Source organism: Crinia signifera, chromosome 4 (assembly GCF_055691185.1).
Source record: "Crinia signifera chromosome 4, ASM5569118v1, whole genome shotgun sequence".
Taxonomy (NCBI): domain Eukaryota; kingdom Metazoa; phylum Chordata; class Amphibia; order Anura; family Myobatrachidae; genus Crinia; species Crinia signifera.
Genome location: NC_139220.1, coordinates 126,428,137 through 126,500,225, shown reverse-complemented (window position 1 = coordinate 126,500,225; position 72,089 = coordinate 126,428,137). Strand labels below are relative to the sequence as shown.

The 72,089-nt window shown below is 42.8% G+C and overlaps 1 long non-coding RNA gene across 1 annotated transcript; it reads left to right on the top strand.

Moving 5' to 3' along the window:
- The first annotated feature begins 20,955 nt into the window (after nucleotides 1–20,955).
- Nucleotides 20,956–60,083, top strand: LOC146072420 (uncharacterized). The gene is made up of 3 exons (XR_014473116.1): nucleotides 20,956–21,046; nucleotides 40,339–40,442; nucleotides 59,671–60,083. It is a non-coding gene; the product is annotated as an uncharacterized LOC146072420 (long non-coding RNA).
- Nucleotides 60,084–72,089: the final 12,006 nt, after the last annotated feature.

Sequence of the window (72,089 nt, the reverse complement as noted above, 5' to 3'; positions counted from 1 at the left end):
GGCTTACAATATGAATAGCAAATTCTCAAATTTTCAAGAAAATTTCAAACACTGATTTTTTTAGGGACCAGTTCAGTTCTGATGTGACTTTGAGGGACTTGTATGTGAGACACCCCCATAAATGATGCCATTTCAAAAACTGCACCCCTCACAGTATTCAAAACAGCATTTTGGAAGTTTGTTAACCCTTTAGGTGTTTCACAGGAATTAAAAGAAAGTGTAGGTGAAATTTCAAAATTTCATTTTTTTTGCAGATTTGCTAATTTAATACATTTTTCTAAGGAACACAGTAGATTTTACTAGAGAAATGTGACTAAAAATTGATTCCCCCAATTCTTTGGTTTTCATAAATATCCTATATGTGGCCCTAGTGTGCACGGTGACCAAACCACAGGCTTCATAATAGAAGGAGCACCTACTTGATTTTGGAGCCTCCTTTTTATGAGATTATTTTTTAGGCACCATGTAGGTTTCTAGGCACCATAAGATGCTAAAAGTTAGGTACCCCCCCACAAGTGACCCCATTTTGCAAACTACACCCTTCAGGGAATTCATCTAGGGGTATAGTGTACATTTCAAACCCCCAGGGGTTTCACCAATTGTGGTACAACTGGGCAGTGAAAATGAAAAAAATTAATTTTTCATTTTCACAGCTCAGTTGTATCAAAATTGGTGAAACCCCGGGGGGTTTGAAATGTACACTATACCCCTTGATGAATTCCCTGAAGTGTGTAGTTTGCAAAATGGGGTCACTTGTGGGGGGGTTCCACTGTATGGGTGTTTCGGGGGTCATTCAACCAGAATCTGTGCTGCAAAATCCAAAAATCACTCCTTCCCTTCTGAGTCCTGCCATGCACCCAACTGGTATTTTTTGGTCACACATGAGGCATTGCCGTACTCGGGAGAAATTGGGGCACAGATTTTAGGGTGCTTTGTCTCCTTCATTCCTTGTGAAAATGAAAAATTTTGAGCCAGATCTGCATTTTTGTGTAAAAAAATGTAATTTTTTACACAAAAATGCAGTTCTGGCTCAAAATTATTTATTTTCACAAGGAATGAAGGAGACAAAGCACCCCAAAATCTGTGCCCCAATTTCTCCCGAGTACGGCAATGCCTCACGTGTGACCAAAAAATACCAGTTGGGTGCATGGCAGGACTCAGAAGGGAAGGAGTGATTTTTGGTGGTGGAATGAATGGTGGGTGCTATGTCGCATTAGCAAGACCCCCGAAGCACCAATACAGTGGAACCCCCCCACAAGTGACCCCATTTTAGTCACCAGCTTTGGGAGGGGGGCTGGCGCTGCGGCTGGCGGGGGGGTGGGAGGGGTGCTGGCGCTGCGGCAGCCGGGTGGGTGGGAGGGAGGGGGGCTGCCGGGTGGGAGGGGGGGGGGGGGCTGGCGATCGGTGGTAATCGGTGCGGTATATACACACACACACATATATATATATATATATATATGTGTGTGTATATATGTATATATATATATATTTATATATATACATTTATATATATACACACACATATATATATATATATATATATATATATATATATTTTTTTTTTTCAGTGCATATATTTAATTTTATAACTTTTTCTGCAGCTTGATGCTGCTGCTGCTGCTGCGGGGGGGAGGGGGGAGGAGGGCAGCGCTGCGTGCGCTCCAGACGCTCCGGGGGAGCCGGGGGAGCTGCTGCTGCTGCCGGGTGAGTGCCCGGCGGGTGCGAGGGGGGGGCTGCACATCGGTGGTGATCGGTGCTGTACCTGACAGCACCGATCACCACCGATCCCTGTGTTACCGAGCGGCTTAGCCGCCGGTAACACAGGAAACGCTGTGAATGGCTGTTCAGATTTGAACAGCCAATCACAGCGATCGCCGACCGGGGGGGGCACCCCTGCCCCCCCTGGGCGGCGAGGGGGGATGTCTGCTGTCAGGGACAGCAGACATCACCTAACTGTCACTGCGTCTCTAGACGCAGTGACAGTTAGAAGTCATGACGTACATGTACGTCAAATGTCGGGAAGTACTTCCCGACCATGACGTACATGTACGTCAAATGTCGTGAAGGGGTTAATATTTAACAGTACAGATGGCCTAGTAAAGGCTGTTTCAAACATTTAAATAAGTAAAGGGGTCAGGAAAAGGTTAAACATGCCCTAATAAAAAAAATGAATCGATAAATAAATACACAGATCTAATAGAACCAGTACTGCACTTTATAAGCTCGCATTCTCCCACCTCATGTTAAGGCTCCTGTCTCTTCCTCCTGGCAGCTCTCTACTCTCTGGTCTATTGCGATGTTTGAGGGCTCAGATCCACAAACATACAGCAAACTTAGTAGAAGAAACTGGTACACTGGGGATGTGCAGCAGCTCTGCTTTGTCCCTTACACTGATGTGATGGCAGCTCTATTAATCATATTATATACCAGCGCTATTGTCATAATTTAAGGCACTTGCCGAGAGGAGGGGGGTTTCTATGCAACCAGCACCCCCCCCCCGCCCCTGCGTTTGCCTATGCGTCCCATGGATCATCTTAAAGCTATTGATGCAGGCCAATCCACCAACACAGCTTACAGTTTATGGCTAAGGCCTTCATCTTTACCACTCTCAGGGTCCCCACATGCAACTCACAATCATGAGGCTGCCTGTATTGTACAAAGCACTCTAACAATGCTAGCATACAGTCAGTGGAGTAAATTTGTCTTAATTGCCAAAGGCAAAATAAATATTGGTGCCCCCCCCCCCCCCCCCAAATAATAATAATAATAAAAAATGATGTCAGGAGGAGGAGTCAGCCACAGATATGATATTAACGGCTTTCAATTATCTGATTCAAACCAGCAGGGGTGGAGAGGTGCCCCCTTGGGAGCAGGAACCAGACGGCAGATGACTCAATTGTCTCCCAGAGTTACGACTTTGCATACAGTGTAGTCAGGGGCTGAGAAGGGAGGGCCATGTGAAGTCTCCTTTCTGGACCCCTTCTCTCACTGGGTTTTCCCAATAGACTCCTGGCAAGGAGATGCAGTCAAAACACTGGTCTGTCGGGATCATGATGGCAGGAATCCTGACACTTTTCCAGAAGATAAGTACAGGGCTTGGCAGTAGGGTTAGGCACTAGGTTGAGGGTTATGTATTAGAAAAAATGCTTATTCAGATCCATCTGGATTCTAGCCGTCAGGATCCTGCTATCGAACTCTTAACTGTCCAGATCCTGACTGCTTAAATTTCATACCAAACCAATGGAAAGTGCTCGGAGTCTACTATGTATGTTATGGAGAATGGAGTAACAACAATAGTGCACAATTAAAACACTGTGCAGCTAAGTGTCTGTACACCAAGGGGTAAACATCCAGAAAAATACCCCAAAAGTACTAGAGAAACAAAAAGAAGGTGTCTCTCTACTATATATGTGATAATCTTTGTAAAAATGGTAAGTAGAAGGTAAATGCCAGCATACAACACAATACTCACCATACTGCACTATAACATTGCAAGCATAGAATAGTATAGAATATAGCCCAAACCTCAGTATATTGCACTGTAACAACACTAGCATACAGTATAGCCTCAATCACAATATACAGCACTGTAACAACACCAGCATACAGTATAGCCTCAATAACACTATAGAGCACTGTAACAACACCAGCATACAGTATAGCCTCAATCACACTATACAGCACTGTAACAACACCAGCATACAGTATAGCCTCAATCACACTATACAGCACTGTAGCAACACCAGCATACAGTATAGCCTCAATCACACTATACAGCACTGTAACAACACCAGCATACAGTATAGCCTCAATCACACTATACAGCACTGTAACAACACCAGCATACAGTATAGCCTCAATAACACTATAGAGCACTGTAACAACACCAGCATACAGTATAGCCTCAATCAACTATTCAGCACTGTAACAACACCAGCATACAGTATAGCCTCAATCATCACACTATACAGCACTGTAACAACACCAGCATACAGTATAGCCTCAATAACACTATACAGCACTGTAACAACACCAGCATACAGTATAGCCTCAATCACACTATACAGCACTGTAACAACACCAGCATACAGTATAGCCTCAATCACACTATACAGCACTGTAGCAACACCAGCATACAGTATAGCCTCAATCACACTATACAGCACTGTAACAACACCAGCGAACAGTATAGCCTCAATCACACTATACAGCACTGTAACAACACCAGCATACAGTATAGCCTCAATCACACTATACAGCACTGTAACAACACCAGCATACAGTATAGCCTCAATAACACTATACAGCACTGTAACAACACCAGCATACAGTATAGCCTCAATCACACTATACAGCACTGTAGCAACACCAGCATACAGTATAGCCTCAATCACACTATACAGCACTGTAACAACACCAGCATACAGTATAGCCTCAATCACACTATACAGCACTGTAACAACACCAGCATACAGTATAGCCTCAATAACACTATACAGCACTGTAACAACACCAGCATACAGTATAGCCTCAATAACACTATAGAGCACTGTAACAACACCAGCATACAGTATAGCCTCAATCAACTATTCAGCACTGTAACAACACCAGCATACAGTATAGCCTCAATCATCACACTATACAGCACTGTAACAACACCAGCATACAGTATAGCCTCAATAACACTATACAGCACTGTAACAACACCAGCATACAGTATAGCCTCAATAACAGTATACAGCACTGTAACAACACCAGCATACATTATAGCCTCAATAACACTATACAGCACTGTAACAACACCAGCATACAGTATAGCCTCAATAACACTATACAGCACTGTAACAACACCAGCATACAGTATAGCCTCAATAACACTATAGAGCACTGTAACAACACCAGCATACAGTATAGCCTCAATCAACTATTCAGCACTGTAACAACACCAGCATACAGTATAGCCTCAATCATCACACTATACAGCACTGTAACAACACCAGCATACAGTATAGCCTCAATAACACTATACAGCACTGTAACAACACCAGCATACAGTATAGCCTCAATAACAGTATACAGCACTGTAACAACACCAGCATACAGTATAGCCTCAATAACACTATACAGCACTGTAACAACACCAGCATACAGTATAGCCTCAATAACACTATACAGCACTGTAACAACACCAGCATACAGTATAGCCTCAATCACACTATACAGCACTGTAACAACACCAGCATACAGTATAGCCTCAATAAGCCCAGAGAGGGCACTCGCCAATCCTCAAGGCTTCAATAAAGTTTTAATACATCACCAATGACATCACCAGCTGCAGGGGCAAAACACGTGGTAAATCTGACAGTATTAGGGGGGATGCAGCTGCTGTGGGAAATGGAGGATCAGCAGCTGATATTAAAGGTATCTGCTGCAGTCCCACCTTCATATATTAGGATGATACTTTATATTTGCAGGTAGCCTCTGAAAACAGGTGAGAGTTATTGTTAAACATACATTTCATGAAAATGTATGTTTTTGAGTCTCTCATTACTAGCCCAATGATGTTTTAAATTATATACAGTATGTATTTAATGCACTCATTAGTAACACAAAAACTATAAGAAGCTTTAAAAGTTTCCACTGAAATCTTCTGTTTTTAAAGCCATTCATTGCATCCTGCTACAACTCTCACAGGCGCTGGCTGCTCTAGTGTGTGTACACAGAGCAGTTAAAAATAGACAGGGCAGCCTAACAACCGACCTCTGATTGGCTGGAAGCAAAGAGCCAGCTAGCCAATCCCATAAGCAGCAAGCAGAGCCAATGCACTCTGAAATTGTATCCTGCGTCAAAACAGCCCAAGGCTGTAAAATGATTCAAGCAGAGATTTAAGCTGAGCTGCAAAGCATTACAGATATTCATTACTTTAGACCAAAGAATAAAATATACTTGTAACATGAAGGAGCTATTCTGTGGGTGATAATTTGCACCAGAGCTGGGTAGAAGGAGATTTGTAATTAAGGGCTGGAACAGCTGCTTTTAATTCATAAGTTTAATAACGTGCCATTGTAAATCAGTTGCTTACAGTTACCCATTCCTTGTAACTTTAGAAGTCATATGTGATGTACTGATGCTTTGTTTAAGCAGCTCTCCACAGGAATGTGCTTGAAGTAGTAATTAAAGACGAGGCTGAGAGCAAAGGTTTCCACCACATCTCTTTTGTTCACAAAGAGATTTCTGAAAATGAATAATCTGCTGCACCCCGGCTTATCAGTGTCCTCGTGTCAGAGCCAGTTCCACAGAATAAGAGGTATATTTACTATAGGTTGCTTTCCTATAGGTTGCTTTCCATCGATTTTTATCCAACTAGCATATTCTTTTTTTGCAGTATTCATTTTTAAATGATAATGGGCGGGATTCTCCAATAACCCCCGCCGCACATCGCCGGCATTTCGCATTGTTAATCACATATGCAGTAACACATATGCGATTATTAACTCAAAGGCGATGGCTGGCGATGTGCAGCAGGTTCTCCCCTCCCTCCCTGCACCCTTACCTGGCTGTAAGAGCTCCGTTTCCTCCTCCCTACACTCGGAAGCTGTGCAGGGAGGAGTAGGTCACTGGTCCGGGCAGCACAGCAGGAGGCTGCCCGGACACAGGTGAGGGCAGTGCGGATCGAGGGGGGCGGCGGGGGACGCGAAGAGAAGCCCATAGGCTTCCATTGGGTTAAGCCATATAGAACTGGCGTAACCCCCCGCAGTGAAGCCCCGGCGGTGGGGCTTTGCTGCATATGAAAATGCGGTAAAAACCCCGAAAACAGGATTTTTACGGCATTTTTTGTTTGGTGAATCTTACCCACTAAATGTATTTTAGGCCTGGAAACACAACATTGGTTAAATCAATATCCAGCAATTTTGGAGTGTTAAGAATCAATAAAAATCACCTTTGGTAAATATCAGGGCCTGTGCGCAACCTCCTCCATATAGGCCCACTTATCTGTAGCCTGGCAACGCAATACAGTCTGAGCACTAGAGGGCATAATCTCCAAGAAAATGGGCACAGCACAATTTACCTGGAGATGCTGCCTCCAGCAGGGGACTTTAGAGAGTGTAGAGAGTGCAGGTGTGGGCCTCAGTAGACTCAGGGATTCATGTGAACTGCACACACTGCACACGGATTGGAATGGCTAAAGATCAAGGTCCCTAGTATAGCATATATTGTCATGTGTATTCAGGTGGTTTCTGAGACAGATACAATTATGACATCTATCAGTCATTAGAAAAGAAAGCAATCAAAAGGAACTTTAAAATAAAACTTATTTTATGGAAAGTACATTTCGGCCCAGGACAGGTGCAGGAACCAGTTCCTCTGATGAGGTCATATTTAATTAATGGTTCAGGAACGGAGTTCCTGCTGGTTCCTGCTAAAAAATGTTTATGAAGTAGTGATGGCCACTGCCATCACTACAGTGGCCATCCTCTCTATTTAAAAAGATCATTCCAGAGAGAAATCACAGGCTATGGGATTGCAGAGTGGCCTAATGTAAAAATAGACAAAAAGCAATGCTTTTCTTTGCTAAGTAATGCCATCTTAAAATGGCGTTTTCCTATACTTGTCAATAAGGGACATGCAATTGTAAAGCGCAACGGAATCTGCTGCGCTATATAAGAACCTGTAAATAAATAAAATAAATAATGCAATGCTGAAGAGACTTTGGAAGATATGTATCTTGCGCATGCACACTCTACTGCAGTAATGCCTCACCAGTAACAATAGAGAAGAAACCATCTGCATAGTAAGAAAGGCAGCCTGGAATGATAAATTGCAGATGTAATGCATTCAGCACAAGGTGCATTAATACAGAGTTACTAATGATAAATAGACACCAAAGGCCTACCAACAAAGAAACTGATACTTCCCAATCCACTACACAGTTACTCAGGACAGGAGCCCTTAATAAAGAAAAAGTGCAGTGAAGTACCAAGGGCTCTTTTTCTTTTAAGATTTGTGTCTCTATTCTGAGACTTCTGCAATGCAATCCATCATTTTTAATACCATCATTTTAAATCAAAATATCTATGAAAAACCTGCATCAGACTAACACAATGCAGTTTTGCTGTCAGAGTAGAAAGACATTTTCACTACTTGACCGGGGTAGGACACTTGTAAATTCACTAACATATAATTGTAGAATTGATATACACACTTAAGAGACTGATAGGGCACTATCCTATAAGCCAGGGCTGGGCAATTGTGGCCCTCCAGATGTTGAGGAACTACACATCCCAGCATGCCTTGCATCAGTTTCAGCATGGCCACATAGCAAAACGAATGCAAAGCATCCTGGGATGTGTAGTTCCTCAACATCTGGAGGGCCGCAATTGCCCAGCCCTGCTATAAGCTATCCTATTAGCCCCAATGCAGTTTGGGCCGATATAAAAATGTCCAGATGTTGCGGCCAATGACTGATGTTCATCATCACAGTATACAATTAGTATCTGCAATCAGGCAAAAACACACGGGGCTGGGGATAAGTTATGGGTGGATAGGTTGCTGGCAAACCCAAATTAGCACTGGCGGGGCCAAGGTGCAGGATCTAAAGAACCCCTTATTTCACCAAAAACAATCACAATGCAGGATGGTGATCATCTCCCACCTACCCCAGGAATGTTTCCCTCCTTCCCACCACTGTTGGCTTTAGCAGCATAGTAAGATAGTGCTGTGTGTCACATGAATGCAGGGAGATAGCAGAAATTTCACCTCCCTCCCTCTCTAGCCCAGTCATCTATTTCTCTCTATGGGAATAGAGGACACCAGGCAGCCATCAGAGCAGGAGAGTTGGCTTGCTAGAGACCCCACTGGACTCAGTGCTGTTTTGTGACAGATTGCTGTAAAAAAAAATAATGTTTCAATTATTGGATTGAGTTGTATTTTAAAATGTGCTCACTGTAGGGCTGGTGCCCCAATGTGTTGAGGAACACAAAAAACAGACCTCCTATCAAACAGGATATTTAGGGTGGGATTTACCAAGCCTTTGAAGTATATCTTGCCACTTACTACATCAATACTAATTGCATATGTACTAACTAATGTGACTAGTATTGCAGAGCTGACTTTTGCGATGACTGCACTTCCGGGTTTTACTTCGGGTGGCTGTGGGTGGTGCTGTAAGGGGTCCATTTGGATCCCTCTACAGTACAAGAGGTAAGAAGCCCGTAGGTTTCTATAGGGTGGCATTAACCCGTGCACTGAAGACATCATTTCCTGGGCTCCCGATGGAGCGGAGGTGACCGCGCTGATCCCCCCCTCTCCCCTCCCCTCCCTGCAATGCCCGGGCTGTACATGACCTCACCAGGCACCCTCCGTCCCCTCCCCCCACGCTTCAGGCTTGGTGGCTCGCTGTGCTTGCCACACTATTTAAAATCAACTCCATGCCGATGTGGATACTGGGGGTATGAAAAGGTTAGGGAGGATACATTCCACCGCCCCTCACAACGCTTCAGGGTGGCGTGGATAGTGGGGGTGTGCCTAAAACCTCATTGCATGTCATACAAGTGCTAATGTAATGGCATCGCACCCTATAAAATCGCATGCCATCGCATGCGATTTTGCTTGAGGTGTGATGCGATGCGATCCGCCGGGGCCAAGAGAGCAGTGAATAAATTACATAGGAAAATTGCATCGCACGGCACTAAAACAGCCTATGCGATGTGATTTCCCTACTCTAGCGTACAAATGCTAATTGGGTGCCCTGCTAATACACAAGTACCAAATATATTGTTTTACACCATCAAGCAAGTGTTGTAAAGTCTGCAGAAATGATACACTAACTCATATATAGTTGTCCTGAAAAATCCTGTTTCCCAACAGATTTGCATAAGCATACCTCCCAACTTTGATGGAGGAGCAGGCGGGACAATGCTTATGCGGGCCGAAGGCGCGCCAGAATTTTCGGGGGGGGGGGGTAATTTCGGGGGCGTGGCCTATACTCGCGGCTCTCCCCGCGAGGCCACGCCCCCATTTTGCCGCTATGGGGGCATGACCCAGAGGCTCTGTGAGCCTCTAGCCATGCCCCCTGCCCCCTGGCTGCGGGAATAGACGCTGTGCGCATGCGCACAGCGTTTATTCCCCGCTGCTTAGCAGCCGACAGGGGGGACTCCCAACAGCCCCCCCCTAACCGCGGGACACTGCTGGCCACGGGAGGGACAGCGGGACAGGCCCTGATAATCGGGACTGTCCCGCTGAAATCGGGACTGTTGGGAGGTATGCATAAGTATTTTGCAGAAGAAGTAAAAGGGCAGGCTGTGGCAATTCACAGCATCCATGGAAGGTTACAATACATTTGCAGGAAACAAGGGAGGAGTGCAATTGTTTATTTTATAAAACAATTCTTAGAATTTATGCTCATAGAATAGAATTGCAAAATAGATTTATTCTGGAGAAATGCCAGCTCTTTCCAGAAAGGAGTGTACAGGCTGTTATGAAATCCCTTCCTGCTGAACAGGAACACATGGCAAATGAAAATCAATCAGAAAAATGTGAAGATCTCAGAATTTTCTTTAGAGCAGTGTTTATTATACACTACTTCTAAACTTAACTTCAGAAAAAAGGAATCACAATACAAACAAACTGTCTGACTAGTGCTGCTTTCCCACTGCCAAGCCGTTTAAAGAACCAGTATTTTTAAACAGTATTTAAAACGGTATTAGCTTTCACATTGCAGTAGATTACCGTTTTAAATACCGTTTAAGTACCATTCACATCACAGTGAAACCATTTAATCCCCTCGTGTCCAATGTTCCCTCTAATTTTACGAAGGCTGTGTGCGGCAAAAGATTTTGGCTGTGCAACTTTGGAAAAAAACTAAAATTTTTGTGCGTCACTTATATATAACTGGAAAATGACGTTCAGCATTTGTGTTAACTTTACTTCAAAATTATATAAAAAATTTAAACATTCAAAACACAGCACACAATATAGTTAATGGGTGAAACACACAATAATTGAGTCCACAACTACAAAAAGGGACCACTGCTGCTTTGTGCGCTCTGTTGTAATGTCTGTGCGCACGCTCGTCGAGTTGTGTGCGCGCGCACGTGCGCACAGCTTAGAGGGAACACTGCTCGTGTCCCCTGGTACTTGTCCTGCCCCCCCCCCCGTACCTGCCAGCTGGTACCCTCGCTTCCCCCCCTGCCCTGGTACCCCCCTCCCCCCCTGCCCTGGTACCTTGCTCCCCCCCGCCTCCCCTGGTACCTGGCAGCAATCCATCCGGGCAGCGGGGCAGTGCAGTAGGCAGTGGCATGCTGGTGCACAGACAGCGGGGGCACTGGGGATCCGGGCAGGTCCGTGCTCAGGAGGAGGAAGCGGAGGAAGGTCCATTAGGAGATTATCCCCCGCTGATTTCATCGGCGGGGGTCCCTGCCGCGAATGGGAAATAGCGGGCCCGAAAATAACATATGCGCATATTTAATGAGCCGCTAATTAAATATGTGAATATTTAATGAACGGCTCTGCTATTTCCCATTCGCGGCAGGGACCCCCGCCGATGAAATGACAATCTCCTAGTGGACCTTCCTCCTCTTCCTCGTCCTGAGCACGGACCGCGCTGCCCGGATCCCCCGTGCCCCTGCTGTCTGTGCACCAGCTGCAGCCTCCTCCTGCATAATGCTTTCATGCAGCAGTCTGATACAGCTCCTGACTGAAACTCCACCAAACTGTTAATTGGGGTATGTGCAAAAAGAAATGGATATAAACCCTTCTACCAGCGCTAGGTGTGATAAGGGAGTGATTATACTTCCCTATGGTATGGGTCCACAGTAGCTTCTGATGGAGCAATGCCTCCTTGGATCCTTATATCATCACCAGGATGATTTCCATATGCAAAACAATTATATACAATATCATCGCATAAATTGTATTTTTAATGAGGATTGACAAGTAAAAACATCGAATATGAATAAAAACATCAAGGTATGTAAACAATGGCACACAAATATAAAGTGACTCTGTGCAGCAGCTATGAAAGGGGTAGTTACCAGATGTTATTGAACTGTGTTGCAAGTACAGTTCAAACAGGCATGGGTTAAACCAGTATGGGTCCCGGGTCTCATACAGTCTCCAGGCCTGCAGGTAGGTGCCTTCCACGGCCACACACAGTCGCTCTCACCGACGCATTTCGGATCCACCTGGATCCTTTTTCAAGGTGTGATTTGAGTGCCTGAGGGTGCCAGTATTTATACTAAAAAAGTCCCAATTAAGTCCATTCCGCCGCGGCTGTGCGCCGATTACCGGACTTACGGGTCCGCGAGTAGCCGCGACGTCACTTCCGGTGACGCGGATCGCGTCATTTCCTATGTAGACTGAGATCGTCATTCTGGGTGTACATGAGGCCACTTCCGGGTGTACTGCCCGCTCTCCCTGATTCCGGTATTTGCTTCCTGATGAGCACTGTTTAGGTTCATGTTGAAGTCCGATCACATGACTATATGAGAGCCATATAATGTGACATAAATGACAAATAATGTCCATTTCAAAGTCCATGATGTAGCATATATATAAAAGGAGAGAAGACAAATGTATGAGTGGCAATATGATGACAAATGTATAAATAGCAGATTAAAATGAAATAAAAGATAAAAATACATATTTATAAAAACCATTTTAATTCAAAATCCGCATTTATGCCATTGGGTTTCAAAGTGTTAAAATCATAAATCATTTGCATCTCTGCTTTTGCGAGCTGGGTGCTGAGATCACGCCTGCGGGAATTACCCTCAATGTATTTGATACCCATAAATAAGTTGATGTGATTGATGGAGCAGGCATGATAAGTTTTAAAGTGCTGAGACAGGGAGTGGGTTTCCACTCCTTTTTGGATGTTTCTAATGTGTTCACCCATACGCACTTTAAATGGACGTGATGTCCTACCTATATAATACAAATTGCATGTGCATCCAATGGCATAAACGATGTTTTTGACATTACAAGTAATAAATTCCTGGATTTTATGTTCCCTTCACGTTTATAGTGGGTGGGTGGCGTAGGGGTGCATTTAACATTCTAAGCACCCATTAGGGTGCTTATACAATGTTTAATCGCATTGCATTGTATGGCATTGTATGCCATATACAATGTCATACAATTTTAAAATTGTATGGCATTGTACAAAATCGCGCGATATCGCGTCACATCGCATAACATCGTATGCCTTATGGTATGCGATGCGATGGGCGCCGCCAAACTACACAAGTACCGATGACTTTTATAAGTAACATATTTATATGATATGCTGTGTGTGCAGGGCAGAAAAAAATTACATTTTAATTGGTTGCTTCATTTCAGTGATATATATGGCAAAATGTCTGCCTGCCATTTACAATGCATAACCATGGTGACAGTTGATGAACTCTCCCTGTGCACAAGCTGGCCGACCTGGAACATGTGACCTGCAGGCAGGTTTGTCTGGAAACTGTGACAGTAATTTGCAGCCACTCACTTAAGGAGTAAAAAGGGGTAAAATGTTCCACTCAGCAAACCTTTTACTGGCGGAAATTAGGCACATCAGCTAGTTTAACTTAAATACAAAGATGGGAGTTGCATGATTTCATTAGTATGCATGTGCCATTCTTGATTATCACTGCATGCATCTCTCTGCTTGCTTCCAAATAAATTTCAGCATTGGTGGCCAAACCGGTCCTCGAGATCTACTAACGGTCCACATTTTCCACATCACCTAGCTGCCGCACAGCTGCAGTCAATACTAACTGTCACATTTTCCACATCACCTAGCTGCTGCACAGCTGCAGTCAATACTGTCACATTTTCCACATCACCTAGCTGCTGCACAGCTGCAGTCAATACTGTCACATTTTCCACATCACCTAGCTGCTGCACAGCTGCAGTCAATACTACAGTAACTGTAACATTTAGAAACATGCTGCATTCATTCCTTCTATAGATCCACAGGTTGCCTGGAAAACATGCACCTTTGGTAGATCTTGAGGACAGGTTTGGCCCCCCCTGAACTACAGTATGCTTTCATTTGCAGGCCAGAGTGTCGTCATTTACAGTTCAAGATGATACGTCATGCTCTTGGGAGCTGAAAGCCAAAGACAATCAAACCTCTGCTTAGCGTTGTCTAGATTCAAAGTACGCACTCACACATTAATCTGAAGGAGCCCATACACGGTCCGTTGTGGACCGGCTCCGTTCTGTACTATGCGATGTGCGCTCCCGCGCATCACATAGTACGGTACAAAAAGTATGTGCTGCACATACTTTTTGTACTAGGTACACATTGTATCAGATCGCAGTGCATGCACACTGCATGCACTAGGGATGCGATCCGATCCGATGTGTGCTGTTTAAGTCCCAAACGGAACCGTTAAACGGACCGTGTATGGGCTGCTTTACTCTATAGTAATATTCAAACCAAGCAAATGACTATGCTGGAGATCAATCTCTTAAAAGCCAGCTCATCACATTACTGTACTGGTAAGAGACATTGTTTTGTAGATTCTGACCTTGAGTAAAATTAGCCTATGCGGCATTTTCAGTGCATTAATGCATATTCAATTCCTGGAATATTGATGCTTAATGATAATGCTAATATGCAGTAGTGCAATCTGTGACATCAGATGCAGTACCATTTACATCTACACGCATAGGTTGGATGACCTCCTGCAGTCAAATTAACACACTATGAAGTGTGTCTCAATAATATTCATAACAATGTAGCATTTGGTTTTGTAACATTTAAATTTGTATTGAACCCAATAGTGTTTATTTCTGTATATCAGCAACCTAAAATTAAGGAATTGTAAAACAGAATTGCTTCAAAAGAATCTTTTTTTTAAATGTCCTCCGCTACAGAAATTTGCCTATGTGGGAATTAAGGCGGTGTCTTGACCTACACAAGAGCAATCATTAACAGCAAAGCATCAATTTTTGGTTAAACAGGTTAATGGGTGGAGCCAGGGGCACTTCTAGTGGCTTGTGTCCTGCTGCAGATGTTCCTGAACTCTGCCATTATAATATAGATTTCTAGAAGTATATTCCTGATTTACCACAGGTGACTTACTTAGTTCCTCAGTCAATACTATTGAACCTTGACACAATCATGAAAATATGTAAAATCAGGAGTGTAACAGGGACGTGCAGTCAGGGGAGGCAGTGCCTCCCCTGTCATAATGATGAAAATAACAAAAAAAAGATATTTATATATATTCTTCTATTATTTTTATCATTTCTACCTCTCCCGCTGCCACCCACCCTCTTACACTGCTGCATGTGAGGGTGGGAGGCAATGGGAGAGGTGCCACCCACTGTTAACATTAAAACTCTGAGCAGCGGGGGGCAGGTAGGGGCAGGCGGGGGGCAGGGTGCAGCAATGGGCTGTAAAAGCCCATTGAAAATGAATGGGGAAGCACTTAAACTGGTGCCGCAATGACAGGGGCACCAGTATAAAAGCACGCCCCCAGATGTGATTGGGCCAGCAGATCCAGTGCTGGATCCACTGTCCAATCACACACTTGTAGGGCCCGCCTGGTGAAGATGCAGCAGCGCTGCCAGCGGGGAGTCCGGTGCCGCTGGGAGAAAGCTGCTGCCACCACCGAGGAGAGGACTGGCCGCTGCCACCGTGAGTCCGCCGGGGGGGGGGCTGTGTGTTTACTGGGGAGAGGGGCTGTGTATGAGAGTGCCGCATGTAGCCCCTGATGCCTGTGCACGGCCAAAGCATACCTGCTGTAGTTCAAAGCAGCAGCTTTGTGTCAGCATGGTGTCCGGGCCCAGCTGCGGGGGGGGGGGTGCAGTGCAGTGTGGGGTGGTCAGTGCCTCCCCAGGCAATGACCTCACCGCACGTCACTGGACTGTAATGGTGGAGCTTGGGAAACTGTGTTCCACTTCTAGATTCACTGCTATTCCAAAATAAAAAATATATATAAATATATATATATATATATATATATATTCAATTAAAACTGATTGCAAACATGGAATTGGAAAAGTTCCTGTGCATTTCGGCAAGCTTTGACAGAAAACTAAGTACTTGTTTTTCTTTTATGGGCCTCTAATTATTCATTATAATGGATATTACAGCCCAGTACACTCTAGACAACCCACGGCACCTCCGCTGTTGTTAAAGATATTGGCCGCAAGTAGATAGAGTGCGTACACACTAAAAGATATTTTTAACGTTATTGTTCAGTGAAGTCACTGAGACCCTGCTGAACATGCAGGTTGTTTCTGCATAGCAAAAATTTACTCCAAGAGAAATGCAAGTAATGCTTGCACCACTCTTGGCCTAAACTGTTCTGGAAAGGTAACTGCCCCTTGTCTGAGCCCCACCAGCACCAGCCAGGCTCTACATGTCCACTGGCTTCCTGGCTGCACATCTGTCATCTACTGCTACCAGTTTAAGTATAGTAGGAGGATTGTGTGGTACAAGTTAGATACTGTGATAAGATGGGGTTTCCTATAGGTCAAAAGATGGGAAAAATATAGAAGGTGGTTCACTTTCTGACATTGCAGTAAATGGAGAATACCGGATCAAATTGTGGGCAAAGCCATATAGATCTGGGCCCATATTTGCAAATATGATTGATTACATTTTATTATCACTTAACATGGACTCTAGTAATCATGAATTATTGCCATTTACTTATCCCAGGGGTGTCAAACTCAAATTCATCGGGGGCCGCATCAGCAGTTTGGTCACCCTCAAAGGGCCGGTTGTATCTGTAGGTCCCCCTGTATAATTATAATGCCATGACACCACAGGCTGCTCCACCTGTATAATATAAAATGAATGCCATGACACCACAGGCTGCTCCCCCTGTATAATAATAATGCCATGACACCACAGACTGCTCCCCCTGTATAATATAATAAAAGTAATGCCATGACACATAAATGATTATACAGGAGGAGCAGCCTGTGGTGTCATGGCATTATTATTATTATTATTATTATTATTATACACGGGGACACCTCAGGAAACAGCAGATATATATTTTTTTTATTGTGAGTGTGATCCTCATCCTCACTTACTGTTTCTCCGTCTGTCCTGCAGCTGCTGCGGCTTCCAGCTTTTCTTCACTGCTTGCTGCGGCCACACTGTCCCCGACTCCCGGTCCAGCATCCCTGCCTGCTCCTACTTCTCTACAGATGCATGGGTGGGCGGAGTCATCGTCATGACGTCCCCACCCAGTGTCTGTCACTGCCGGGCATCAGAGGGAACAGGCGGCCGGACCCTCCTCCAGGTAGCCGTGGAGGCCGGCGGCCATGTTTCTGTAGCCGCATACATATGTGCCTACAGGAACATGGCCGCCGAGAGTGGAGGAACAGGTAAGGCGGCCGCGGACGTGGACGCGGCCCGCAGCACTCCTGTTTTAGACACACTGCCCCTGCGTGCTATCTCCTCGCGCGGGCCACATGACGAGGTCTGGCGGGCCGGATTTGGCCTTGTGTTTGACATCCGTGACTTATCCTATTTAGATAGCTTTTACTAGGGATTGGACCTTTGTAGAGTTGCAGCAATAGTTAGTAAGGGTACGTTATTTAAAAGTGGCCTACTGGTATACCAAGTTTAGGTTTGGATCTTAGAAAACATCTTTTATCTAGAGGAGATAGATAAAATGTGTGATCACACTTTGCCTTCACTGCAAAGAAAGAAAATGAAACCATCAGCAAGTATAGGTTGGTATACTGTAGGTAGTAGATTTTGGCAAATGTTACATTCCATGTTTATTTTACTCTTTGGCAAACTATTCCCTTAATAGAGGAAGTCACTGAGAATTTTCTGTATATCTCATTTAAATCTGCTGAATACATAAATAGTATAAAGGTTTTGTGTTTCTTCTCCAATATATTTTTCCATGCATAGATTTAGTAGTTAACAGAATTCTGAACTCAAAGGAAAACACTAATTCTACTGACTAGGCCTCATGAAATTGCAATGACACTGGTTTCAGCACCACCTGCTCTCCATTGTCTGGTGTCCAGTACAGACAAAGGATGCTGTTTGCTAGTCTCATTTGTGCTTAGAGCAGGGCGATCAAGGAATCACATGCTCAGGCCTGGACTCCAGAGCATGAAAGCAATGCATTGCAGACAGGGTAAGCAGATGTACCACTGAACATAATACTGTTTACTGGGCAGTCTGAGAAAAAGAGGTCAGATATGGCTTACAACCCAGCTGTCATTCTTACGAAGCAGCATGGATGCTGGTAAACACAATACAGCCCCAAATGATTTGCTTGCTGTCATTTCTATTACAGAAGACCAAAATGGGCTCTTACTTGCTTTCTGTCAAGGTGATGTAACAACTTTAAGAAAGTACATGTACATGTACATGATATCGTATGTTAGCATTCTGAAATGATTTATGCAAATACCAGGTGGATAAGTGTAGAAAATATTACTTCTAATAATAAATGCACATTTACCCCAGGAATATTTGATACAGAAAATGTCCACTGTGCGGCACTAGGCTTGTTATTTATGTACATAAGCTCTGGTCATAACTATTTTCAGTACCAAAACACACGATAACAATGTCAATATGAGTAAATGCACTCAGTGGTGTAACTAGATATTTGTAGGCCCCATAGCAAAAGTTTGTAAGGGCACCTATATACCACCCGATGGTAAAACAATTAATATAGCACATATTACTTTTACAGGGAAGGTGGGCCCCTCTCAGCTCTGGGCCCCATAGCAGCTGTGCTCTCTGCACTTATACTACACTTGCATGCACTATATTCCTGGCTCCGTATTTACCCTGTAGCTAAAACTCTTCTACTACTGTATGTAGTACCTTACAAAAACACTTCTTAACATACTGGCATTGTATTTATCTGAGTTGCGGCATGGGGAACACTTTAGAACATTCTTGTCTGCCCTCTTGGAATGGCCAGGAGGCTCACGAATTTCGTGTCCCGCTCCCGGCCCTCTGAAAAGGTGGGCAAGTCTCTCGCTTTTGTGCATATCCTCTCACTTGCCAATCAAAGTCACGGCTCTTTTGGAAGAAGGTGGGGCTGAAATTATACATATTGCATCATATTAATCCCTGGGGGTTATATCTTGATGACATGAATATCGGTGCCACCCCCTCGAAGTACAGCTGACAGTCTACTCTCCTGGCTTCTCCCAGAGAGGTGACTGAAAAAGTAGACTTTAGTGTCGATTTTTGACTATCTCTTCAGATCATAACCTATTTGTTGATGATCATAAGGACAGAAAGTTACCAGACTTCCTGCCTGTAATAAGATTTAAAGAGACAAATAAGAAATAAGTGATTACAATCAGTGTAAACAGCAAACATAGCTACTTTCCATAACTTTACATAAGCTATTCTCTGTCATACAATGCTGCTTGTGTTCTTAGTTTATTTGTTCTTCAAGTCTATGTCTGTTTCTGTTGCAGATTACTAGAAGCTTTGTAGCTAAGATGTACTGTCTGAAATGCTGGGGGGAAACTAGAATCCTCTGTTGCAGAGTTATATAAGCTTTTTAGTGTAAACTGTGGAATGTATATATGTATACTACTAGGCATGTATCTTTGGTATTTATAGGTTTTTGTTTTTGTAAGTAAAGAATTTCTATTGACAAAATGAAAACATTTGTGACAAAATAATATCCTTGCCATGGCTACACATTGTTGTGGAAATCATTCTTTATTGATCCATTTTTAAAAGCATCAGCATTCCCTGTTGTATTTATTAACAAACAGATCAGTATTAAAAAATGGTTTCCACAATTGCATCCAAAAGGATGAGTAGAGCGGTTTGCGAAATGCTGGTTGGCAGTGCATTCTGGGACACGTAGCTGTACAATAGCTGAAGAGATAAAGGTTACTTATACTGTAACTTTACTAGATGAAACATACTCCCATAACAGTCCCAATTTCTGCAAGTCAATACTGGTTTTTTGAACACCAAACAACAGGGTGTTTCCCACCCTCGGTTCTCATGGCTCGATTCCAAGTTTTAGGGATAGCCATGTTTTCAGCTGTTTTGCTTTAACTGTCTGCTCAGTAAAACCTGTACTGTTAGGGGCCTTGGTGACCGAGGTTAAAAAATATGGTACTTATACAGTATGTTAGTTGGGCGCCCACTAAGCTATTTGCTTAGTTTTATGCGTCTCCTCGGGGGGATCGCTACACTTGCCACGCTTCGGGCTTGCCACACTATATAAAATCAACTCCATGCCGACATGGATAGTGGGGGTATGAGCGTACTTACTATAGTAGGCGCCGAACTAACATATAGTACCAGAAATACTTTCTTAGACAATTTCAAAATCAGAAATCAAAATATAGGCTTGGCTTTTGGTGCAGATTCCCAAGTGCCATGGCCCAGAGCATGCGCAGTACCAGCAGTGGTAATGTGCATGCACAAAATCCTGGCTTTTATGGGCTGTTTTGGCTGCAGCCCATAGAGGCCGGCTAGGGCTGCACGGCGAGGCAGAGAGCGACCTATAGGAAGCTAGCTCTCTGCCTCTTGCTGTCTGGACTGGCAGTCCTCCCACGCATGCTGGGACTTGGCGAACCACAAGTCCCAGCATGCGGGGCATTAATGGGCCCACTGAGACTTGTAGTCCACTTTTACAAAGAATGTTAAAATAAAACACACACACACAGAAAAGTACAACTTTATTACACCATACACACACACCTCACTTTTACACCAGCATAGTTACCGAACCAGGGTCCAGCGCTGCCTCCCTCCTCCAGAGCCAGCTCACCCTGCACTGACAGTGGGGTGAGCCAGCTTTCTGCGGCGCTGCTAACAGCTTCTATAGCACTGTCCCAGCGCTATAGAGGCTGCTAGCGTTGTTGGCTCTATGCGTCTCCATGGAGACGCATAGGTCAGCCCTGATTGGCTGAAAGCGTCTCCATGGAGGCATATCGAGCCAACAATGCTAGCAGCCTCTATAGTGCTGGGACAGTGCTATAGAAGCTGTTAGCAGCACCGCAGGAAGCCGGCTCACCCCACTGTCAGTGCGGGGTGAGCTGGCTCTGGAGAAGGGAGGCAGCACTGGACCCTGGTTCGGTCAGTATGTTGGTCTAAAAGTGAGGTGTGTGTGTATGGTGTAATAAAGTTAAGCCCATCTGCCCAAGACAAATTGTGGAGGTAGAAGGGTGTCAAACATTCTTTTGCTCTTTTTTTATATAAAAAAAATTAAATCTCACTTGCTCTGCCTAGGGAGACATACTTACCCAGGCAAGACCTTGCATGTTGTATGTTTTGTTTGTGAAATTGTTTGTGTGTTAATAGTTGGCTTAAATATTTTAACCGAAAATAAAAAAAGTGAATTTTTAAACAAAAAATCATATCATAGACAAAAGGTGCCCCAAAAAAAGAGAGAGTCCTTCTCTGTTCTTTCTATGCTACAAGCTACAATACTTTACTCTCTAGGGAGCACCTCCACATCTAAGATTAATCGGTACGATTGTACCCACTATACTCTTTTTCATTGTCGAATGCTACATTAATCCTTCATTTTTCTTTGAGTAATTACAGTGAATACCTGTGCGTGGACAAAAAAAAACCCTTCCCCTTTCCCCATACTAATTTTGCCCAAGGTGTCATCTTCACAATCTACAGAATTGTAACAAAGTCACACAAGATAATCAGAACAAGGTATCACAATGTATACCTCTAAGTATTAATATGCAGCACAGTCATTAACGATCGGGCACTGCTGCAGCCCCTAATTAGAGGATGTGTGCCTCTGGGAGACAAATTGGAGGATTTTGTAGTTTATATGGCTGATAGCAGCCATATAGACTACAAAATCCTCCAATCTTCACAATCTCCCTGACACGATTTTTGAAAACTAGGCAAGTTTGCCTAACAGTACAAATAGGATTTTTTTTAAATGATATACTTATAAACAGAAAAAACATAGCATTGAAGTCCAGTACAGAAGCATGCAGTCATACACATACAATTACTGTGGTATGTAAAATAACTGCAAAACCAGTGTAAAAGGACTGATGTTACTAAACAAAAAACACAAAGATGCAGTTATTGAAGCGACCACTAGAGGTCTTCTCACCACTCATAAGGTGATTAATACAGTGTGACATGTAAAATGTCAACAAACATGAATAAAATAGGAGATATGCAGTCAATGCAAACCCAGAAATCTGTATCAATGAACACATAGAAACAAATATTTACATATGTGTAAAGCAGTAATAACAAGAACTGTATGTAAATATGTATCAGTGAGTAAGGATGCTGTAAAATAACAAAGACTAGTGTACTGTAATATAAATACTGAATTGAGTATTGTACTGATTTGGAGTGGATAGAGATAAATGTATGCATCATGATTATGCACGTCATGTAAATCCTGTCACCTCTGCATAAGCCGTAGCAGTATCTTCAGCTGCATGTACCGCGTGTCAAACGCTGCGAGATCAGGGGAGTGACACACAGCAAGTGTTTGGAGATATACTTTAGGTGCAGTGATATTTGGTTATTATCTTTAGAAACATTCTGAAGTATAAATTATGAACAATATGTGCACTTTGATACTTCCATTTTGCCACCCCTAGCTGACACCCAGAAAATGGCCGAGATGTGTCTGACTGAGAATTGTCCAGTGATATGCGACTTTGCATACTTTGGGGCTGAATTGGGCCCCACTCAGCCCTGGATCTCATAGCAGCTGCACTCCCTGCACATATAGTAGTTAAGCCCTTGGCTAAAGACACTTGAGAGTACAGCTTTTCTGTGCAGGGCAAATACTGTCTGCTTTATTTTTACACTGCAACATAGATATCAGTTTGAAGTACAAACCCCACCCAAATCTAACTCTCTCTGCACAAGTTACATCAACCCCACCTGCAATGCACATGGTTTTGTCCATTAGAGAGTGTATTTGCCTTTGCGAGTGAACCAGAATAAACCCCTTATGGCCATGAATGATCTGCTATACACAATTTGTACCCGCAAAAGGGAAAAAATAGAGCAGCTATTGATATACAACAAGGACATGTTCCAGTGGTGCAAAAAATGCCACATTCCCATTTGACTATCATGGGTATTTCATTAGTACTTCTGCGACTTCAGTAGGAGGTAAATATAACCATCCAAATTATGTAGATTGGTTTATCTGAAGCAGCTGAAAGTATGTGATCTTTGATCCACCTTCTGCTTGTCTCTAATGCTACCAGCCCCAGACTTTAGCCGAAAGATTTTATTTTCACCCTTTGAGGGCCAAGTGAATTTGTCAAAGTAGGTCATAGTTGCCTACCCTCCTGCATTCTGCAGGAGACTCCCTGACATAGCAGCAATCTCCCTCTCTCCCTGATTAGTCTACCAATCTCTCTCATTTCACCTAGCCCACATTATACTGTTACATTTTTTAAAGAAAAAAAAAAGGAATGAGAGACAGATCCAATTACATTGAATCATCTGCACCATTTCCCAGGACTTTAGCAAGTACAGTAGCTCTTACTAACTGCTTTGGGGCTCATCTACATTTGGATATAAGTCATTTTAAAAGATTCCTCTCCCATGATTCTAGGCGCAACATGCACAATCTCTCCATATATGGAACTAGACACGCCCCTTGGGTGGAGCATGAGACGCCCCCTCCATGGGGCGCTGTGCAAAATTCTACTACCAACTATAATCTCCCTGAAACTAGTTTTCAAATGTAGGCAAGTATGAAGTAGATGGTGAAAATTGCCAAATAAACATTTTTATTCTTCATTATGGCCTGCAATGTTTACCTTATATAGGAAATATAATCTATATTACACCATTTTTTATTTGAATTTATATAACAAATGTGAGGGAAGCTGGCATTTTTAGCGGATATTTTGCACAACGCTCACAGGGATGTTGGCACTGAAAGGGTTTAAGAGATGACACTTTTGTGTTGTTGCAGAGGCTGTCAAAAATGGGGCACAAAGCCCAGTTAAAGCAGAAATTAAATTGGGCTACAGAAGGTATTAGTAACAATAGCTGTTGGGTAGGGAGCACACTGGTTACTGACCTTCCACCACAGTATATTGCATACAAATCAGTTGCAAGGTTTACAGTATGAGACATTTAATATGCCAGGACTTTTTCCTTTAAATGTAAAAACAACAACATTCCATAATGTTGAGCAATGTATTGTGTAATAATGACAAGTAATGGCAGGGTTCTGACTTTGTTTTGGAGGGTAGTTGGCTAAAATAAAAATAAAAAATTTACAAAATAACTATGACATTTTGAAGTGTTGATTATATCTCGTTTCCACAAACCTTTGTGTTGCCCATGGCCCCTGTGGAATCTCCTGAATATCCTAGCAGTCACACATGCTCTACTGTGAATTAAGGTTGTTAAGCTCCCAAACAGTCTGCATTTGCATTACAAATATAATCCTTTTATTTTGTTACAGTATACTTTTAATGCTTTTAGCGTTTTTATTTTTTTTCTTTAATTTCTATTCACAGTGAGTTAAGAACATAAGTCAGTCAGGACAAAAACGGATTTGTGAATTATTTAAATTACTTTAGCAAACGTGAGTCTGGTGCATACCTGATAAGAGAATAAATGTAATCTATTCTTGGTTTTTCATAAAGTATGACAGGAAATGCCAACCTGTCTAGAGCGCTAAGAGATCATCCAAAATATGTGAAAACCGAGACTCAAAATTCTCAATATTTATTATAGCAAAACATCCCACCCAGTTACACGAATCATTTATTTTCTTATATTTTCCAGCTTCAAGAAAAATCCCCTGGCTCAGACATTTCATTTTAAACATAATGAAGCGGACTTGCTGAATGTGCTGGCGTGAATAACAGTGTAAACTCTCTCTGACCATGGACAAACCACTGTATTGCAATGTGTAGCATACTTTGTAGGCAATATTTTATTATTTTAAATTATATTTAATTTGAATAGGTCAATATTTATATATGGTTGCATAACTGACTGTGGTGCATTCCCCTAACTACTTTCTGTTGAAAGAGGAAAGCATTCTGCTCGAGAATGGTGTACCAATTATTTCCTCAATAAACCACTCCACTGATTAACAACTGGACTGTTTGTCTTACGACATTCATCGGTGTGTACAGAAACGCTACCACATTATGAAAACTGTACACACATATTTCCAACACATTCAAGCATGGTCCTCCTATTCATAATTTATTGATCTCTATGAACACACCTACCAACATTATGTTCAATGAAATGGGACTGCACCTGGTTAAGGACTCCGAGATGCTGGGTGGCCCCGATGGCATTTATTCACATGCTGTTCTGCGTAGATAATGCCTCCTCCCTTAACTTTTTTTCCCATGTGACATTACAATCCACAGGTTGGACAGTCATGACAAAAATGCGCTCTTGCCACTACTGCTCGCCTGCACTGTCTATGCTGTATGATAGAATGTAGCGCTGAAGCAGCACTACTACTGTGTGCATTATGTGTATAAGTGGCACTAATTCTATGGGCATTATGTGTATAAGTGGCACTAATTCTATGGGCATTATGTGTATAAGCAGCACTACTACTATTGGCATTATGTCAGTATGCAATCTCCTGCTGCTACTTCTGACAGGGGAAATAGCGGCAAGTGCCTATACAATATTATCTTTCCTGACAGCATTGAAGCGGCATCTTGGCAAAACGAGCCTGACTTTAAAAGCGGTCGGGCTGTTCTACCGAGAACGGCCATGGATTGTCGAGCTCATGGCCGGATCTCAACGTTCCATGGCCGTTTCTCATGGCCCAGCCCCTTTCCGCCGATCGGCAGGCAAGACAATTAGTCCTGGCTGCCGATTTGCTGTTGAGCGAACAGGCCAGTATCACAGCTGTCGGGATGGACCGGCACTCGTGATCCAGGATTGCATACCCCCCTGTGTGTCTTTTTGCCAGATCCTTCTTTATAAAATATTAAAAAACTTGTATTTTAGGTGCGGCCATTCACTGTACTGTTTTGTCAGGTGGATGGGCGGTGTGGGGCAAATGCGATTACTCTCTGGCATAGGAAGAGAGAGGAAAAAATTCTGCGAAAGCTGCCTCTCTCCCAAGCACAGTACAAGCAGTGTGTGCTTGGCTGGACAGAGAGACTGCTGCAGCAGCTCTTTGCCTTTGCAAGGGGTGGCAGTGGGACCCAGGACCCTGTCAGGCTACTCTAACAGTGAACCCCGGCCGGCTGGTGGGCGCCTCTCTTTGTTCCAGATGCAACATTACTTGCTTACTTTGTTTAATTACATGAAACAGGCCCAAGGTACACCTAATTATCTTCTAAATCAATTATCAAGGTGCAATTGACCGTCACTGCTAACAATCTACATTCTTTAGGAATATACTTTAAACTGCTCATTTAGGGGCCTATTTATCAAATAATAATTGCAGGATGTTCAAATATTAAGGATCCCCTGAATGCATAAAGGAGGGAGAGCAGCAGATTTCTCTAGCAATCATTTCCCCATCAGTTGCCATTGCACATACGTGGTCATCTTGCTGCGTATGCAGAAAATAGTCCTGGCTCCCACTATAAAAGGGAAATAATTGCCTGCGCCATTGGGTGCTGGATGACTGCCGGCAGTCGGGATCCTTGCAGTTAGTATACCAACATTGCAATCCGGACTGTTCAACTGCTCGACAGTCGCGATCTCAACTGACTGAGGCTATTCTCCATAGTGGGGGTCCAAGACCTCCATAGAGGGGAAATAGAATCAGTGGCGAGGGCAGTGAGCTGAGCCATGAAGCCCGCAAGGGGCTTTTTTGCGCTCTCCCCCCTGTCGGAGTACCGGTGGTTGGGATTCCAATGTCGGTATACTGACCGTTAGAATCCTGACCGTCGGCCATTCATACCACACCCTTGCCATCATTCTCCTTCTTTACACATCACAAATTTGGGCTCCCATTGGAGGGTGCCGGACGGCTCCCCCCATTGGAGCCCCTGTCCCTGCATGTGATTTTTAAGACATTTGAAGGAAATTTGAATTATCTTGTGTGAAAGCTGATAAGTAGTACATGTGCTCCATAGTTTTACAAACATCAGAATATATTGCAGAAAGGGTACTGCTGTTTCACCTAGTCTAATGCTGCCCACACATGGTGCGATTATCACAGGCAGTTTTATTTTTTTAGTTTAGCGTTATGCGCGCTCCCGCACTGTCAATATCGCAAGTCAAAATAGTATGTGCATGCGGGTATTTTTGGACTACATTGCATGCTACTGTATTACATATTATTGTAGTGTAGTCAAAATCTGGTGTAGTTGAAATCTTATGTAGTTCAAATCGCACAGTGTGTACAGTCCAAATTGCATAGCACATTTCATAGGCTCAAATCGCACCTAACACACATCTCACCGTGTGTGGGCACCATTAGATGTTTTCTTCTTTGTATTTTCTTTCTTAAGAATAGTTATATGTTTGTCCTATGCATTTTTTAATCATAAGGTTCTTGAGCCATGGGTTTAATTCCCACAAGGCCCTCATCAATGTGTAGTTTGCATGTTACCTTTATGTTTGCGTGTTTAATACGTTGATGACATGTTCCCTAAGACCCCAATGCTAACCACTATACCACAGCTCTATAATAATAAAAATAAAAGGTAAAGTTTTTTTTTTTCCGGCCTTTTAAATCAGCTTTCAAAATACTGCTGTTATGCTGTCACATGCAAATATCAGGGTATTTTATCTGAGTGATTTACTTCTATTTGTGTAACCAGTGAGCTTATCAAATGCTTATAATAGCCAAGGTAAAGTCATGCAAATATCACCAACTTCTTGACGGATGAATGCTTATGTGACGTCAGCAATGACCTAGTTTCCTAAACTGCCAAGGGTGAACTGATTTAAAAAAAAAAAAAAAAAAATCAACTTACATAACAGCCTTACTTACCACAGAGCCTCATTTTCCAGTAAAAAAAAGAAAAGGTCAGTAAGACTGAATTCATATAAAAGATGGAAATTAAATATGTACGCACTCAAATCTTATCAGATGTACTGTACAGCTGCAGAACATAGGGATTTGTTGATTTGATTCACTGTAGTCTATTTACTTTTTATCTACCAAGGGGCATGAAAAAGCAGGTCAAGAGCCTGATTCAGAGGAGGAGTGACCAGTTCTACGTCTATGGTCGCAGCGAATCAGAGCAGTTATGAATGCTGCAGAAGGTGCCCATTGCTGGCTTCTCAGATCCGCTGCCTGCTTCTGAAAATGTAGCAGTTAATCACCAGAGTGCAGGCTGTTGGATATCTGTGCACTCCTAAGTCAGCTCAGAATGTCCACACAACTCACATGCATTGTCACACAACACACCTGTGTTCTGGCATGTTTCTGTTTTTTAGAGCTACAGTGTCTAGATAAACAGTCGGTCTACCCCAATGTTTGACATGCAAAAGGTTGACAGGGTCAAAAGGTTCAAAAGGCTGACATGCAATAGCTTTACAGGGTCAAAAGGTCAACCTGAAATGTTGGATACATGGCAAGGTCAACATGAGTTTTTCATGATTTTTTTTAAATGGCTTTTTCTTACTTCACCATCTATGTTGAGAGGTAGAATTTAATAGTGGGCCAAGCTAAGTAAGGCACCAAGCCAGAAGCATGGTAAGCTAAGCGAGACATGCATGTACGCGTTACACTAATTAGGGATCCATGTCGAAAGTTGTAAACATTGACACAATAAAATTGTGAAAAACTCATGTCAACCTTTTCATTTGTCTACCTTTTTCATGTCTACCTTTTCACCATGTCAAACTTTTCCATGCCAACATTTTGACCCTGTCAACTTATTGCATGTCAACCTTTTGGGGTATCTAGACACTGTGGGTGAAATTTTTATAGAATGCGAGCCTTTCTCAATTTTAAAAATCGCACCATATCGCCGCACATCGCACTTTTTTCCGCATTTTTCCCTTGTAATCCGCATACTACCCCTTATACAAATCAGGCAACACAATAGTAACCCCCCTTATACTGTACTTGCCTCTTACACATTATGCCACATGGAATGACCCAAAATTCACACTGACTGAGTCAAAATTCACGTTTTGCCACACAGATTAAGGCAAAATTCACATTTTGCCACATGGATTGAGCCAAAATATACACTATGCCAAACGCATTGAGCCAAAATTCACAATATGCTTCTCAATTACGAGCCATTAAAAATTTACACCATAATGTCCATTACTTGTTAAGCCACACACCATAATTTCCATGAAGTATTATGCCAACCACCATAATGCCAATTAAAAATTATGCTACATAAGTGCTGCTTACCTGCGTGCTCATTTCCAGGGGTTCCATGCCCATTGCCAGGGGTTCCATGCTCATTGTCATGTGGGATTACATGCTCATTGCCAAGAGGGAATACATGCTCGTGGTAACTGGGGGACAGCTGCTGCCAGGCAAAAGTGACAGCCATTGACAGCCAGGCAGAGAGCAGGGAGGGCTGCCCGGCTGTATTCAGAGCATTGCAGATCCCGGCTATTTGACATAATACCCCTTTCAGACCAGAAAATGCAGGAATTTACCCAGGAATATGGTCTCAGGATTATGCAGGGACATTCCCAGGCTGGCTCATTTTACATAAGCCTAGTCCCTGCATTTTCTGGTGAGAAGGTGAGAGAAAACCACCCCCCTCCTTTAACCGGTTATATAATTTAAGCGGGTATATCTTCGGAACTAACAGACCCATTTACATGAAACCAGTATCATATTGAAGAACTTTTAACCCCTTCATGACAGAGCCAGTTTGTGCCTTCATGACAGAGCCCTTTTTTTCAAATCTGACATGTCTCACTTAAGTGGGGATAACTTTTTTTTGCTTTTACTTATCCCAGTGATTTTGAGATTGTTTTCTCGTGACACATTGTACTTCAAGTTAGTGGTAAATTTGGGTCGATACAGTCTGTGTTTTTTTGTGAAAAATACCAAAATATCGTGAAAAAATGGAAAATTTAGCAATTTGCAAAATGTTAAATTTTCTGCTTGTGAGACAAATAATCATACCACTCAAAATAGTTAATAACTAACATAGACCATATGTCTACTTTATGTTTCCATCATTATTTCAACTTCCTTTTAATTTTTTTGGACACTAGGAGGCTTACAATATGAATAGCAAATTCTCAAATTTTCAAGAAAATTTCAAACACTGATTTTTTTAGGGATCAGTTCAGTTCTGATGTGACTTTGAGGGACTTGTATGTGAGACACCCCCATAAATGATGCCATTTCAAAAACTGCACCCCTCACAGTATTCAAAACAGCATTTTGGAAGTTTGTTAACCCTTTAGGTGTTTCACAGGAATTAAAACAAAGTGTAGGTGAAATTTCAAAATTTCTTTTTTTTTGCAGAGTTTCAATTTTAATACATTTTTCTAACGAATACAGTAGATTTTACTAGAGAAATGTGACTAAAAATTGATTCCCCCAATTCTTTTGTTTTCAAAAATATCCTATATGTGGCCCTAGTGTGCACGTTGACCAAACCACAGGCTTCATAATAGAAGGAGCACCTACTTGATTTTGGAGCCTCCTTTTTATGAGATTTTTTTTTAGGCACCATGTAGGTTTCTAGGCACCATAAGTGCTAAAAGTTAGGAACCTCCCCCACAAGTCACCCCATTTTGCAATCTACACCCCTCAGGGAATTCATCTAGGGGTATAGTGTACATTTCAAACCCCCAGGGGTTTCACCAATTTTGGTACAACTGGGATGTGAAAATGGAAAATTACATTTTTTTACACAAACATGCAGTTCTGGCTCAAAATTTTTCATTTTCACAAGGTATGAAGGAGAAAAAGCACCCCAAAATCTGTGCCCCAATTTCTCCCGAGTACGGCAATGCCTCACATGTGACCAAAAAATACCAGTTGGGTGCATGGCAGGACTCAGAAGGGAAGGAGTGTTTTTTGGATTTTGCAGCACAGATTTTGGTGGAATGAATGGTGGGTGCTATGTTGCACCAATACAGTGGAACCCCCCCACAAGTCACCCCATTTAGCAAAGTACACCCCTCAGGGAATTCATCTAGGGGTATAGTGTACATTTCAAACCCCCAGGGGTTTCACCAATTTTGGTACAACTGGGCTGTGAAAATGAAAAATTACATTTTTTTACACAAACATGCACTTCTGGCTCAAGATTTTTCATTTTCACAAGGAATGAAGGAGACAAAGCACCCCAAAGTCTGTGCCCCAATTTCTCCAGAGTATGGCAATGCCTCACATGTGACCAAAAAATACCAGTTGGGCGCATGGCAGGACTCAGAAGGGAAGGAGTGATTTTTGGATTTTGCAGCTCAGATTCTGGTGGAATTTTGGTGGGTGCTATGTCGCATTAGCAAGACCCCCCAAGCACCAATACAGTGGAACCCCCCCACAAGTCACCCCATTTTGCAAAGTACAACCCTCAGGGAATTCATCTAGGGGTATAGTGTACATTTCAAACCCCCAGGGGTTTCACCAATTTTGATACAAGTGGGCAGTGAAAATGAAAAATTACATTTTTTTACACAAAAATGCAGTTCTGGCTCAAAATTTTTCATTTTCAGAAGGTATGAAGGAGAAAAAGCACCCCAAAATCTGTGCCCCAATTTCTCCCGAGTACGGCAATGCCTCACATGTGACCAAAAAATACCAGTTGGGTGCATGGCAGGACTCAGAAGGGAAGGAGTGATTTTTGGATTTTGCAGCTCAGATTCTGGTGGAATTTTGGTGGGTGCTATGTCGCATTAGCAAGACCCCCCAAGCACCAATACAGTGGAACCCCCCCACAAGTCACCCCATTTTGCAAAGTACACCCCTCAGGGAATTCATCTAGGGGTATAGTGTACATTTCAAACCCCCAGGGGTTTCACCAATTTTGATACAAGTGGGCAGTGAAAATGAAAAATTACATTTTTTTACACAAAAATGCAGTTCTGGCTCAAAATTTTTCATTTTCAGAAGGTATGAAGGAGAAAAAGCACCCCAAAATCGGTGCCCCAATTTCTCCCGAGTACGGCAATGCCTCACATGTGACCAAAAAATACCAGTTGGGTGCATGGCAGGACTCAGAAGGGAAGGAGTGATTTTTGGATTTTGCAGCTCAGATTCTGGTGGAATTTTGGTGGGTGCTATGTCGCATTAGCAAGACCCCCCAAGCACCAATACAGTGGAACCCCCCCACAAGTCACCCCATTTTGCAAAGTACACCCCTCAGGGAATTCATCTAGGGGTATAGTGTACATTTCAAACCCCCAGGGGTTTCACCAATTTTGATACAAGTGGGCAGTGAAAATGAAAAATTACATTTTTTTACACAAAAATGCAGTTCTGGCTCAAAATTTTTCATTTTCAGAAGGTATGAAGGAGAAAAAGCACCCCAAAATCTGTGCCCCAATTTCTCCCGAGTACGGCAATGCCTCACATGTGACAAAAAAATACCAGTTGGGTGCATGGCAGGACTCAGAAGGGAAGGAGTGATTTTTGGATTTTGCAGCTCAGATTCTGGTGGAATTTTGGTGGGTGCTATGTCGCATTAGCAAGACCCCCCAAGCACCAATACAGTGGAACCCCCCCACAAGTCACCCCATTTTGCAAAGTACACCCCTCAGGGAATTCATCTAGGGGTATAGTGTACATTTCAAACCCCCAGGGGTTTCACCAATTTTGATACAAGTGGGCAGTGAAAATGAAAAATTACATTTTTTTACACAAAAATGCAGTTCTGGCTCAAAATTTTTAATTTTCAGAAGGTATGAAGGAGAAAAAGCACCCCAAAATCTGTGCCCCAATTTCTCCCGAGTACGGCAATGCCTCACATGTGACCAAAAAATACCAGTTGGGTGCATGGCAGGACTCAGAAGGGAAGGAGTGATTTTTGGATTTTGCAGCTCAGATTCTGGTGGAATTTTGGTGGGTGCTATGTCGCATTAGCAAGACCCCCCAAGCACCAATACAGTGGAACCCCCCCACAAGTCACCCCATTTTGCAAAGTACACCCCTCAGGGAATTCATCTAGGGGTATAGTGTACATTTCAAACCCCCAGGGGTTTCACCAATTTTGATACAAGTGGGCAGTGAAAATGAAAAATTACATTTTTTTACACAAAAATGCAGTTCTGGCTCAAAATTTTTCATTTTCACAAGGAATGAAGGAGACAAAGCACCCCAAAGTCTGTGCCCCAATTTCTCCCGAGTACGGCAATGCCTCACATGTGACCAAAAAATACCAGTTGGGCGCATGGCAGGACTCAGAAGGGAAGGAGTGTTTTTTGGATTTTGCAGCACAGATTTTGGTGGAATGAATGGTGGGTGCTATGTTGCATTACCAATACAGTGGAACCCCCCCACAAGTCACCCCATTTTGCAAAGTACAACCCTCAGGGAATTCATCTAGGGGTATAGTGTACATTTCAAACCCCCAGGGGTTTCACCAATTGTGGTACAACTGGGCTGTGAAAATGAAAAATTACATTTTTTTTACACAAAAATGCAGTTCTGGCTCAAAATTTTTCATTTTCACAAGGAATGAAGGAGACAAAGCACCCCAAAGTCTGTGCCCCAATTTCTCCCGAGTACGGCAATGCCTCACATGTGACCAAAAAATACCAGTTGGGCGCATGGCAGGACTCAGAAGGGAAGGAGTGATTTTTGGATTTTGGAGCACAGATTTTGGTGGAATGAATGGTGGGTGCTATGTTGCATTACCAATACAGTGGAACCCCCCCACAAGTCACCCCATTTTGCAAAGTACACCCCTCAGGGAATTCATCTAGGGGTATAGTGTACATTTCAAACCCCCAGGGGTTTCACCAATTGTGGTACAACTGGGCTGTGAAAATGAAAAATTACATTTTTTTTACACAAAAATGCAGTTCTGGCTCAAAATTTTTCATTTTCACAAGGAATGAAGGAGACAAAGCACCCCAAAGTCTGTGCCCCAATTTCTCCCGAGTACGGCAATGCCTCACATGTGACCAAAAAATACCAGTTGGGTGCATGGCAGGACTCAGAAGGGAAGGAGTGATTTTTGGATTTTGCAGCTCAGATTCTGGTGGAATGAATGGTGGGTGCTATATGGCATTAGCAAGACCCCCGAAGCACGGTGAAATGATGAACCTAATAACCCATAGATGTGTGGTATATTTTGAAACACTCCTTCATACATAGGCCGGGTTTGTCGGGGCAAGTTTCACAGTGGAAAATAGTTTCCTTTCTTATTCCCTTTTTATAGCAAACTTTGCACCTTTTTTGTGTCCTGCCCTTTCTTGCAGTGGAGGGGATTTCGTTGGGAAAATGCTGCCCTGGTACAATACGGGGGCCAGTACTAGAAGTACTGGGGCCCTCTGCCTGCTGGTTCCCAAATACTAGGCCCTTTATGACTTCCTCTTGAAAGTGCATAAATGTCCCCCTCTGGCCGGTAGAACGGAATAGCACGTAAGCGTTATACAGTGCCATCTGGATGATATACACGGCCAGCTTCTTGTACCAGATATTTGTTTTCCGCAGGGCACTGTACGGCTTCAGTACCTGATCTGAAAGATCCACTCCGCCCATGTACTTATTGTAATCTAGGATACAATTTGGTTTTGAGGTGTGGGTACTCGTACCTCGTACAGGGATGGAGGTGGTACTGTCTCCATGAATTGTTGTCAGTATAAGGACATCCCTCTTGTCCTTATATTTGACCAACAACATATTTTCTGTGCATATTCCCCTGCTTTCACCCCTTCTTAGTACTTGGGCAATGTGCGTTTTGGGGAGGCCTCTTTGGTTCTTGCGCACAGTACCGCAAGCTGCTGTACCTCTTGAACCAAGGGCCTTAAACAGGGGGATGCTGGTGTAAAAGTTATCCACATAGAGGTGATAACCTTTATCCAGGAAGGGGTGCACTAAATCCCAGACAATTTTTCCACTAACACCTACGAGGGAGGGGGGGCATTCTGGCGGTTCAATTCTTGAATCCTTCCCTTCATATACCCTAAACTTGTGGGTGTACCCTGTGGTGCTTTCACACAGCTTATACATTTTTATGCCATACCTTGCCCTCTTACTGGGAAGGTACTGGCGGAATTTAACCCTTCCTTTAAAATGTATAAGGGACTCGTCGATACTAATACATTTATCAGGGATGTATAGCTCTGCAAATTTGGCACTGAAATGATCAATGACCGGCCTGACTTTGAATAGCCTGTCAAAGGTGGGATCATCTCTGGGTGGGCACTGTGCATTATCGGTGTAATGTATAAATTTATGGATTGCCTCAAAACGAGCCCGGGGCATGGCCATACGGTGAAATGGGGTGCTGTACAGAACATCTGTACTCCAATATTGCCTAATTTGTGGCTTTTTTACTATGCCCATATGTAACACCAGACCCCAAAACGTCATCATCTCTACTGCATCTACAGGGGTCCACCTAGCAAATGATGACGTGGGGTTTTGAGCAATAAACTGCTGGGCATATAAATTAGTTTGGTCCACCATTAAATTTATAAAATCATCAGAGAAAAATAATTTGAAAAAGTCAATTTCTCTGAGACCTGTTGAATCAAATTGGATTCCTGGGATGGCCAAAAACTCAGGAACCTGGGGCTCAAAATTGTCTGGTGGTGGGGTCCATACGAGATCAATTATTGGGGGGGGGGGTCTCAGCTGCTCTACGGGGGCGTCTTTGAGGGGGTCCCTCATCATCAGAGGAGGAAGAGGAGCTTAAGACAAATCCTTCAAATTCCCCGCTTGCCTCACTGGCTGTGTCAGAGTCAGAGGCAAGCATGGCATATGCCTCCTCCACCGAATACATTCTCCTGGATGACTGGGACGACATTTGGGATGACATTTGGGATGCCATTTATATTTTTGTGTTACTGGTAGTGAAATGTTTCAACACGTGTATAGTGTAGGGGGGGGTACAAACTTTATTTCAACCCGGGGGGTATGTAGTGTGTAGTGTGTATGTAGTGCAGAAAAAAAAATACAAAAAAAAAAAAATTGAAGGGTTCAAAAAAAAAAAATGGAAGGGGTTCAAAAAAAAAAAATGGAAGGGGTTCAAAAAAAAAAAATGGAAGGGGTTAAAAAAAAAAAAATGGAAGGGGTTAAAAAAAAAAAAAGGTCCTGCGCCAAAAATTGAGCACAGATGTTGGTCAGTAACGTCCGTCACTGAACAGCGCTCAAAGGCAACAGGAATTTGATCCAAAAAAAAAAAAAAATAGATCAACCCTGTGCCGAAAAAGCTGATCAGTGATGTACGTCACTGATCAGCGCACAGTGGCCACAGGACACACACAAAATCACAGTGTGTGTAAAAAAAATTTTTTAAAAAAGACCCCACAGCACTCACAAAAAATAAAAAAAGGTGATCAGTGATGCGACACTGATTACCAGTGAGGGGCAGCAGGTGCACAACCTTTGGTGGTACTGACAGGTATATATAAAAAAAAAAACCTCTGTACCCCCAAAAAGTTGCTGATCACCTCAGATATAGTGATCAGCACAAAAGGCGGGGGCAGCAGACACAAAATTTAGCACTCTCTATCACTCTCTGTCACTATCTCTCTCTATCTCTCTATCTCTCACTATCTATCACTCTATGACACTGCAGCAGCAGCACTGACAGGTATATCTATATATAAAAAAAAACCTGCGCCCCCAAAAAGTTGCTGATCAGTTAATTTATACTGATCAGCACAAAAGGGGGGGCAGCAGTCAGTTATATAAAAAATATATAGCACAATCTGTCACTATCTCTCTATCTCTCTCTCTCTATCTCTCTCTATCTCTCTCTATCTATCTATAGCTCTATCACACTGCAGCAGCACAAAATATAGCACTAGGCCTCTCTATCTCTCTCTATCTCTCTCTATCTCTTTCAGTTATATAAAAAATATATAGCACAATCTGTCACTATCTCTCTCTCTATCTCTCTCTCTCTATCTCTCTCTATCTCTCTCTATCTCTCTATCTATAGCTCTATCACACTGCAGCAGCACAAAATATAGCACTAGGCCTCTCTATCTCTCTCTATCTCTCTCTCTCTAACTCTCTCTCTATCTAATAAATCGCAGCAGCACAAGATGTCACAGGATGTCACAAGATGTCACAAGCATAAGCAATATCAATGATCAGGTAAGTATTTTGGATGGGTTCTGGTCAGTATAGGCGGCAGCTGGGCACGGTGACCGCACTGCACGCTATTCCAGACCGGAATGGCGTCTGCAGTGCAGTCACCGTTAGTTTAAACCCCCCTCCATGGCTGTGATTGGTCCGTCGGTCCGACGAACCAATCACGGCCTTTGGGGGCGGGAGGGGTGAGGTGGGGTGACACCAGTGTCACCCTTACACCCCGCGGTGATTGGTGCTGTACTTTACAGCACCAATCACCTCCGATCCCGTGTCACCGGCGAACGTTATTCGCCGGTGACACAGAAAACGCTGTGAATGGCTGTTCACAATGAACAGCCAATCACAGCGATCGCCGACGGGGGGGCGGCATCGCCGCCCCCCCTGGGCATGCACGGACATGTCTGCTGTCAGGGACAGCAGACATCGTCCCTCTGTCACTGCGTCTCTAGACGCAGTGACAGTTTTAAGCCATGACGTATATATACGTCAACGGTCGGGAAGTACTTCCCGGCCATGACGTATATATACGTCAAATGTCGTGAAGGGGTTAAGTGGGCTTTAAGTGATTTTGGTCCCATGAAATTGGGCCATTTGGTTCCAGAAAAATCTGCCCTCTAAGAACATGAACAGCCATGAAATTAGATTTCAGAAATAAACAAAATCGGTTCACCCGCAATATCTCTGGAACCAATTAACCCATACCAGCTTGGTATCAGATTAAAGGCCCAGCGATTTGGGTTCGAATGAAATCAATTACTTCTGTAATGCCAGGGGGGGAACAGGGCAGGGACCGGAATTAGCGGGTCCCATGTTATCCTACAGGGAAAACGTTCCAGTTTTGTCCAGCTGTATCTCTGGTTCCCGGGGGGGCTAGCGATGCGGGGCTGAGCTCGTTGGAAAGCCCCAGTTCTCATCTACAAAATTTGGACCTATTTGGAGAATGGGCCTGGAGCTGTAGCTCCATCAGGCCCATTGTTAATCCGGCCCTGACTCCACACAGGACATTTTGTTTCCCACTGTCTCTGTCATCCGCTCCCTGTCACCCACTGCCTTCCCTTCCACCTTCTGCATCTTCCTGTCATCTACTGACTCCCCCTGTCACCCTGCATCCCCCTATTTCTCTCTGACTTTCCCTGTCACCCACTACCATGCAGCATATTCTGAACTGGTGTTATCAGAAGTTGTAGAGACCTGTATGCAGGGGTTAAAGTGGGGGGTAGGGGGGAACTGAATTCCTCCCCCTGCATTGGTAGGGTGAATTCAGGTTCACCTCCACCACAGCCCTACACTATAATTCCATCAAAACAGCCTGTCTCAGCAGCTTCCTTTTCTGGAACAGCGTTTGTCACCAACGCTGCTGAATTAAAGAAGACAGGAAAGAAAGCTGCTGGAGGGACACAAACAAATATATGTATAAAGGGCATTTCCTGTGGACATTTTGTGTAAGGGGTACTACTGCTATGGTCATCTTATGTATAAGCAATACTACTGAGGGCTTTATGTGGAACGACACTGCTGTGTGGCATACATGTATAAGGAGTAATACTGTGTAGTGTATCTTGAATAAGAGACACAACTTTGTGGTGTAATATGAAACTGGGTCACTAAATTTGAATATGATTGCGCATAATTTGAATTTGGGGTACTAATGTTTGACCACACCTCTTCTTTGTGAGACCATTGTCTATAAAGTATGGGGACTAGGGCACACCTGTGGTTTGCCTAATATGGGGGAGGGTGGAGGACCGAGTTCCAACACCTCCCCAGGACGACTTCAAGCCCTGCCTGTGTGTGTGAAATAGGCAAGCCTCCACCCCCCCCCACCCCCTGTTTCACAACTGATCCAGTGTAGCATTGAGTCCAGACACCAGGGAAAGTGCATACTAGGGTGCCCACCTCCACCCCTCACTGTACTTTTGTGCAACACATATCCCTCAGACCTCTTCAGATGCCCCCCTGATCTCTCCATATACCACGAGACTTCCCAAAGCATTAGGGCAGCACAGACAGTGTAATGGTTAGCATTACTGCCTAACAGCGCTGAGGTCATGGGTTTGATGGCCCTAACTGTGCGGAGTTTGTATATTCTCGCCGTGCTTGCATTGGTTTACAATGGGTACTCCAGTGTAAACTGGTAGGTCAATTGGCTCTTAATAAAATTAACCCTAGAATGTCTGTGTGTGTGTGCATGTGGTAGAAAATATAGATTCTAAGCTCCACGGGGTCAGGGACTGATGTGAATGTTCAACTATACTCTGTAAAGCGCTGCGGAATATGTGGGCGCTATATAAGAAACTGTTAATAAATAAATAAAGGATTTATAAATAATACTTTATTCAATATGCTTCCCCATACCTAGGCAGTCTTATAATTGCAGGAATTACTGCTGGCAATAGCTTTCCTATCTTCAGGGGTAACCCTCTGAAATAAGAAAAAGCCCATATCAATTATTAAAGGAAAACAGTTCTTACCTGTTTTAGGTTATGTGGTGTTGAACAAGACATTGCTTCCATTCATCCATACCACATCTGATCACCAGCCACCAGCAATGGGGAGGAGGGTCAAGGCACATATGAGGAAGGGGTCAGTGACACAGATGTGAAATGTGACAGATGCACAAGTGGTAAAAGGGGTAGAAGCAAGCTGTCAAAGAAGCAGAGGCACGCATGAATAAGTGGCGAGTTCAGAGGTCCAGCAGGGGAACTCCTCCTGCCTCTTTTACATAGTGATTGGCCAGCCAATAAAAGCATGGGGAGGAGTTACTGGGAAGTAAGAAGGCATTCTTATCACTAAATGTCAAATATATTTAGTTCTTATAAGATTCCTTAAATTTACATATATATTTGTAAATATGACTTAACTAATATTCTATAGATCATGTATACAGCTAGAAATATAAATATGTTTAAATATAATATATCACTGTGAAACATGTACTTGGAAATTGCATAAAAAAATAGATATTGAACTACATACTTCCAGTGCACAGACTCAGTTCCGTTACCTCATTGGAAAGAAATAATCTATCAGCCGCAAATTCATAACAACTCAAATACAATTTTCTCAGCAAGACACATGAGATACTTCAATAAAATGTAGAATAATGCATGTGTTTAGCCCAAGGGTACGAGATGAGCTTTCTTGGCAATTTAATACATATAAGCATTGACTATATTCCACACTGTGATACAAATCACTCAAGATGCTTTACTAGCAACACAATGAAATTCAGTGTTCTTATTTCTTTTCTCAGAGCCTGTGGCCAATGGTTTCTTGAACTGTGCTGCTCATATATGATGGTAAATGAAACAATTATGTGTTCCGAGGCAATCTGCTAATGTTCTGTCACATTTCCAGGTCAGTAAGTATATTGATGTGGAGACTTTTCTCATTTAAGCTATTTAAAGTTCATCTCTCCCTCTCCCTACAGCACTCTAAATTGTCAATAAAGTATTTCCATAGAATACACTGAAATTATTTGCAGAGCTTAATAATTCCCTATATTATTCAGAAAGCAAGTAATAAATAATAAACATGATGGAATCATTTTATTCACAGCTAAAAAAAAGGCACATACACATCCAGGCCTATTTATTGTGATGATTTCTCTAGAGATAAGGCGATTCCATTTAAGCCCCCATGGTGCTGGTAGCTTCCGTTAGGTCTGTCCGATAAAGGCTTACAAGTACAAACCAAAAATCTGTTTATCAATCAGTGGTCCTAGTATTCCCGCTTTCCTCCAATCGCATCACCAGATCATGATGAAGATAGCAAGGACACTTCCAGAAAAATTGATTATTTTGTTTGTAGAAAATTAAATTGAAAGCCCAAGTTGGACATTCCTGTCCATTGCTAGACTGGTCAAGCTGGCTCATATGGGCTGGGTGATATGAATGCTAGACATTAATGGGTAAGTTAACGAAGAGGAGAGTTGGGATGGGATGTTGCCAATAGCAACAATTCAGAGCTTACTTGTTATTTATTTAGCACTTTCAAGAATATAATAGATATAATCTGATTGGTTGCAACATCCCTTTGTCAATAGGACTCAGTGTTTACAATCACCATATGCCAGAAAAAAAAATCACAAAGGACAACTCTTATTTTCAATAGAAGGGTCTATGGGATTAGGACCCAGGAGTGCTTCTGCTCATATGTTGAGTGACGCAAGCACCCTGGGGGGTCTGGTAGGAATCCAATTAGATCCCTAAATTTGCATGCGATTTGCATGCAATGTGGTCCGAAGTTAGTTAAAAAAACACGGGCTGCACAGACTTTATGTGCTGTGCGATGGGATGTCCGCAGGAGTGCACATTGCATCGCATTGCACGGCACCCGCACACCGTGTATGGGCACTTTGAGTGGTGACAGAAAACTTTGTAATATCAACAGATAGTAAATAGGTTTAACAGAGAGGTAAAAGAGAGCGGTGAAGCTTAAGTTAGTTTAGTTAGTTAGTTTAATGGTATTCTTGTGGAATTGTTTTAACTACTTTCTATGCAAATTTTCAATAATCTTATTAGTGATTAAATAATGTTTACAAAGGGATTTCTTCTTGATAGTTTGACAATCAATGATTTACAACTGATATTATTTCATACTTGCCTACACTCCCTAAAGCTGTGTGAGAGTCCCTTATTTTGATGTTATTTCCTGCAGCCCCGGAAGAGTAGGAGGTTCGTCCACATCCTGCCTGCTTCCTAGTGAAGGCAGGATGGTGTTATAATTACTGGCAATAGCGGGTCTGTGGGATGGAGCAGATTTAATTGTCTGGAATTGTGTCATTTAGCTCCGCCCTTTACTGGAGAGAGACTGCAAATTGCAAGTGTTTCTCTGTATTGGGGCGTGGCCTAATGATGACACAGAATACCCTGTCCGCTGAAGTGACCTGCAGCATCTCCTTTCTGGGACACTAAAGAAGTAGGAAAGAATGTATTACTTTATCAACATAAAACTTACATCAGCCTAGAAGTGTCAACTGAAGGTACTGTAGTACTCAATTGAACGATTACTGCGTTCTTCCAAACAAGTTCCCTCTTTGATTTGAGACAAAGCTGATAACTGGCTTTAGAGCAAGTGTCTTCCAAACACTGCCATAGGCAAACGCAGGGGGCTTCTGGTTGTTCGGAAACCCCCTCCTCTTGGCAAGTGGATTAAATCATGTGTATATATATATACACACTAAACATCGGCACTCACCTTTCCTGGTTTTGGGGTGCCCTATGGCTTGTGACCACATTGTTTAAACAGACATTGTAGGGGCTCTGCACACACTAAATTAACTGATAATAAATAGTGGAGATTTGGTTCATGAGTTGATCAATGCATTTAAGCCTGCAGCCCCCTTCACGGGCCCCCACTTTTCTGCAGGTCCTAACACTATCGCTGAAAATGGCTACAATACACATAGCTATCACATCAATGTTTGATTCCAGGCATGCTATCTGGTCTAAAGCTCACAGCACACTATGCTTTTATAGGTGAGCAGTTACCAACACACCTGTCACTAATCATCTATGTGTATTGTAGCCATTTTCAGCGATAGTGTTAGGACCTGCAGAAAAGTGGGGTCCCGTGAAGGGGGCTGCAGGCTTAAATGCATTGATCAATGTCTATATATATATATATATATATATATGTATATATATCTATATTTATATATATTTGAAAGTAGTTACACAAATATAGACACACCCATGAGCAGACCACTCAACCAGAACACTGTTTATGCCCTCCACATTATTAGGTGCTGGCCACAACCCCTATTATTGCGCATAATAGGACCTTGATCATTTTCAGCTCCAGGCCCATTTAGACCTTAATCTGGCACTGTGTGGAGTGGAGATCACGGGTCATGGATCTTAGTGAGGGCAGGACCACTGTGTCTTTTGCTCTTTCAGGCAGTAGGGCCCACCCTGCTCTTTCCACTGTGCCATTCATCTGACATTGCTCTAAATGGCCTGCAGGGGGAGGCCAGGGCATAAATCATTGCTTGTTTGGGCATCAGTGGGCCCTTAAGTCCTTAGAGGTCCCATGCAGTGCCCCTGCTGCACCAATGGTAGTTACGTGTCTGAGCAGTGGGCAGTGTACTCTTGATTGCTCATAAAGTTACATGGAAGCACACCTTGAGACACCTGGTATTTGCAAGCTGTGAAGTTAACAGAGGGTCACTGTGAGGTTTTCTAAAAAAGCTAATGCACAGTCCTGTCTCCCGGAAGGTCAAAACTAAATTTCACAGATAATATCTATATACATTTTTGTGTACATACCCTGTGTCACGATCTGGGTTTTTTGTCAATCCAATTGGGGGACTGGGAGCTGAGTTGCACTGAAAAGTAGCTGGATGACTATAAGTCCTGTGCATAGACGAGACAGCAATTGAAGATAGGCAAGAAATAGGAGTTGCACTAGAAGAAGCAGACGGGAACCAGTAGATGTAATCAGGACACAGGAGCGGTCTTGAAGAAAAAACTGGATTCATAAGACTTAACCAGGACACTGGACCGGACTTGAAGAAGAAAGCTGGATCCGGAAGAAGTAACCAGGACACTGGACCAAACTTTAAAACGAAAGCTGGATCCAGAAGACTTAACCAGAACACTGGGCCTGAATTGAAGAAAACTGGAAGAAATATATATACAGCTGGCTGTATAGGAGCTCAGGACACAGGTCCTCCCTAGGGAATGACAAACAAATTACTGGTGTCTGCCTGTGGTCTGGAGACCAGTTTTAACCCTACTGCATGGTGCTAATTGGTGGAGAGGGGATTTGAAGAAATCACATTGGCAGCCTTGAAGAGCAGCCTTCAAGAAAATTGCACCACCATGGAGACAGCATTGTGGATACACGCCAGGTGAGCCTGTAGTACCCAGCTGGGTGGAAGGAAAAAGAGGACACGGCTGGCAAGATGGCATGGAATCCACCCACCGGACCACCGCACCAAAGAAAAGGAGACCCAGTGCACGATCCGGGTAAGCACCGCAGCCGCGGCCTGGCCGTGACACTTCGTTAGACAATATTTTCTTTTATTTGACTTTTAAACTCACAAATTATCAGATTTAAAGAATATTTAATAAACAAAGTACTGTATATATATTCTATAATCCCTTTGACTGAAATACACAGTTCTACATTTCTACTTATGTCATCAAATTAAGGTTTATGCCCATCTCTGCAATTAGGAACCTTTACATTTTCTCAAATTATCCCTTACATAATTTGTGAGGACATGTATGAGTAAACATCCAGTGGAATATGCTGGGTGGGTTTCAGAGTACCTAGAACCCACACCACCACCACTACCCTCATTGACCACAATAAGAGACATTGGGTGAGATTTAATAGGATGAGAGATTCAGAAAGTGAGAGATTTGGTGAGAAATCTCCATTTTTTTTAAAGCGGCAACCATTTACACTGCAAAATCAAACAGTGTAAATGATTGGCACTTTAAAAAAACTGGAGATTTCTCACCAAATCTCTCACTTTCTGAAACTCTCATCCTATTAAATCTCACCCCTGCTCTTTTGTGGCATAATGCTGTTATTCGCTGGTGCAGTTATGTTTACATCACAGTTGTATAATTAAGGATGTGACATAGCTGAAGCGAATCCTGGCTTTTAAGTGAAGCACACTTTTTGCTTCAGATCTGAGTAAAATAATGATTTTTTTTCCCTATTAGACTTAGACCTATTTTGCCAGACTCATTCCTGAACAGCCCCTCAATTGGAAACATATGGTTGGACTTTTTTCTTGCCCTTTGTCTCACTTTCTAATTAAATATTTTACACGGGTCCTCTGGAGACTGACGTCCAGTTAATTCTATTTCTTAATTCACAGTTCCTGTTATTTATTTTTTGCACCCATCTGATCTGTGATAGGAACAGCTGGATTTCACAATGTTGTGATCGCTGCAAAACAACACTTCACCTGTTCGATGAGGAAATAACTTTTATTATGATGACACAAACATTATGCCGCGTTCTCCATTTTATCATTACTGCATTGAAAATACACCTGGCATAACTCAGCAGCAGTGCTCAAGTCATAGTGAAGTCACTGTGTTTCACAATAAATGCACTATACCGACATGTAATGTAAATTGCTGTGCCAGCTAGCAGGATGTAAAAGCTGTCTGTCTATTTTTCCTTAAGTCAATGTTACACTGAAGGGTGATTTAGACCACATATGTGAATTATCATTAATGTTTCCTCCAAAATATACAAACTCATGTATAGATTTTAAAATCCTGATGTTGCCAGGAAATAGTGTATAAAGAAATCACACACTGCGTATGAAAGCAGGCCAGTGAAATGGGTGTGATATCCTGTCTGGAATTTTTCCTAGATTAGAACAGAAAAAAACTAAAAGGTATAAAACAGCATGACTTAAGACAAAATATATGACAACAAGTTTCCATGGCGCATTCAAAGCAATGAGTTAATTTGCAGATACAAAAAAGGTGAAATATTGCCACATTATTCAAGACTGAACGTTTAGCACTTTCTTGAACTTCCTTTTTGCTTTTAATTCACATATTATGACAAGGTTTCCTTAAAAAAGCAATCATTTTCCCCTAGAGTCTGTTTTTCCTCTTCTCTTTTTATGGGATTTGATTTAGATGAAGACTAGATGAAAAAGAAATGCAGAAAAGGAAATTGTCTGCACCAACTCCTCAGCTACTTATCTTGTGTCACTAGTCTAGTGCTTTCCTAAATACATTGCAAAAAAACAAAATCACGTGATCCCTGTCACAATAAATACACAGCACTGGTACAATGATCAAATAGAGTAAGTAACAATGAATCAGCCCCACCCATGCAATATGTATGTTTGATAGGGTGCTTAGGGCTCATGTTCCTGGAAACACTGGTGTGTCCTCCCAATGAGGAGCATGGCCTCAAAGGGAATGTCATATCCCATAGTCAGATTAAGGAAGGGGGGGGGGGGGGGGCAGGGGATACTGTACCACAGGCCCCCTCTATCAGTGGCCTCCTGTACAGAACACACTGACATCACTAGCTCTCCCTCTTGTGCAGCAGCAGAACCAGGCAAACAGAATTGAACAGAAAACTTTGCATTGCAGGCAGAGACAGGTACAGAATTATTAGGTTTCATGAGCTACCGGCAGAACTTCCCGACCAGAAGATAGGAGTTGTGAGAGAACTGTAAGTGACACAGGGATCCCACCTTCTCCTCATCTCCACCTGAGTGTCTGGGTTTTAAGACAGTTTTTTAAAATGAGAAATTTATAAAGTAAAACAAATTTATGTATGCTGTGAAGTTCATGAGGCAGACTTTCATGATTGTATGTACCGTGCTGTATTGACCTTGTAATGGAAGGTTAATGTCTGGTTCATGTTTTGCTACACAAGCGAGTATTTTTATATAATTGTATTTTTCCTGTGTATCTCAATAAAAGGTACTTGTTTCCTAGCACGGCTCCCATCGCATCGCATACCATAAGGCATATGATGGTGTTCGATGCGATGTTACGCGATGGCAGCCGATGTTATACAATTTTAAATTGTATACCATCGAATTGTATGCCATTGTATGCCATATACAATGGTATATGATTTAAAATTGTATAAGCACCCTAATGGATGTTTTCAATGTTAAATGTGCCCCCTATAAGATAATTAATTGTATAAGCACCGTAATGGGTGCTTACAATGTTAAAAGCACCCCCACGCCACCCCCACTATCAATGCCAACCGGCAGGTACGTGTCCTCCATGTTGGCATGGAGTTGATTTTATATAGTGTGGCGAGTGCAGCGAGCCACCGAGCCCGAAGCGTGGCGAGCGGACGCGGAATACATGTAAAGTAATACGCGGCCCCTCGCGGGGCTGGCTGCGCTCGCCACGCTTCGGGCTCGGTGGCTTGCTGCGCTTGCCACACTATATAAAGTCAACTCCACGCCGACGTGGATAGTGGGGGTATGAAAAGGTCGGAGGACGCGTACCGCCTCCCCTCACGGGCTCGCTGCGCTCGCCACGCTTTGGGTTGGCGTTGATAGTGGGGGTGCATTTAACATTGTAAGCACCCATTAAATCAAATCATATAGGGGCTTATACAATTTAAATTTGCATCGCATTCGGGCATATGGCATGCGATGCGATGTCATACAACTTAATATCGTGGGCGCCGTGCTAGGAAACAAGTACCCAATAAAAAAATAAAAAATAAAATCAAAGGAAAGGGCTGTTGATGTCAGCATGTCTGAAGAATAGTCTGTTATAGACTATTGTCATCTAGGAGGTTCACTGGCGGGACAGAGATATGCTTAGTAACGTAATCTTCCCTGTAAATTGTGATGTTTTTACAGCAGTGGTTAAGTTATTGGGCCTTATTCTGGTTCACTCTTAGAGGCAAATTCCCTCTAAAATTGACAAAACCATGTGCACTGCACATGGGGCAGATGTGACATCATGTGCAGAGAGATTTAGATTTGGGTGAGTTATTTTGTTTCCGTGCAGGGAAAATACTGACTGTTTTATTTCTACACTGCAATATAGATCTCACTTTGAAGAAAAACCCCACCCAAATCTAATTCTATCTGCACATGTTACATCTGCCCCACCTGCAGTGCACATGGTTTTGTCAATCTGAGAATGAATTTGCCTCTAAGAGTGAAACAGAATACGGCCCAATATTCTCTTATGGAGGAGGCAGACTTTTTTTATTTTTACAGGTTTTTGGCATGCATTGTGGCTAAGTGTAAAAAAATGTTGTCACACATTTTTATTGAGGTTGTTATGGGTAAAGTAGGGCAGAAGCCTGAGCGCATGTTTGGTTCATGCTTTCTCCTCCTTTAGTGGGTTTTATGGATTTCTACTTTGATGTTGGTGCCAAGAAGGGGCAGGGTATGTTTTGGTTAATATGGTCTCTATCTTACCCGGAGGGGCACTTTTGACCCTGCAGATTGACTCATCATTTATCAGTCATTTGGGCAGGCTCTCAATGTTTTGTCCAAGGTTGCAGGACATGGGTGTTGTTAGCTAAGGTGAATACGGAATGCATTTTTCAGCTGCAGCGCTTTCATCCAAATACATTTAAATATGTTGGTTTCTCAAAGTTGATGGCCTCCTTTACAGAGATACGTGTCTACCCACAGGCTGCTCTCGGAAAATGTGGGTCTCTGTACTGACAAAATAGGCAGCATCCACCCAAACCCCCCACTACAAATCACCCCAAGGAGGCTAAATAGATTGTGGTGCTCCCACCATTCCCCCTCCCTAAACAGCGCATGCTTTCCAGCCAGGTCCCCTACTGTCTCTTCAGCCAGGCCCCTTCTATTTCCCCAGCCAGGCCCCTTCTATTTCTCCAGCCAGGTCTCCCCTGTATCTTCATTCAGGCCCCTTCTGTCCCTCCAGCCAGCCCCCTTCTGTCCCTCCAGCCAGGCTCCCTCTATCTCTACAGCTAGGCCCCCTCTGTCTCTACAGCCACGCACCCTCTGTCTCTACAGCCAGGCCCCCTCTGTCTCTACAGCCAGGCCCTTTCTGTCTCTCCAGCCAGGCCCCCCCCTGTCTCTCCAGTCAGGCCCCATCTTTCTCTCCAGTCATGCCCCTTCTGTCCCACCTGGAAATTACATAGAAGTATGTATTAAGTTCCTGGCATACAGTAGCTAGCAGATTCTTAAAATGTTTGCATTCTCCATCTGGACCAGGTTAGCTAAAAACTGATCATTAAGCATCTAATAAAATACAATGAGTAATAAATGTAATCAGATTTGCCTTGAGCTGCAGTCTGCATCCGTAATTCTACGTTGAAAATAACCTGGCTCTTGGTTGGAAATGTTAACCATATTAAATGAGGCAATGAAACAGCTGGGCCCCTATTGTATAATATAACATTAAGATCTTTCTTGCATCTTTGAATCTGTATTTTTCTTACTATACTGTATTTAAAAATATGTCTGTATAAAGGGTAGCATAGCAAATGTTCCTCCCATAAAGGATTTGCACAGATTAAAGTGTCTCACAATACATGATAAGCATCTAGCAGTTTTATATGCAAAAATCAAAGCCTTATTCATACCACAATTATGTTTATGGTAAACAGAAATGTGTTTATCCTTAGCTCTTGGTACAACCGCCATTGCTGTCAATTAACTAATTAATTGGATTTAGCATATAAGATGACATTATAAATCTCTATTTAGTCCATGGTGGCTACAAGAAACATTTTCCCCATGCATCCTTTGGGTATTATTATTATTATTTTGAATCGAGTAGACCCTAAATTCTTTTAGCATTTGCAATACATAACCCTAATTTTTAGTGTAATGAGTGAGTGTTGCCACTGTATGATACAATGCTTACTTAATGTGCAATTCTCAGTTATACAAGCAAGTAGTTAGCGGGGTGCACTTGGACACAATTTCTAAAACATCATTTTTATTTGTATGCATTAAAATTATTATTTTTTAAATGGCTTCTTTCTATAATTGATAATGTGCAATTCTGTAATCATTTGTTTGGTTATTTTGCAGAATGTTTTGTTTATGTTAAAATAAACAGATGTTTGCAGTATTTAATCATATAAATATCATCTAATATAATATTTCAGGTCCAATTTAACATGCAATTCAATATTATTTATTAGACAACTTGCCTTTAACCTTGTACACTTTATTGGGAAACTGATTTTCCTTTTATTTTTGAAAACACAAAAAAATGACAAAATCTATGAAGTTGGTGATTCTGTGAGTAATGGATGAGCAGACAGCAAATCACTATTGAATGCCAATGTGGCATGGCTTTTAGTTACATGATGGAAGTCCAAATGGAAAAAACAAGCTTCCTTTGGCCTAAGTTTTTTGTTGATGTTGTACTTGTTGATTATATAGGATTCACTTGAACTTTTGTTATTGGACTATGCTCCTTGAAGATGTAACAATAGCCCCCTCTCTCCACTCTAACCTCTATGCCACCCAGTCACAACTTGTCATTTTGAGGACCTCTTTGTGACCCCTGGATGAAACAGCACCTAATGATTTGCAGCCCCCTCGCTGCACTGCATCTGATTCTACCAGTGTTATCCCATCTCACCATTACTGACTGGTACTGCATCTTGTTGACAGGACAATGGATGACCCTTGTTGGAATCTAAAGCCAGGGTATTGTAGGCCTGGGGTCTGTATAGTAAAACCACTAAATGTTTATGCTTAACTAAGAGTTTTAACCTTTAATGGGTATTAATAATGTGTGTACAAATGTTCACATAGGCAAATCGATCTAATTTGAGAAACAGAATAGGATTTTATGAAAATCACTGAATGTTAGTGGTGATGAAGATGATGATGATGATGCTACTGACAAATTCCAGCAATTTATGGAAGTGTTTGATTGGCTGAATGCATCTTGTTATGATCCCTGCTTGCAAACGCATGACATCATGAAGCTCCTCCTCCATTACATGCTGTTCAATTGCTATGGACACTTAGAAGCAGTTGGGTACATAGTTAAGGTTAAAAAGTTCTATGGAATCTCTTTATCAAAAGATACCAATTTGGAAAGGGGTATAAAAGCATTGCATGTACCATGGAACACTCTAAAGACTATAATAACAAGGTGGAGAAAATGTAGATCAACAACATGTAAAGGAGATGTAGCCACTTCTGGCAGGGGGGGTCATTCCCTGTATATGACAACAATCATATTGGATATTCTGCACACACAGTACAAGGGTGGAATGAGATGGAAAACCAGCCTGGAATATTTCTGGAAGCAGCCATAATGGAGGCGGGGTCTGCAGGGTCAGTCGCACCATTAGTTAGATGCAGAGAATAGACTCCAATGTGCCCAGTGTCTCTGCACACAACCACTTTCAGCAACACACCTCTTTCACACCAATAACACACCAATACCCTGCTACAAGTTAGTCTGATTAGTCAACCCCCTGTAATCACACCGGAATATTCAACATATTCCTGATGCACATCTGCGCACCAGCAACTCAGATGGAATCACCCCTGTCAGAATCATGGCCATAATGCTGTATGCTACTGTATGCCAATGAGCTACTTGCTATATACTGCAAAAGGGTCATGCAGTAACATAAGGTCACTCCCTTCTATCTGCTGATCTCACCCATTATAAAAACATTAAGAAATGCAAAAAATAGAAAGCAAACAAAAAATGAAACATTCTGCCTAGCAATGATATGTTAGTAGTCAGCGTCACACACATTGCCTGAGAGCAGACACTGACATGCAGTTTGGTCTGAGCTGGGGGTCAAGCCAGATGCATAGATGATTTGCCGAGCCAGGAGCATTGGTTTACAACTACACTAATGACGGGAGACTGCATGGGGGTGGGCAGGGCGCAGCACATTAGTGTAGCTTAGTCAGACCTGGATGACAATATATTAGGGGGCGGCTATTTTCAATCTAGTTTAATAAAGGGGCAGGTATGTTCTGCTGCTGGCTTGTAGAGATCACCCCTCCTGCATCATCCCCTGAGTGGTAGCCATGACATGTTACACACTGTGCTGAGTGTTGCCACTGTGCAATGGGAAATGTGCACTACTGGTGCAGCATCTGTCTGTAATGGCCGTGCACAGATTTTACACAGAGAGAAACTGCACTACATTGGTTCTAGCGCCTCACACACAAAAACATACTTCAGGCCGGGGAAGGGTGTATTGATGTCTGGGTGAGGGAGTGGAGTCAGTCTCTGAGAGTCTGGGTAACTGGCCATCTCAGTGTGAAGGGGAACTCCATGAGTGCTGCAGGTACAAGTACGGGTGCCCCCTCAGCATCAATCTTTTAAACCTTAAATTTAAAATAAATGTTTTGCCTAAAGACAACACTCAGTTGGGACAGTCATGGTAGAGCACAAAATAAATAGCTCCAAATATCTAAATATTTTGTGATGAAAACCTTAACCTTAGTCAAATAGCTAAAGATAAAAAATATTTAATGATTTCATGCACACAGCCAAAGGAACCAATGGCTGCATACAAAAGTGACCAAAGCCTTGAAATGGCTCAGTCAGCGTTCAGACCTCAATTTCTTTGAAAACCTATTTAGCATTTATTTCTTTTGCTGTTTTAAAACTATCAAAGCCCCAGAGGGTACAGATGATACAGAGCAAGACTCATTGCTATAATAAAATAAGACAATGTTCTTATTGTCAGCACAATCAGAATATTGGAAACTAGGTTTCACTGGGTGAAATCAAACATTCACAGAAGGTACAGTACTTTATGATAGTGTTTTAAGCATTTGCTATAAGTCTCCTCACCATTGCAAAGATATCCTTAAAGCCTGGACTGTTAGTGTGTCTCTGATTGCGGAGAAACTCTGTTCCAATCTATTAAATGACTAGTTAAATAATATTATGTTTAATTCCATTTAGTCAAATCTATTTTAGCTTGTTAGAATTTAGTTACATCTGTCTTAATCAACTCTGTCTGTGAGTTATGAAAGCTTTGAAGGGATACATTGAGAGTAACCTATTTCTGGGTTATCTTAGCCAATCCACTTTTCCTGCAGGGGCTCTAATATACTTTGTTGAGTCGAAAGATGGGGTCGGTGTCCTTGCATAGTTTACAGAGCTAGTAATTCAATTACCTCCTTATTGAGTCCAGAACTTTTTGCGAGGTTACAACCGGCAGTATGTTCACAAAGTTCTAGGTAAGAGTGGCCTACAATTTGATCTTCAATCACCTGTGAAGATGAATGGAAAATGGCCAGAGGGACCCACTGTGGACATATTGAGCATTTCGTCATACCATTTGGCTTATGAAATATAACTGCAAGGCTTCAATTTATAGTTTATTATGTCAATGACATGTTCTTGGTATATTTGTTATCATTTACCTTTTAATGTGCTCAGAGGATCCATTAGAACCATCTTAGAACGGTTGAGACAACTCAGTTTATTTCTTACTTTGGAAATATGTATGGCCCTTATTCTGGTTGGTGCGGCCAGAGCCGCACACGGGGCTCCGGCCGCACAAACCAATCCCCGCCCACCCTACGGATCGCCACGGCCGTCCGTACACGGACGGCTGGCGATCCGCATAAAAATGGTGGAGGCTACGCCTCCACCATGGTGGGAGCTGCCCCCTGCATTCGATGGTCGTCGACCATCGAAGGCAGGTCCGCACGCCGCGGCAGCTCCCGCAAGCTGAGACCACACGGACAATCGTCCGTGTGGTAGCTTGTATGGGGGCTGAAAGCTGACATCCGGCGACGTCAGCTTTCCGCCCCCATGAGTTGCGTCATGGCCTCATTACCATGCATACGCCCCGCGTTTGCATGGGAACGCCCATGAAACGCGGGGCGTACACATAGGGAAATGAGGGCATGATGCCTCTCACGCCCCTATACGCCCCCTTTGCGGCGGACGAAATACGTCTGCGGCGAAGGGGGCTGCACATGCGCAGATTCACCTCTGCGCATGTGCAGAGTAAAAACATCGGCGGTACGGCCGCACGCGGGCCGTACCGATCCGATTAGAATAAGGGCCCTTATTCTATGTGAGAAACATCAATAAGAGATTTTTTTGGTCAGACCCAAATGTGTTTGTGTCTACAGCTATGTTCTAATGTTGCCAAATATTCCTTCCTTTGTGTATATCCGTGCTTCCGATGGTGTATATCTCTGTATCCAATTGTGTATTTCCATGCATCTGATGGTGTATATCTGTGTATCCAATTGTGCATACCCATGCATCTAATGGTGTATATCTGTGTATCTAATTGTGTATATCCATGCATCTGATGGTGTATAGCTCTGTATCCAATTGTGTACTGTATATCCATGCATCCGATGGTGTTTTTATCTGTGCATCCAATTGTGAATATTAAAGCAACTGATTGTGTACAGTATATCAATTAATCAGACGGTGTATATACATGCAACTGATGGTGGATATTTGTGGTTCCGAACACTTTCAGCCACAATGCTGCAACAAGGGAAATGCTAGTTTCAGGAAGTGCAGTTGCTACGGAGCCCGGAACTGATATGGGGCCCACCTTCCCTGACAAAGTTACATGTGTTATATACATTTTCACCATTGGCTGGTACATACTGTAGGAGCCCTTACAAATGTCTTGGGACCTGCAATATATCTAGGTATGCCCCTGGACCTGCTTACTTAAATGTGGTATTAAATTTGGAGGGCATTATAAGTTTACATCATATGACCTATGACATTGTAACATGGCACAATACGAAATGGTGGAATTATAGTATGGCATAATAGGAACTGGAAGCAGCACTGTAACATAGCATTATGTGAATTGGGGATACTGGCATAATGTGTAGTGGCGGCCCAAGTCATGATAACTAGGGCACTACTACGGGCAAAATAAAGCAACTGCTATGGAGAAGTGTCTCTCTAGAAGCACTGTGACAAAGATTTGTGGACCACCGCGTTTTGGCTTTAATTCATCATTGTGATTTGGGTTAAAACACAACAAAAATCATGAAATTATTTCAATTCAAAACCTAAAATTCAATTTAAATTCAATTTCAATTATGTATTGTAGGAAGAACTGAACCAGGACTCAGTTTGGACTGGATCTCCTCATAAGTCCTGGGCTGGGTTTTGGTTTGGATCTGATTGACAAAATTCTTGTGAATTTGGATTTCTGGAAAACTGTACCCCCACATCTCTGTTGGGACACCAGTGGATGCACCATTGAAACTTGCTTCAGCCCTTTGTCAATTGCAGATTATGAATCTGAGTAAGTCCTCCTATGTGAATGATTCTACATCATGATCTCTGTATAAAACCAGTATCAGTGAAATGCCTGTAACACACTCATAAGATGCTCATAAGATCCATGTGTCTGAGCAGCCAGATCCCTGGTACCACCCAATACACTTCTGCTATGTGCATCTAAATCTCTACTGTGACTATACGAACAAAATTGGGGATGAGCTTCATTAGATTGACAGTGAAAAGGTCAACCAACTCAACCACATCAAAGAATGCAAAAAGATACAATTCCACCACAGCGGTAAAAGGTGCCCATACATGACATGAAATGGAAATGGTCATGCATCTTGAAATGGGCAAGATTTGGCCAAAGTGTGCCCAAATTTCCTCATTTGGTAATAGAGGAAAATGACAGATATTATATAGCTTTCTGTCCATCTGAAGTCCTTCTCTTTCTATATGATACACCCCAATCATAATCTTCTGAAAGGAAAATGTGACTCACGTTACTGTTTGTCCTAGTAAAAGACAACAAACCATGAATAACAATGTGACTACTAAATATTTTAAAATGTGAATTGTTTAAGAAGGGAGAAGTCACTGAGCACATCAATTATAAATATCTTTAAAAGGGTTACATGAACAAATTCAATCTGACAAATAAATCCAGAACACGAAGAAATCCAATCTGACAAACAAATCCAGATGATCTGTGATGTTGTGTTTCCAGCATCCTAAATGCAAACTTGTCTTACTGATGGCAAAAACTGTAACACTTAGAAACTAGATTGTGGAAGTACCTGAACTTACTGTGAAATCTGAAATTCAAAAAAACTTAATTCAGACCTGATTGCACGCCTGCGGATTCACACAGCGGCCTATAATTGATACACTGTGCATGAAGTTGTGTTGCTTTTTCTATTTGCATGGCATTCGCAAGGTGATTAACAGGAAGTAGGCATCTGGGGGTGGAAACCGTCCATTTAGTAGGACTGCTAAGAAAATGGCAGGCAGGTCTATGACAACACAGGGAGTGTCCGGGAAAACACTAGGCGTGCCTGAGTGATCTATGGGAGGGTGTGTGACGTCAGCTCCAGACGGGATATGCTTTTTTTCCATCACACCGCCATGTCTCTGGCTACTCTGAGCCTGCAATGCCTAGTGTAAAAATCATTTAATGGTAAGCCTGTTACGATGGGTTACACATTTTAATTTGCAAGGCAGGATTTCACTGTAGTGTGGCGGTAGCTTAACTGGGGGTTATTCAGACCTGATGGCATGGCTGCCAATTCATAGCACGAGCGATTATCACTATATTGCTCATGCATACGGATCACAGCGCACATGTGCAAGGCCATCCTGTGATAAAATCTTGCTACTTTTTTATCGCTGGCCATATGTGAATTGATTGATAGGAAGACAGCTTTTGGGGGTGGTAACTGACCATTCTGTGGGTGTGTCACTGAAAACGCAGGTGTGCCCAGGCATTCGAGGGAAAGTTGTGTGACGTCAGCTACGGTTTGATCTGACCACTTCTATCGCAGCCACTGGGCTATGCACACACTGCACACACTGGAAAAATCATTTGATGGTACACAGCTTGCGAATGGATTTGCAGCTAATCGCCAATCAAGTTAATTTTTGCAGCCGTGCTAACCAATTCACAGGCTTGCATGGAGCGGAATTTCACTCAGACCGGGAGTTGCTTATGTAATTGCATAGTGAACACAGGGCGCTGCTAAATCTTGCCTCAGCTATCAGATCTGAATAACCCCCTTTGTTACGGATTACCAGAAAAAGAGATAGTGACAAGGATTACGCTCAGTCCAGATTTTCTACCCTCTGCTTTGGCCTGTATAAAGTATTGAAATAATACATTTTCCCCTCAAACAAGTATATATGCACAATAAATGACCACTTTACAGTTAAGGTGCCCATACACTAGGGCAATATACATGCAATTTGGTCACTTTCTATGTGATTACGCCAATCAATAGCAGGTCCGATGGAGGCTTGGCTGAGATCACATGAGATACATAGTGTGCAAAAGGACTGCATACTCTACGATACATCACATGCAATCCTGCCGCCCAGGAAGATCCAGGGCAGCTCAAGAGGGATCACGGCCAACTACTCTGGGAGAACTGCTAGGAGAAGTTGCCCCAGTGTATGGCCAGCTTTAATGAATAACCATCAATCAAGTAGTTATCCGAAATTGTACGTACAGTATGCATATTGCATATGCATCAGAGTCCACGTGCAAAAACCTGCCTTTCAGTATGGTTACTGTACAATATAAATTCAATGGCATTTTGTTGACAGCAAGATGACAATACAATATTTTTACTAGATCTTACAAGAAACAGGTGGATACTCAGAGCTACTTGTATTAATCAAGTCGGTCAAGTCAGTATTATAGACCCTGGTTAACCGTAATCCCAAAGGGTCAATTTAGCAGAGATACCCTGTTTCATTGTCCCCAAATACTTGCTGAGACAGCTGCCTCATGATGGGTCATGGTAGGCACCACCCCTGACTACTGTATTCTTATAAAGTAATACAGGTACACCACCAATAATCTGGCACCCTCTGTGCCAGCACTGTGCCAAATTATCATTTTTGCCAGATTATCAGTAGGATCATCCCGGCATCCACAGCAGCAACCCTGCAGCACGATTCCCCCACCTCCATATTGTCTCCCCCCACACCACGTCTCAGCTATTTAAGCCTCCCACAGCCCCTTTTAAGCCCAAATCCCATCCAAATCCTAACTTTCCCGGCACCTTATTGACCAGATTAAGGAGGTTATTCTGGTTGGTGCGTAAATTGGCGAATTATTTCGGAGCGGTCCGCACGCCACGCTGTGCGGTCATCGTACGAAGAAACGCCCACCGGTCCTCCGCATTCGGACGGACTCACACTTTAAGAAGAGGGCGTGTTTACGGACGACATCCAAACCATGCGTGTGCGGTGGACACACACATATTCTGCACGGTCTTACAGCGTCTGCACGGTCTTACCGTGTCAGAACGGACGGGAACGTGCCCGTACGCACCGATGCGGTGTATTTTCGCAAAACTCACCACTATTATCTGACACACCTTTTCAATTAGGCAACCTCATTAAAAAGTGTTTGTTTGGAATTGGAATCAATTAAATCCTAATAGATACTTAAACACATTACTACCACATTCATTACAGAAATTAACCCTTACATCATGTGAAGTGCTATATATTCATTGTTACCTTTATCTAGGTTTTATGTATGCATATTATATCATAATTGAACATCAAATGCAATATTCTACAATGTGCTAATTATTACTAACACATACTAAAGCAAACTTAACAACAGTTATAAACACAGTGTGTGTGTGTATTTTGTTGTTTGGATAATGTTTTTTCCTCTACAATTATAGAACATTTGTGTATTGCAATTGCAAGGATCTGCACACTACAATAACATACATCTATATACAGTATTTACCTTGACCAGTAATGGTCCATTTAAGCTGCAATGGTTCCAATTGAAGCAATGACAAGAGTGTAATTAATGAGTAATGAGTAGAGGAGTGGATTGTATTGTGTTCGGCTGACATTGGTTGAGGTGCGCCCGTACTGATTGGGCGTTCCGAATGCCTAGCGCATGACCGAGTGGTGTCCGCAAAGCAATACTTGCTTATGAAGACCGCATGTTTCCTGCCTTTTTGTTCATGTGCATTCGGTGTGCTGTCCGAATGTACGCGTACCAGAATTAGTGCACTCCCTTGTGTAAGCCCATGTTTACGCCCAGTTTAGTCCACTTTGAAACTACGCCCCTGTGTACTTCCGAATGGCGCCCATAATATGCCCATATTTCACGAGTGAATGCGGTGCACATTTCTGTACGGTATTGGTGAGAACAAGTACAGAGACCTTGCGTGGCACATGCGCATAGCGTTGCCCACGCATGCGCAGACGGCTAAAAAACGCCATCCGAAAGAGTTCGGGAAAGTAGGCACAGACCAGAATAAGGCCCTAAAAGAGGTGACGGACCATCACGTGCTGTAAAAATCGGTGGTCTCCCTGTATTAATGTATATGTGTTAAAGCAGAGACAGAACTCTAGAAGGCAATGGAGTCATCAGCCGCCGGGCTCCTGCTCCCAAGGGGGCACCTCTTCTCCAATGTGAGTTTGAATCAGTTAATTGAAAGCTGTGGATATCGTTTCTGTGGCTGTCTCCTCCTCCTAGCAGGACCATACATGTCACACACTCTTTATTCTAAACATAATATCCATAACACACATACACGCATACATATATTTATATAAGATGGTGTGTGTGTGTGTGTGTTGGCGGGGGGCACCAATATTTATCTTGCCTCTGGCATGTTGCTGTAACATGACATACTAAGTTATGCCTACTTCCCCAAGTGGCAAATGTTACCAAAGAAATTCCAAAAGATCTTTATCTTAGTCACTATGCGGTTACTACTGTTGCTGTTTGCAATTAAGGGCTCTGCAAAGACTGATCACTTGCACAGAATCAAAATAGAAGAGGCATTATACAAAAGTTGCAAATTGTAATTATATATAATGTACATTTAAACTATATTTAAGCTGACACAATATAATAAAATACAGTAAGCATGCAGTGTTGTGACAGCCTGCCTTCACAAAACACACATTTCAGAGAAACTGTAGCTGATGTACAGAACACGGATTGTAAGAAAAATAAATAAAACCATGCAGTTCTAGGGAAAGTACATAATAGACATTTTAATAAATACGTTTCAGATCTAAATTACTTTAAAACATACAAAATGATGAGAAAAGGACTTTCCAGCCCTGCTTCCCACGTATTGTATAACAAGCATTATGTGATGCTTGACATTCTCATCTTTTAAATGTAACATTTTCTTCTCTACAAGGGATCCATTCAATACTGAAGCTAAAGCAATAGAACCTGTTGAGAGAGACAGAGAGAACAATAGCCTGGTCCATGTAGAGCTGTACAAATTAGGAACACTTTGCTGATGGAGAGTTATGTAAGCTACTTGTAGTTCTGCCAGGTGAACCTCTCCAATGGCAACAACTGAATGACCTAGAAAAACAGGTAAATTTACATAATTTCCTGCTTTCAAAATGTTCCAGGATCTGTCTTGTCATACATTAAGACATTGCCTGAATAGGCACAGCAGAATCTGATATGTCCTTTTAATCTCCATACCACTGTTAAAAAGCTTTATTGTATTCATTTGTTATACATCATCTGTTATACAGTGACTAAACAATGTTATATCAAAGGGAACCTTTATTCCTGTAATGTTTGGTCCAACTAACCTTCAACATGTACTCAATAAACAGGCTCTGCCTTCTTGCAACATTAAATTACTGAACCTAAAGGGGTAATTCAGTTCTGATCGCTGCTGAGCGAATGTGCAGCAGCCAGCAGACAGGTAGATGCCGCCCTGCAATATTGAAATCCCGCTTTGCATATTAATGTGTACACTATGTAAACAGACATGTACGGCTAGCATAGAAATCGCAGCGAAAATGACCAAAATCCTTTGTTAAAGGCTCACCATCGAATGATATTTCCAGTGGCCACCACCCATCAGAAGCTAGCAATAGTAAGTGTAAGTGACTTATTGGCGGCTGCGATGAAAACAGGCATATCCGGCCTGGAGCGGAAATCACACACACTCCCATAAAATGTGTGGGAATGCCTAGCATTTTTTCTGCCACGCCTGCGTTTTTCTTATTACTCCCTGTAAATGGCCGGTTACCACCCTCAGATGCCTACTTCCCATCAATCACCTTGCGAATGGCTAGAGAAGGAGAAAAGTAGCAGGATTTCTTCACTAGTAGGCTTCCCGCATGCGTACTATGGGCCGTACGTAGGCACAGTGTATTGATAATTGATCGCTGTGCGAATTGAGCCCATAGCTTGGTTAAATGATAGGACAAAAAGACATAACACACTGACACACACACACCATCTGGGGGTTATTCAGACTTGATTACTTATGGACGATTTTGCAGAGCCCTGCCATCACATAGACATAAATGACTTTTAAAATTCTCCAGCTTTTGACATACCTGCAATAAAATTATCATTACAGCATTTTCTAAGATATGGTCAGAGGTTCAGGCTGCCCTTTGTAAAACCTCTCATCATTACAAAGAATCAGCCTATAGGAAGAGATGGCCAGTTCCCAGTTTAACAATTGGAAATCAGGCTTAATTAGCCACACGCAACCTTCGTCTTTGGGTACTATCTATAAAATGTGTTCCTCGATTCATTGGTCCATTTCTCATTGAAGGAATTAGTTCTTAACACTTTCTCCATCATTGAAAATTCCTAACTCCTTTCGTTTTTCTTTCCTCAAACTATTAAGACTCAACCAATTTCAAACCAGACTGCCCAGACTGAAAGTTATCACCGAGGAGTTGAGTTTGAAATGAAGCAAAGTCTTAACTCTCATCATCATGGCTCTCGCCTTCAGTATCTGGTCAAATGGATAGTGTATGGACCTTATGAGAATTCTTGGGTTGATGCCAAGGACATGCAGCACCCACTTTGATTCATCAGTTTCTCCTTAAACATTCTAGGAAGTCTAGGAAGTTGCAAAATAAGAGGGAAAGGGGGATGGGGAGAGGCCTAGGGCACTGGGCTATAGTGACAGAAAATGAGAAGGCATACTCCAATCAATACAATGAGGTAAATATTTTACGTTATATGATTGTGGAGGTGCTCCCAGGGAGTGGGGTACGTGTAAACAAAAAGATTAGATATCCAAGAGAGGACATCAAAAAAGTCTCCCGGGTGGGGCACAGCCTTCTTTTAAGAATCAATAACTGTTAATACAAATTTTATTAGTTAAAACATGACCCTAGAATAGGGTGTGACAAAGACAGAAGACAAGGACAGACAGATAACAATAATGAAGAATTATTTGAGAAAGTAGTGAAATATTATTTCGTAATGCAAATGTCTATGGATTATACCATGGAAGAAATCTTCCAGATATCACTGGCTGTATAATAGTATACAAGTATCAAATCCTAATAGACAATGGGCACCTCAAATCGCAATATATGTTTAGGATTAAATATCAAAAATACATTGTATTTTAGGAGATAGTTTGAAACAAATAATGTTGTTACAATGTTTCCTGTGGGTGACAGTGTGGTCTTAGCTTCAAGTATCTGAGTATCGAGATGGTAGCAGTAAAGTTAAGATATAGGGGTACCTGAGTTGTAATTTGCTAAAGAAGTCGCTGCTGCCTGTGCATGTGACATTAGTCAGTGAATGCGCAGTTGAGCGGACTCCAAAAGCGTCACAGGTAACGAAATATAGATAAGGGGGTTTCTGCTGTTTCTAGGGGTGACCTGTCTGGCTCTGTTATATGAACTACAGCGCAGAGTCAGATCCCGGGTCCCCAAGAAATGAGAGAACCCTGAGTAAGTGTAGGATATAGATTACTCCCTCACTCTATCCCTGGTGTATGCTGCTATCCTCTGTGTACAGAAATAACTGTAGTGAACAGAGGTTGAGCGATGCCACCCTGGCGGTGAGGTGTGGAAAGAAGTTAGGTTTGCACTTGGATAGGAAAAGGTACGGTTACCTATGGTTTCCTATAGTAGGTTGCCCGGGGTACTGTGCAAGAAAAGATAGAAGGAGAGTTTTTTAGGAGAAGATAGAGGTGGAACCCAGGCTTCTTCTCAAAGTGCTGTCCAACAATTAATGCAAGTGCCAGAAGGTCACCCAAAATGAGGGGGTCACAGAGCCCTGCCGCCAGTGGGTGAGTACCGGCGGTGGGCCCGGTACTCTCCTCCCTGTGTGCTGTGGTGGATCTCTATGCGGGCAGCTGCAGGGGGCAAATGCAGGATTTTCAGAAGGGGGTTTCCAGAGGGGCGGAGCAAAGCACGGAGATGGACACTTAGGTGACCCAGTATATACCGGGTCAGTTAAAGTATTATAGATAGACCAAATGTATATAAATAATAATAATAATAAAAAAAAAATATATATATACATACATACAGGGGCATCAACAGCAGTGTAGGCCCCTGGGCATAACAATGTATTGGAGTGGGGGCAGCTTTGCTGTCCCGCGGGTGTTAGGGGATATTATATCAACCGCCCAGCATGTAGGGCCTGGATCAGTAATTTCCACTAATTACCCCTTTACTGCACAGATGGTGGGAGATGGGGTGGGAGAAGGGAGCATTGGGCTGAATGAAGGGGCCCTGATACATAACTCCCAGGGTGGTAGAGGATGTTTAATACGCAGAGGAGGGGTGTATAGTGGAGTGGGCTTATTATTCATAGTTTTCTGGTGGGAGGACAGCTTGCTTGACTGCAGATATCGCCAGTTGCCGGAAATAGATATATTATTTTAATGGAATTAAAAACTAGAGAATCCCACCTACCAAATGGTATTGGGGACTATGGGATCAGAGTTCAGGAGGCAGAGCAATCTGCAAATGAGAATTTAAAACTACATACCAGATGTGTGAAGCTGGAGCAGTAGCCAGCTGCTCGAAGGCTGATATCTCTGATTTTGGGAACAGTAGAGACCAGAAGCTAGTGTCACTCAAAGGGGGAGAGTCCCGGCTTTTGGAATATACCCTCAGAAAAACTCTATGTCTGACAGAACCTGAAATATCTGACTGGGAAGAGCAATTAACAGGCTTGGATGGGGACCACTGCTTTGAAGTCAGATATCTCCGGTTCCCAAGGACCGATTTTTAAAATTCTTGTACCCATGGAAAGAGGGGATCCTCAGCTTTCAGCCTAGGGCCCTTAGACTCCTGGGGGGGTTCTGGGTACTCAGAAACCCCCCTGCGTGCGCTACTGAGCTGGGGGTTGGGAGGTAGGATGGTAGTTGTGGTCGTAACAAGTGCCTGGCAGAGTCCCTGTATGCAGCCAAAGAGGTCTGGTATTAGATGATACCGGGCCGCCATCTTGGTTTTGGGAAAAGCCTCTCTCTCTGAGCCAGCCAAGGGTAGCAATACTCTGGGTAGATAAAATGGCTACCTGAGTTTTTGGCTGTCAATGTAAAAGTGTCATTCATGCTGCATGTTGCTGGAGTCTGGCTTTTAGCCTTCTTGCTTAACCTCTGCCTCGCTTGTCTGCCAATCCAAGATGCCATTAGGATTCCTGGCCCACTTCTCTGCTGGATCTTTGGCCTCACTATTTGGACCCATTATTCCAGTCTGACTTACCTGGTTGTTCTCAGCAACACAGAGCCAGGAGTGTTCTGGTCCAATCCCTTTTCCTCAGGGAATATCTTCTTTGCATTTCTTCAACAAATTAACCTTCAGTACTCTGGTTTTTCTTTATTATAATAATAATAATAATTATTATTATTATTATTATTATTATTCAAGTACTTCTTAAAATCATCCTCATCATTCAATCTATAGCTACCTCTTCATCAATTATTTTCATCATCGTTGCTTGGAACTCTCTTTCCAATACAATCGCAAAAACAGACTAATCTTAAAGATGTTTATTTGAGGTTTCTCTACGAACTTTTCTATATCTAAAGACATTATTTGGTCAGTTAGTCTTTTGTACCTATGCAAAGAATATCACTAAACCTGCTTGGTTTAACCCCACAGTCATTGAGAGAGCAATGGTCTCTACATTTAAACCGAATACATCTAATCCTACGAATCAATCATTATATAAGCAACATATGATAATAAAATATACATTTCTAGCAAGTACAACATGCAGTTTTAAAACTAACAAACACATGTGCTGTTAACATCTACAGCAGTCAGCAATATCATTGATATTTGAAAATTTGTAAGCAAACACAAATGTACCATCTCAGTGGTAAGATATGGGGTCAAATAATGTAAGTCTCTGCAAGATGGCCAATTCTCACCTTACAGCTGCTATGTACCTGACACATAGATCTGTGATGTACAGCAGGTGTCCACACCAGTCCCTTTGTTAAATTCATGTTTACTGCTTAGATAATCTAAAAAGCTTTATAGTCTCACAGCTGTGCATAATATATCAACAGTAATGAATTCCTAATCATTATCAAGCCTGTCGGGAGCCAAGTTACTGTGACAAATGTCTGCTCTGTTTACAAGTGCTATATTTTGTTTCCCATTGCAAAAGCATATTAGTTAATATCAGCATTCTTAAGGGGTGTACACACGGATCAAATTTGTGCTATTTTCTAAGCAATCTGACTAGATTGCTTAGAAAGTAAGCACAGATCTCTCCGTGTGTATGCTCCGAGAGATTAAATATCTCTTGCTAACTAAGTCAGTGCATGCAGTCACAATCTAGTAAGATTGCTTAGCAAATGACTGCAAATCTCTCTGTGTGTACAGAATGAGAGATACTGATCACAATCTCTCATTCTGAACCATTACCCTGACTTTTTTTGCTTAAGCAAAATTGCTTAGGAAAATCGCTTAGCAAAATCACTTAGCACAAACCTCTGCATGTGTATGTGCTCCCCATGGGAGATCTTGACACCAGCAAAATTGCTTAGCAAAATAGCTTAGCAAAATTGCTCAGCACAGATCTCTACGTGTGTATGCCCCTTAAGTTTTACTTTTGTTTATTTGACATTGGCTACAGGATGAACAGGACAACAACAACAACAACAACAAATTAATTGGTAACAGTATTTCAGTTTGTTGCATCATTTTCTGGAAAAAAAAAAAATCGGCCAACTAGATATGTAATGCATCTTATATATTATGTCAGTGGTCACCAATCTGTCTTGAATTATGGCTCTATAGAGTATCAGCAATATTTCACGGCACCCCTATGATAACAGATTTTTATTGATAAATTTCGTAAAAATAAAAAAAAAAAAATAAAAGTAAATTGTGCCTGTTATCCTTAGATTCAGCTACGTTCAGCTATAAAGGATGACTGGCGGTAAGAATACCACTAGACGACTGTGAAAAGTGGTTAATTTGTCATGTAAAACAAGCTGAAGGACGTAATCGGCCGACGATGTGGAAGCGTATATCAGTGCTCGCTGCACACCCGAACACATTAGGAGATTTTGAGCTCAAAGTAACTAAAAATGGGAAAAGTGAGCTACTTTGAGCTCAAAATCACCTAGTGTGTATGGGCCTTAACCCTCCGCCGTGCAGCCCAACCCTAACCGTCCCTAATGCCTCAACCTAACCGAAGAAGCTTGCCACCTAAACCTAACCTCTAGCCCCATTGCCTAATCCCCCTTTTTTAAGTGTCTGAGGGACCCCTGCAAGAGTTCCCTGACACTCCAGAGTGCCAAGGCACACAGTTTGGGTACCATTTTATCATATATTTATCAGTATTTCTTTATACCAGTGGTCAAGGAACTCGGTCCTCATTACCCCACACAGTGCATGTTTTGCTGATAACACAGCAGGTGCACAGGTGTACTAATTACTCACAGACACATTCTATAAGCATTGGCGAATCTAGAATTATGGTAATAGGTGGTCCCAAAACCAAACTTACATGCAGGGGGGACCTTTGCGCGGCAAAGCCGCGCAGCAAAAAGGGGGCGCGGCCTCATGGGATGGAGGCGTGGCATCACAAAATGGGGCATGGTATTACACTTTAGACCAGTGGTCTCCAACATGGAGTTGAGAATAGAAATTGTGGCGAGCGCAGCGAGGCCCATGAGGGGATGCGGACACCTGTGAAGCCCGCGAGGGGACGCGTATACCTGTGAAGGTATCTGTGTCCCCTCGCGGGGCTCGCTGCGCTCGCCACGCTTCGGTCTCACTTTCTTTTCTCAACTCCACGCCGACGTGGATAGTGGGGGTATGAAAAGGTCGTAGGACGCGTACTGCCGCCCCTCGCGGGCTCGCTGCGCTCGCCACGCTTCGGGTTTGCGTTGATAGTGGGGGTGGTACAGCCTGAAAAATGACATTTGGGGGCCATTGAACATGTTTGATACTAATTTCAATGCATTTGGATGCATTTCTGTTAAAAATCGCATGCGATCGCATGCAATTTTTTGCTATGCGATGGCCATCGTGGGAGCCGTGATTCTACACAAGTACCGTAGCAGGTATGACCCCATGGTGCTGGCAATGCCTCCACAGTGCCAGAAACAGGTATGCCCTACAGTGCCAGGTATGCCCTCACAGTGCCAGCAACTGGTATGCCCCCACAGTGCCAGCAACTGGTATGCCCCCAAAGTGCCAGCAATTCCCCTGCAATGCCCCCACAGTGCCAGCAATACCCCCACAGTGCCTGCAGTGCCCCCACAGTGCCGGTTTCCCAGCAGCAGCACACTCACCATTGTTGCTGCTGCAGCTGCTGCTGGGGAGAGGACAGTCCAGCATCCCCCTGCAGTTCCGCTGGCTGTGGTGCTGTGTCACCATCGCCGTCCCAACCGCCGCAGCTTCACTTCTCAGGGAAGGAGAGCACAGCACTCCGTGGTCTCTCCTTCCCTTCACTTCCTTGGGACTGGGCAGAGAGAGTTAGATTTGAGGGAGTTATGTTATTTCTGTGCTGGGTAAATACTCTCAGTTGCTGTAAGCGACGCTGGCATTTTTAGCAAATATTTCGAGGCAACATGTGCACTCACAGGGTTGCAACATGCTGGTGGACAGGATGCTGACAGTCAGAATACTGACTTATTGCCACAAGACCAGCTCCAGAATCCCAACATTGATGAGGATGCTGACCCCAGAGTCACGACTGCTTGGCTCCCGAATGTAAGTATGCAGTGGGGGTGGGGAGGGTTTAGGTTAAGGCACTAGCAGGGGTTAGGCTGTGTAGATGGGGTCAGGCTGCTGGGAGAGAGGGTGAGAATTAGGTACTTTGAAGAGGAAGTTAGAGTTAAGCTTTGGGGCTGGAGGGTTAGGTTTAGGCTGTGAATAGAATAGAAAGAATAGGAATTAGCAGGAAGGGGTGCGTGGAGGAAGGTTACGCTGAGTACACACTAACTGAAATGGGTACCTAGCGATATTGGCGGCAGCAGAGACTTGGTGGGGTGCCAGCATCAGCAAATGCATACACTCATGCCAATGTCATCAGGGAGGGAGCAACAATGGGGTGGAGTGACAGTGGACCTCTGTTGTCTGAACTGGTCAGATGAGGGAGAGAGTTATTAACAATACAAACTAGACGTGATTAAAAGCTATCACTCAGAAGGATCCTTACAATCTCATCTAGTGTGTATAGGGTTATAGGGGGGGGTCAGGGAGAACATAAGTATACAGGATGCTGGCTTTGTGTTCTAATTTGTAGCATAGACATTAAGAAGAATTAGATCTAAAATACCAACAAGCGACCCTAGGGTCTTTCAAGATCTTTATAACTTGGAATGTCTAATGGGAAGGAAGAAAAAGAAAGAAATGGTTAAGATAGGGGATGGGGGGGTGAGGAGATGAAAGTTAATGTGTCCCCCACTTCTTTAATTGCCTAGCCACAAGCCCTGCTTCAGTGTTTCTGTAACCTAGGGTATATAATGTTTGTAATCACAGAATAAAGACTCCTGCATGACACAGCTCAGTAGAGCTTTTCCTAATTAACGTATTTAGGTTCAACATAGTGCCAAAAAGCATGAGAGGTTTCTTCAAAAATAATTATATGCCATGATTATTGGTCCGCTCCCCTGGGAACTGTATTTGGACTGGCACATCATGCGCACAGCTGCTGTTATAGCAACAATCTTTTGTGATTCCAAGTATCATTAAACACACTTATCTCAGTGAATGATTTCCAAAGCTATCCATGGCTGGACTTCTTTCCTTACGCCTAGAACGCATAGATCTAGAAGACAGGAAAATAATATAATACAGCACTGTTTATGGACAATATGTTTAGATTTGTAAATCTAAAAGAACACTATTAGCATTGTTCATAGACAGTCATTTAATGAATTAAATAAATAAATAAATAAGAAATTGCTTTGTATGGAAGATGTAACCTAGTGCTCAAGGGTGTAACTACCATAAGTGCAGGGGGTGCAGCTGCTATGGGGCCCAGAGCTGAAAGGGGCCCACTTTGCCTGTCAAAGTTTCATGTGCGGTATACATTTTTTCACCGTTAGGTGATAAATAGGGGCCCTTACAAACTTTTGCTATGGGGCCCACCTGTATCTAGTTACGCCACTGCTAGTACTTCATTTTAAACAAAACAGTAAAGCACAAAATACAGAAAACTAGGTTGCCATAAATTACGTTTGCTATAAATAACATAATAAATAATAGCACATTTTCGCAACGCATATGAAGGCATAGTTTATTTCCTCCATGTGTTAATTAAACGTAGGATGTTATGTATTTATTTTTTACAAGTTTTACTTTCATGTACTCTGAAAACTTATCTCATTTAGTTTGTGAATTAATTCACACTATCCAAAGAAACCTCAGTTGGATTGTCACATATTTACTCAGCACATTTGCCAAATATCTCTTGATATTCCCAAACAACTGGCTTTGAATTTAAATATCCATTTAGCACTAAAGATTATATACAATCATTTGCATATAAATATGTGTTTGCATTAAATATTTTCAATGTACAGTTGTGCAGGAAATATTTGCGTTATAGAAATAAGTTAATATTAAAATAATATTTTAACTGTGAAATGATTAATTGAAATGAAATCATCTATATATTGTTCTTATGCTTTATGTGTTTTATGTTTCAGCGTGTAATTTTTTTACAGCACTGTATAATAATTGGAAATAGATGCTGACATAAGTCCATACCCTCCAACATTACCTATTCCATTAGGAACAGAATGCTCTGTTCTTAATGTATGATTGCCATCAGCTGTGTTGACACACCTTTCTTATAAATAAACTCATTCAACACAAGTGATTGCAATCATAAATTAAAAAGGAAGTCCAGGAACAGAGCATATTGGCGCAGATGTATTAAGCCTGGTAAAGTGATAAAGTGGTGATAAAGAGGTGATAAAGTGGAAGGTGATAATGCACCAGTCAATCAGCTTTAAAAAAAAAAAAAAAAAACAGTTAGGAGTTGATAGGCTGGTGTGTTATCACCTTTCACTGCTATTTTGACACTTTATCACTTTACTAGGCTAATTGCTATCTTTCCCATTGGGCCTAATGGGCAGTTGCCCAGGGGCCCACCCCAATGGTAAAGATGGCACTGTCCAAGGGAGCTGTAGCAGGGTCCGGGCAGCGGTGGCTGGAAGCTTGTAGCGCTACGCTATTTGCCGTGCGGCAGACGGGAAGCTGATTTTGAAAAGACTGCCCAAACGCTGATTGGCTGAATTACCGGGGGCCGGGTACACGGCGGGAGCTGATTGGCCAGAGGATCCCTCTTAAGGGATCTGACTCAGCTCAGCCCCGCCGGTGATATTGGACCTAGTAGAGATTCTAGCTCCCTGCTGTCCTGTCCAGTCCAGTGCCCTGCTGGCCTGCCTGGCTCTGTCATACCTGCCTTGGTGGAGTATTGTTCCCTGCAGAGTGCCTGCAGCATTCTGTTGTCCCGGTCTGCTGTGTCCCTGTACTGTGGAGTTACCATCCAACCGTGGTTCAGCCGTCGTCCAGCTGCCATCTTGCTGCGGTCATTGTCCCGCCATGGTCCAGCTGCCATCTTGCTGCGGTCATTGTCCAGCCGTTGTCCAGCTGCCATCTTGCTGCAGTCTTTGTCCAGCTGTGGTTCAGCTGTTTGACAGCTGCCATCTTGCTGCGGTCACCGTCCAGCCGTGGTTCAGCCGTTCGCCAGCTGCCATCTTGCTGCGGTCATTGTCCAGCCGTGGTTCAGCCATTGTCCAGCTGCCATCTTGCTGCAGGCTTTGTCCAGTCATGGTCCTGTCACCGCCCAGATGTGGTGCAGCCGTTGTCCAGCTGCCATCTTGCTGTGGTCAGTGTCCTGTCTTGGTCCGGTTTCGGTCCTGTCTTGGTCCGGTCACATAAGTGCTCCAGTGGAGCCTAGTTCCTTATTTTTCATTTCTGCAGGCAAGCGGCCCTTTATCCTAAGTTATTACTATCGCCCTGGTCCAGCTCTCCGTGATTCGGAGAGGCCCACGGCTGTGGGTTCATGCCTGTTTTGTGGAACCGTTACTTCAAGTGTACTATTTTGTGTTGGCGTTGGCTATTTTTGTTTGGTGGCGCCCCAGTATTGCTTTGTCTGGTACCTGTGACTCAATCACACTCCCTGTCCTTGGCCTGGTGCCGTTAGCCAGGTTGTCCTGTCCAGTTAGCACCTGTAGTTAGATCTCCTCTTGGTCCTGTCTCAGGCGGTCGCCGTAAACTTGTCTTACCGTAAAACCTGGTTGCATCAGGCTTAACTCGCTCCTTCGAACGAGGCGACTACAGGAGAAGCCTAGCAATCCGCAGTCTACGGTCACCTGCCCGAGAAGGCCAATAGAGTCAGTGTAGGGTGCACCAAGGCTGTCCTAAACAGCGGTCACGGCTGAGGGCTCAGCCCACCACCATCATGTGCCTGTCCCGGTACTCCAACGGTGGGTTCACAACCAGATCTGTAGCACCTAATGATAGTTTTCTCAGGAATTATGGAGTCAAATAAGTTTTCACTGAAACTACTGACAGTAGATCAGATTGGGAATTTATTATGACAGAATTAAGAAATGAAACATGAAAGACAGAGGGGGTACATGTGAAAATAAATAGGGTTAATACAGTACATGATCTTGTATGGTCTAGTTAACCAGGAGGTAAGGCTCAGAGATGTTTTAATAGGACGGAAGAAACAGAAGAAAATTATGAGCTTCATGAAATATCTTGGGCACAAAGATAACAAGTGAACAAATCTATGACATCTTTATTAAACTGGGCAGTAAATAAGTGCTAGTAATCAACTTAAGGGTCAAAGAGACTGATTCAGAGTTGATCATAGAGGTGCAAATTCGCAATCCGTTTCGATTAGAAAGTGACAGAAATTGGGAAAATATCTAAGCGTAATCCACTCACAGTTTGACGAACAGGAAGTTGGCGTTTTGGGTTTGGTATCCAGATGTTTTCTGGGAGCATCAGACAATATGCAGGTGTGCCCATGAGTTTTAAGGGAGGGTGTGTGCAGTCAGGAGCTCAATCACTCTTCCACTCACCCTTCCACTCACATTTGTACAGATTCGGAAAATCATCAAATGGTGAGTGAAATGTGTATGGATGTGCTGGGCTCAAGATAAAATGATGGGAATCAGTGACTGTAGCTAGACAGAGGACCCACCACTCTCTCAATGTAGACTGTTGGTAGTACTTCAATATTGTTGCTCAAACACAACCACGGATGTCTATTGGAATAAAGGACTATGCACCTAATTTAGTATAGATAGCTAGTTAGAGAAAAAGCACCTGCCTGCAATTAAAAAGTTGCCGCCCAAACAGAAAGATTCATTCACAAAAACCAAAC